The sequence below is a fragment of the Miniopterus schreibersii genome, assembly GCF_964146895.1.
Source record: "Miniopterus schreibersii genome assembly, chromosome: 5".
Lineage (NCBI taxonomy): Eukaryota > Metazoa > Chordata > Mammalia > Chiroptera > Miniopteridae > Miniopterus > Miniopterus schreibersii.
This window is the reverse complement of record NC_138106.1, coordinates 87,383,443-87,455,531: the sequence shown is the minus strand read 5'-3', so window position 1 is coordinate 87,455,531 and position 72,089 is coordinate 87,383,443. Positions and strand designations below refer to the sequence as shown.

General features: G+C 40.9%; 1 pseudogene across 1 annotated transcript; it reads right to left on the bottom strand.

Moving 5' to 3' along the window:
- Window positions 1-34,274: 34,274 nt before the first annotated feature.
- LOC308557521 (protein FAM114A2 pseudogene) lies at window positions 34,275-68,492 on the bottom strand (annotated as a pseudogene). The gene is made up of 2 exons: window positions 68,300-68,492; window positions 34,275-35,721 (listed from the first exon to the last, which is right to left on the bottom strand). The product of its transcript is annotated as a protein FAM114A2 pseudogene (transcript).
- Window positions 68,493-72,089: the final 3,597 nt, after the last annotated feature.

The window sequence follows — 72,089 nt, the reverse complement described above, 5'->3', positions numbered from 1 at the left end:
TGTTGGTGGTGGGTGGGGAGAGCACCTGTAAGGTGAAAACCTGAGGAAACATCTTTAGGAGGTGGAACCAGACTGGGCTCGAAAGCATGATAATAACTTTCAAAGAGGAATGTAGCAACACAAGTCTAGAGCCCAAGCAAGACCTAAACTATAGAAATTTTATAAGATAAAGGAAGAATTTTAAACTTCATTTCTTTTTTAAAAAAATATATATATCTTTATTGCTTTCAGAGAGAGGAACGGAGAGGGAGAGAGAGAGAGAGAAACATCAATGATGACAGAGTCACTGATCAAGCCCGCAACCCGGCATGTGCCCTGACCCGGAATCGAACCCTGATCTCCTGGATCCTAGGTCGATGCTCAACCGCTGAGCCACGCCTGGGGGGCTAAACTTCATTTATTTTTATACAAGGGGGGGTGGGGTACAGTAGGAATTGAGAATTTTTAAATAGTGATCCAGCACATCTCTGACTTTAGAAGAGATGCCTGGCTTGGAGGGTAAGTTGAAGAGTGCTGTGCAGTCTAGGACAGAGAAATAAGCCTCACGGTATAAGCAGGAAAAGGTCAGGGTTCCATTGGGGAATGTGATAAGGATTATTTATTTATTCATTTTTAGTTTTTCTCTTTTTTATTGAATTTTTGGGGTGACATTGGTTAATAAAATCATATAGGTTTCAGGTGTACAGTTCTATAATACACCATCTGTATATTGTGTGGTGTGTGTTGACCACCCAGAGTCAAGTCTCCTTCCATCACCATCCCCCCCATACCTTCTCCCACCTCCTCCCACGCCCCCCTTCCCTCTGGTAATCACCATACTATTTGTCTGTGTCTATGAGTTTTTTGGTGTTTTTTTGCTTAATCTCCCCGCTGTTTCACCCAGCCCCATAAACCCCTCTGCTCTGACAATTGTCAGTCTGTTCTCTGTCTCTATTTTATTTGTTAGTTTATTTGGTTTATTAGTTTTCATATGAATGAAGTCATATGGAACTTGACTTCCTCTTACTGTCTTATTTCACTTAACATAATGCTCCCCAGGTCCATCCATGTTGTCGAAAGAGTAAGATTTCCTTATATATATATGTTTTTACTGATTTCAAAGAGAGGAAGGGAGAGGGAGAGATAGTAACATCAATGACGAGAGAGTCATGGATGGGCTGCTTCCTGCATGCCCCCTGCAAGGGATGGAGCCAGAAACCAGGGCCTGCGGCCTGACCGGAATGGAACTGGGATCTCCTGGTTCATAGGTCGAGGCTCAACCACTGAGCCACGCCGGCTGGGCTCCTTCTTTTATTAACAGCCAAGTATTCCATGAGAATTTTAGATATGAAAAAAATTCTTATGGATTGAAGTAATAGTGGAAGTCTCCATGGGGAAGGCAGAATTTATAATGATTATAGAAGCGCTCATTCATTCAAGAAATATTTACTGAGCAGAAAATGTAACATTTCAGAGGCCCTGGAGTACATCTCACTCTTGTAGATGGAGACGGGCAGCCAAACAGACATTAGGATTTAGTGTGATGAGACTAAAGCGCAGGGTACTAGGGGGAGGAGACGTTCCCCTGATGCACGTGGTCTGCTCTTAAAAGGAAAGGGCGCCTTCTGAGAAGGTGCTTCGTCTGCGCGATCAGCGGGCTCCCCAAGGGCAGAGGTGGGGAGAGCGCTGGAGGGGGAAGGAAAGCGAGATGCCCGAGGCAAGCCGCCCTGCCTCGGGGGAGCGGCGTTTCGCTGGGACGCGACGGAGCGAGGCCGGCAGGGGCGCGGCTGCGACAGGCGGGCGCGGGGCCCGGGGGCCCGGGTCAGGAGCGCGGGGCGCTGCGGGGGCGCAGGTGCAACTCCAGCACCTCCCCGGGGCCGTGGAGGCCGCCTGGCCGGCGTGCGGCCCGTGGAGCACCGACCCCCCAGCGGGAGCCCCGCCCGGCTTCCCGCAGGACGCAGGACGTGGAGGGAGGGCGGGGGAGGGAGGCCTGGGGCCAGCCGGCAGGGAGGGGGGCAGGGGGCCCCCGGCCGGTCTCCAGCCTGCGCCAGGGGTGGACGGTGCTTCTGTTCAGCGACAGGAAGCTGGGGCAGGAAAGGCCTTGGGGGGACGATAGGCCAAGTCGGGGCGTGCGAACGCCAAGTGCAGCCGGGCTCCTGAAAAAATTAAACAGACGAGATTGCGTATTTCTTTTCAGTCCTCACGGAGGAAACGTTTCTCGTCGATGGGGGGGGGGGGAGGGGGGAGGGGAGGGACGCCGACCGGCCGCCCGGCCTATGCCCCTTGGCGGGGATGGAACCAGCGCCCTCGGGATGAGCGCAGATGCTCCGGCCAACCGAGCCACACCCGCCGGGGCCAAACGCGCAGGTCCAAATGCAGAGGAGAAGCTGGGGCTGGAGAGGCAATTCTGCGAGGCCTCAGTGAACACGCTGGACATCTTGAACCGGGGAGAATAAGCCCCTCTGGGACTGTAAGCAAACCTTACGTCCCTGGGTCCATCCGGAAACACGCAGGGAGCGAACACACAGCTTTCTCCAGATTTTAAAAACGTGTGACCAGAAATACGTTAATAATAATTTGGAGTAGATGGCAAGTAAAGCTATGAAACTGGGTCATACGACTCAAAGTATGTAAATTGAGAGGTAAACCCAAAGCATTATTTGAGAAACATCACATAGGAGATGGACAAGAGAGGGAGAATCCCTGAGAGAAAGGCTGGACTTGGGTGGGAACCGAGAAACAAACAGGGACCGCAGCCCAGTGATCAAGGTGACCGCCAACAGCACAGAGGATTAGACAGGTTAGGGCAAGGGGACACTTTGTGTGTCAAGTTTAAAAATCGCACATTCTGGGATGTCAGTTTGCCTTGTGACTTCAGTTCTCTGACACATACAATACATGTTACTGATTTTCAGTTTTTAGCTTTTTCTTCTAAAGACAGGAGTGATGGGCAAGTCTCAAGGTCTTTATATGTGGATCTAATACAGGAATTTCCTGGTCAATCTATTTTTTGACAAAGGTACATACTCAATTCAGTGGAGAAAGAAAAGCATTTTCAACAAAGTCTGTTAAAACAATTGATTATCCCATTCAAATAAAATAAACCTCTTACTATGTACTTCATACCTTATAAAAACACTAAATCAAAATGACTAATACAGCTAACTGTAAAATGTAGAAATGTTTACCTTTTTGAAGAAAACATCTTTTTGACCCTGAGACGTGTGATAAGAACTAACTTCTTGTCCACAAGCCTGGTCTATAAATAAAGAATTAAACAGAACCCAAGAAATTGAACTTAATCAAAATTTAAAACTTTTGCTCTGTGAAAGATATTATTGAGAGAATAAAAGGGAAGGCTACAGACAGAAACAACTTTTATTGCAAATGACATCTTTTTATTTGGGGGATTACTGTAACAGAGGGTTATGGAGATGGAGAAGCTGGATCTCAAAACTATTCCTGCATTGCACCTCTGGGACAAAGGTTGAGCCATAACCTAGGTAGCTAGTAAATTTCTAGAGTTATGGGGTTATAAAATACCCAGAAAAAAGCTCTAAGCATATCCTGACTTTCAATATAAAATTAAAAAGCCAGCTGTGGTGAACAGAAGTTACCAAACATGAGAGCAAACAGATGATTAGGTATCAAATTCACCAACAGTAAGAGCCAGCAAAGGCTTGAAGAACACCCGCAACGTGAAAGAGAACCATTAAATTTAATAAACAGAATCAGCAACACCTAATGGCACTGAATCCATACAACAAAGAAAATTTATAATAAGTATTTATTAAAAAGAATGAAAATAATATTTAAGTCAGGAAATAAGAATAGATTATCATAAAAATAAATGATTCCTGTCCTTTGAAAGGAAACATGATTGTGGTGGCAAATCATCGATATATAGACTGAACAACAGGATAATCACATTTAAAGTAGAATTTTCTTAACTAGAAGATTAAAATAAGTACAAAATGATACAAATAATGAGCAAAAAATGTAAGAGACTTGGAAGTTAGGCTCTGGCCAGGTAGCGCAGTTGGTTAAAGCTTTGTCCTTATACGCCTAGATCGATCCTCTGTCAGGCACAAACAAAATCAACCAATGATGCGTGAATAAATGGGACAACAAATTGATGTTTCTCTCTCTCTCTCTCTCTGTCTCCCTCTCAATAAATAAATAAATAATTTTTAAAAAGAGAGTTGAAAGTTATATCAAAAAGTTCTAACTTGAGTCAACAGGAGTTACTGACTGGAAAAATAGAGAGACTGTAGAGTAAAAAAATAAATAATAGATGAAATCTTACCAGAAAAAAATATTAGTTATTAGATTGAAAATGACCATAGATCTAGTACCAAAGATCAATGAAAGGGCACCAATTAGACAGTGAACTTTTTATAGCATCAAATACATAGCATAAATCCTAAAACTTTATGGAGAGGAAAAGAAAGTAAATTTATGGAAGAACTATAACTGAATTAACCTCACAGTTTTTACCAGCAACATTGGAAGAAAATGTACCAGTATGTTCAAACTTTAGTGACAAAGTTATTTTGAAATTTGACTTTTATACTAGCCCATATTAACTTTGAAAATGATTAACTATATATCATTATAATATATCAGATATTATAACAATTTCATATTCTTTTTGAAATATTCTTTTAAAGAAAGAAAAACTCAGAAATGTTATCATTTTCTATACTTTAAGATTGAGGTAACAGAGACAAATAGAAGTTAGACATAGTGACCAGTGTCATATACATAGAGGCTAGTAGTAGAAACAAGATTTAAATATAGTTACCTGAGCCCAGAACATGCACCTTTTTTTTAAACTTTATTCTTGAAAGTACTACAGGTGTCCCATTTTCCCCCCCATTGACCACCCCTCCGGCCCCGCTCCCCAGGCCTTTACCCCATTATTGTCTGTGTGTGTGGGTTATGCATATATGCTTATAACTTCTTTGGTTAATCTCTTCCCGCCCTCCACCCCCCTTCCCTCTTCCCTCTGAGATACAATAGTTATCATTTAGAACATGCCCTTTTAATGACTGTGTCAAATTCTTGAAAGTTAAAAGGGAATCCAAGTGATACTGGAACAACTGGACATTCATATGGTCAAATGAACTTTGACCCTTAGTTCACACCATCCACAAAAATTAATTTGAGCGGGATTATAGATTAAGACAGTAAAGCTTTTAGAGGGAAACATTTGTGATTTTAGGTAGGAAAAAAATGCTTAAATAGGGAACAACAAATACTATGCCTGAAAGAAAAAATATTAGAGAAAAAATGTTAAATCTGATTTTATTAAAGTTAAAATCCCTGCTCTTGAAATGTCACCATTAAGACAGTGAAAAGATAAGCTATAGATTGGGAGAAAATCGTTGCACGCATGTATTGGATAAAAGTTTGCTTTTAAAATATACAAATAACATAAATCAATAAAAAAAGACAAATAGTCCAATTAAAAATGGGCAAAAGACTTAACTAGAGAGTTCACAATAGAAAATGTAAGTATGGCCAACAGCACTTCTCAACATTATTATTGAAAAGAGAAATAGAAACTAAAACCACAATGTGATAGTATTTCACACTCACTTGGATGTCTAAAACTAAAAAGACAGAAGAGAAAATGTTAGTGAAGATATGCACCAATTAATACTCTCAAACATTGATAAGATTGTAAAATTGTGCAATTTCTATGAAAAACTGGATGGCAATTATTTTTATAAAGTTAAACAGTTAAACATACATCTATCTCACAATATGACATTTTTTTCTGGATATTTACTTTAAAAGAAATGAAAACTTATGACCTTAGAAAGGCTTGTACATGTCTTTTCCAGCAGCTTGATTCATAATAATCACTAACCAAAAACAATCAATATTTTCATCAACAAAAGAGTGGATAAAGTATTGTGTTTATCCAAGCAATGGAATACTACTCAGCAATGAACAGATTATACTACTGATATAAGCAATAGAAGATGAATCTCAAAAAGTTATGTTGAATTAAATGAGGTGATAGTACATACTGTATGATCTCACTGAAGTTCAAAAACAGACAAGTTAATCTTTGGTGACAGAAGTTAGTCCAATGTTTGCCTAAAGATTGTGTAGTTGACTGGAATGGAGTACAGGAAACTTTCTGGAGTGATAGAAATGTGGTACACTTTGATTGAGGTAATGGTTACATATTTGTTTGCATTTATCAAATTTATTAAATTATGCTTTTAAGATCTATTCATTTAACTTTAAATTTTATTTCAACTTAAAAATAATACTACCCCATCTCTCTTGAAATAAAGCTATTTTGAAGTAAGATGGTTTCACTATGAAAATGGGTATGGAAAATAGTAATTAAGCGCTCCTCTTTGAAGGAAAGTGATTAGCACTGATTAATTATAGACACTGTAAGTAAAAATCAAGTGTACATGTGCATATTATAAGCTTACATAGCATAGATATTATATATCTAATAAACAACTGAAACTTGGAAATTAAAGCAAGAAAATACTCTCAAAGCTACTATAGGTAAGAAGGGAAAAAAATAGAGAGAACAAATAAGAAAGCCAGGCAAACTCTGTTAAGAGGAAGGGGGGGTCAAGTTTAGATATATTAATAGCACAATAATATTCATAGGTCATGTTTTCCTGTGTAAAGATGTATACTAAAGACTCTGATGGACCCTAAGACTTTGGTCGTTAAACACTGCATGGCCAACAGAAAAGATGGACAGTCTGCCCCACTGAAGAAATAGGTATTCTTCTCATGCACTGCGTGGGAGCAATCTTTTTGGGGAGTGATTGGCAGGAGATATCACAATAAAAATTGCATGTAGTATTTCAGTACTTATTTTTTATGAATCTTATCTACAAGCATGCAGACACGTGCACAAGATTTATCTGCATGAACATTTGTTGCACACATTTTTTTACAGTAGTTATAAATTGGAAATTATAAATAAAAAAGACATAGGGAAAATTGTAATATATATATGCTATGGAATTTATTCAGCCCTTAAAATAAAGGAAGAAATGTATATTAGCACAGACAGTCATAGATAAACACTAAGGTCTGAAGTCATTTAAGTAAAAAAATAAGTGTATGTACATACACACAGAAACACTCACACATACCTATATATGAAAGAGACCACAGGACATACATCAAACTATTCACAGCGACACATCTTCCTTGGAAGGGTGTTTGGAGGTTTTAAACACAAATACATATTTTTGTATTTGACTCCACACCTATCTAGATTGTTTTCATGAAAGTGAGAATATATTTTCATTCTTCTTTAAAAACTGATTTGAGAGTGAGAGAAAGAAACATTGATCTGCTGTCTCCTGCACACTCCCCGACAGACCAGGTATTGAACTCGCACCCTGAATGGGAATCTTACCTGCCACCTTCTGGTGCACCAGATGACTCTCCAACCAACTGAGCCACACTGGCCAGGGCTATTTACATTCCTCATATTTTTGTATTGCTTAGAATAGAAGAAAAACAAATCAGGCTGCAGATAGGTATTTAACAAGTAGATAACATCTTAGTATATCTTAGTTGAACGTAGCATTGGAAATATGAGATGGGTGTATTTCCCTCAGGGTCTAGTAAATATTAGAGGTTACACTTCCATTCTTTGAAATACAAAAGAAAATAGGTTAGTGGTTAAAAGAAATATTTGGGGGGGGAGAAAGTTGATTTCTGTTTTTTAATATGGTGATGTCATCTCAATTTGGTTAAAGCTTGAAGGGAAACAGATTATTCAGCTGTGGCCCAGAGGTCCTGAAGAGGTGAGAACTGCTGAATGGGGGAGGGAAGCGTAAGTGCTGTTCTCAGTATTTTCTGTAAATTCTCAGGATTTGGGCAAGGAATGCCTTAGGCCACCTTTCCACAACTCATTTGCTGTAATTACACATGCCCAGGTTACTATTCAGAACCAGGTATAAAAGATATTTAGCATTATAAGCATGCTATTACAAATAAAAGAATCATGCATTCAGACTATGGCACAAAAGATGCTAAGATGTAGAGATTTTCGAAGGCAGAGAATATGTTTCTATTTTGTTTTAGAGAGAAATTATAAATAATGTGTTGTCATTAAATAGTATATATTTAAACCATAATTTTCAGATATTAATTCTTATTCATTTAGATGTGAATAGTGCATTTTGTTTCTAAAATTAACCATAAAACCCATAACAAATTAAATTCAATAAAGTCTAGAAAGAAAAGGGATGTGAGGGTGAAGTCATCCTAATGAGCGGTGTGACACTAATACAAATGTACAAAGAGTAATTGCTACCCAAGAACACAGAGGATCAGAATGAGAAGTGCGTGGGAGGGTGGGTGCATCTTCCAGAAGCTAGTGCCTGAGTGGAGTAAGCGAGGAAGACGTGGGGCTCGGGGCAGAACTTTTCAGGCAGCAGGGACAGCAAGGTCCCGAGTTGACAATGGGCCTGCAGTATTGAAAACACATCAAAGAGCTCAGCGTGCCTGGGGCTCAGTAAGGTAGTCAGATGGCAAACAAATAGGGCAGAGAGACACTGGGAAAGAGTGAGGATTTTGTCTGGTGTGATGTGAAGACTTTGAGTGTTTTGAGCAGGGCAGGGGCAAGACCCAATCTGCATTATTGAAATATTACTTCTGCCTCTCTGTAGAGAATAGATGTAGGTCAAGACTGAAGCAAATGCTTCTTACGGTTGAGCAAATGGGAGCAATGGCAAAGAAGGCTAAGATGAGGGGCCTCGCGCCCTGCTCTCTCCTGGGGAGGGCCGGGCCTGTACCTGCCTTCACCACGTGACGATTGGTAGCACTGCCTACCCCTTTCACTCGCAAGGACAGAGCCTTATGTGGTCACCTAACTAGGAGGGTAACTGAAGGTCCCATGAGTGGCCAGTGTTTGGGAATATTTTGAAGGTCGAGCCAGCAAGATGTTCTGATGAGTTCTATGTGAGGTGGAGAGAAAATGAATCCAGAACGCAGATAAGGCCTGGAGGCTGGGAAACAGGACTTCCTGGGGGTGCTGTTGAGGGGGAATGTTAGCCCTTTGGGAAAAAAGCTTTTCAGGGCATCTTAGGTTAGAAACAGTTGCTGAGACTAAAATTTGTGTGCAAGTAATTTACTATGTAAGTACTGCCAAGAGACACTTAAGAGGGAGTCAGGAAAGGGAAGTGGAAAAGCAGAGCAAGGATGTCAGGTCAGGTTGAGTCCCAGACAGTGCCTGGCCCAAAGGAAGGACTGGAGTGTCCACTACATCCTAGAGTTTTCCTACCCGAAGGCAATTTGCTGGGGCCAAGGGAGAGGGACATCAGCTCAGGCATTCAGGGTTCCCTGTGGCTTCTCAGAAATTCCAGTAAGACAAAGGCTTCCTTTTAAGAAGCTGCTATGAATCAAATTATTCCCCCAAATCTGCACGTTGAAGCCCTACCCCCCAATGTGATGGTGTTTGGAGATGGGGCCTTCAGAAAGTGCATCACCTTAGATGAGTTCACTAGAGTGGGGCCTTTGTGATGAGATGAGTGGCTTTGTAAGAAGCAGAGATCGGTCTCTACTATGTGAGGGCCATCAAAAAGGTGCCATCTTCAAGCCTGGAATTTACCAGAAACCAGGTCAGCTGGCACCTTGCTCTTGGACTTAACAGCTTCTGGGACTGTGAGAAAATAAATTTAAGTTGCTTAAGCTGCCCAATGTATGGTGTTATGTGGTCACCTGAGGGATGGGCACAAAAAAAGGGGTAAGAAGAATCTCAGGACATTGAATGGAGCACCAACCCCAGAGGACTGTAGTGTCCACTACAGAGTCAAGAGCTCACCTGAGGAGGCACTGAGGCCTACTGGATTATCATATTAAATCAGAGGGCAGCTGGGTATAACACTCCAGTTAGGAGAGAGATCAGGAATAAAAATAGAAGCATTTGAATCAGATAGGTGGAATCTTAAAGACTGGGCTGTCTGTGATCACGGAGGGAGCAGACGCAGGTGAAGGGCGGCACTGTGCTAGGCACTCAGTGAGGCAGGAAGGCCGTGGAACATGCAAGCCGAGCACTTGAGACATCTTAATCTTATTTGGAAAATAAGACTAGGCCAAGACAGAATGGCTCTCAAGGGGGTGACATCTGTGGTAGATCTTCATAATGCTATTAATTGTTTTGGCTATTTTATCTTATATCTTTTCCATTTCTATATTCCTGCTCTCTGCCCCTTTTTATTGGAGAAGGTATACTCAGCATCTTTTTCTTCTACCCTAAAAGCAGAAATATTAAAATTACACCAATTTTGACATTAGGTAGTTTGGGACCAAAGATATGTAAATATGTTATGCTATGATATTTCTGAGGATCCCCTGGGTTTGAAAATTGCCTCAAGTTAGTTATAAAATTCTCATATAAAGTGAATTTGCATAATTCTAAATAAAGCAAACAAAACCCAAACGAGCAGGTCCCATGCCTTTGAAGATAGGGTAGTGTTTAAGAAATAAAATAAAGAGGCAGTGAAAAGCCCAGAAGAGTTGGGATTTTCTCTTTGGAGGGATTAACTCTTAAATGGCCCATTTTTCTTCTTTTTGATATATGTCTTTACTATTATAACTCCTGGCACCAAAGGAGCAAAACCAGCTCCTCAGGCCAACCATTAGAGCTCATTCCATCCATAAGGACTCAGCTGACCTTTGCTAGAATGCTGAGAGGAACTTCTGGAGGCCGGGAGCTCGTCTCTCATATCTGAGATAGGAATTCTCTCCTGCAGGAGACCCTGGCGTCTCCCCTTGGCCTGACCTTCCGTGGGTGAGCCTGGCCGCAGAGCCCACGCTGCTTTTCATGATCCCCTTTCCCTTCCCTTCATCGTCAGACAGGGGTCAGAGGTTAATGCCTGGGGGAAGGATAGCTGGAATATAAGCTAACTTGTGTGACCCTGCTGTAAGCACTCTGCCTGTATTTACTATGTTAATCCTCAGGATAACTCTATCAGCTGGATAATGCTGCTATTATAATCGTTCTACAGGGAAGAAATACAAATGCCAGGAAACGTGTCCAAGGCCCTTGATGAGCAGGTGGCGGGGCCAGAATTAAAGCCCCGGTGACCTGGCCCTGGGGTCAAACCTGTAACCATGACCTACTTCCCCTGCGCGGGGTGCTGGTGTCCCCTGTGCTCACTCAGCCAGGGCCTCACAGGGAGCCTCGCCTCCCAGCGTGGGCCACCTGTGACGGTCAGTGTCACACTTGGTTCCAAAACTGGAGCCACCCCTTTTCAGGACACAGGCCATTCATGAGGCAGTTTATAGTCTCCGTGCTGGAAACGGATGGAAGCCTATCAATCTCCCCTCACTAATCTGACCCGGGTGTTCCTTTCGGGGAGACGCCAGCTCATCACAAGCCCGCAGGCTGGTGCCCGTCACCGCACTGCTTCTGTTGTTCCTGCGTGACAGGGTTTCAGCGCTGGGACTGAGGGTCACAGGCAGGCTGCCAGAGACCTTTACAGCAGCTGCCGTCCCCGCAGCTCCAGGGCTCTGCTGGGTGCACAGTTCCCGTTAAAAAACCAACACTTATACCTTGACTTCCGTTTAAAAATACAATCTGTTCTCTTTCTCTCTGTAAGAGCTGCTTGTATTCTGAGGTAACTGAAGCAATTTTTGGTTCTTTGTGCTTTTATGTCTTCAGTGGAATTTGGAAATATTCTTAATAGGAGCATTTTCTAGGTTAGTCAATAACAATTAGGCATTACTCTTAATTTGTTGGCATTTTAATATTGCATCTTTAAACATGCACTTCCAGGGCTTATAATGTCACCTCAGATAAAACTCAGTGTAATCCGAACCCTTGTTATGTGACTCTTAATTAGCTCTGAGAAAAGACAAAGCTTATTTATTGTTACGAAGGGGAGGACATCTAATTTTTAAAAGGACAAAGATAATTATTAATTACATGCTTAGAATTTTATTTTTACACAAAATGTATATGTAAAGTAATTATATAAATTAATTAATTTGCAAGTTATTAATGATGGAAATAATTAAGTTATATTCCTGTGCCACTCAGAATAATAAGTGGTTTATTTGTGTTCCCTTATTAAAATGTGTCAACAATCTTATAAGGTAATTACATGTTTTAAAGCCATAAAAATACATCACGCTGTCTTACATTTCCCAGAATACAGTCATATATTTCATTCTTTCCTACCACAGGGTTTACTTTGAGTCTATTTTGTTCCTGAGTCTATCTTTTCTGAGCTAGTAGTCTTGTGCCAGGGACCTTGGGACAAACTTTTGGAGGTAGGAAGAGAGCTTTTCGGTATATTTTCATGGGACAATACTTTTCTTATATTGGTGACTATTTGAGCACCACTTGTGTGTGTCTAAAACATTCTAGCACAGAAGGGCAAGGGCGTGTCTGCAGGTTCTGTGTACTTCTGCATCCCTTAAGCTACTTCATTCACACAAGGTTACTTATTTACATTTTCATGAGGAACTAGAACAAGAGTGTGGAACAGAGAGGGCAGAATGCTTTTTAATATCACTTCTTCATGCTTCCTACTGTTAGAGCTCTCCTTGGACAGGCCCTTGTCACCTCTTTTGTGGTGGAAGATGGTGGACGAATATCTCATCCATGCTTGGACCTCTGTGGACTGACACAGGAACTTCACCAGCAGGGGTGAGAAACCAGTGCCCACAATACAGGATACTTACTGCTACCTTGAGTAGAAAATAGAAGGATTTTAATGAAAAACACCTCTGATGAATCCTAATCTTTTAAAGACTTCAACCCTTTTTCTCTAGATGACTAGTAAAAAGAAAGAATTTAAAAGGAATCAAGGTGGTCAGAAGGTTGGGGCCTATTAGATACTCAAGTGAAGATATTTGCTAGTAAGTGAGACATAGAAGTCTAGGGTTAGGAGAGAAGCCAGGGCTGGGAGGCAAGTTAGATATGGAGATATATTTTCTTTTGAATCTGCATATATTCATTTAGACACATGGAGCCCAAGGGCTGAAAGTGTACACTTTCATGCTTATAAAAATAGTTGCATCTGGAGGATTTGAATTGCAAGCTTGGTCAAAGGGAGCTTTAGGTTTTTCTATAATTCTTGAAAATTTTGATTGAGAATGTATTCCTGAATTCTATATGATATTAAAAATTACTAAAAATTTAAAAAGAAGAAAATGTGCTAAGTCAGCCACATGCTTGGGCCAGGCTCAGATGAAATAGAATGTTGTCGCATGTCAGTGGGAAAAACTATGGGCTGTTCTCTCCTAATTGGGTGGAGTGGTCTCACTAGGAGCATCTCCTTGACTTCCCTCTCTGACTCTACCTTGTTACTACCTTGCAAATATTCATTCACATTTAGAAATTACTTACCAATATCCCTGACTTTGTGAGACCTTATTTTATTGCACTTCTTTGCTGTGAACCTCTTTCCTTCCCAAACCCTCCCATCCTCTTTATGACCTACTCACCCAGGCTCCCTGGATAATTGTCTTTCTATTGGGTTTGACAAACAAGGACCATAGATAGGAGATTAGGAAACAGAAAGACAGAGACATTTTATTTCTTCCCTTGACCTCTCCTTTTTAACTATACTTTTGGCAGGGGCCATATGCCCCTCTGATGGCTGCCCTGGTGGGAACAGGGACAGGGGCATGGGGGTCTTCTCTGTGTCTTCTGCTCTCCCGATTGCCTTTGGAAACACTCTTTCTTCCGCTTTTTCCTACCCAGATCTCCTAACAGCTTGTTACTGTTGCTAGCTGCTGATTGCCTCAACAGCCTTATCAGCTTCATAAATGAGCTCTGACTTCTCTGCACTAAAGTCTTTTTGTTAAACTTGCGAAGTAGACTGATTTCTTGAGAGGACCTGGACTGACACACTCCCTTCTTGAGCCCACTGTCCTGAGTTTCATAAAGGCCCTCATCACAGCCTCTACCAATATGGTCATACTTGTGTATTTTTCCTCATAAAACACATCTGCTCGTTCTCCTGTCACCTATAATATGTACGGATTTTCATCATGTGGCGCCGTGCCTATGACTTCCTCTCTCGGGCTCACGGATATCTCCTGCTTGGATTACTACAATTCCTCCTAACTGGGTCTTGCTCCATTGCAATTTAGTCTCAACTTAGCCTTCAGAACCATCATTTGAAAACATAAGTCAGATCTTGTCTCTCCTCAGAATCTTCCAGGGGCTTGTCATTGCGCTGAGAATATCATCAAGCTTCCCTACCATGGGTGACCAAATGGTCATGCAGTACCTGCCCCCACTACCCCTCCGATCTCACCTTCTCCCGCCGGCCCCACGGTACGCCTCAGCCACAGTGAGCGCCTGTGGTCCTTTCACCCTGAGCACCGGGCCGCCCAGGGCCTGGCAGGGACTCCTTCACCTGGAGCACGGTCCCCAGGTACCCGCACTGCCACGCCCGCTGTGCGCCAGGCCTGTGCCAGAGCCGCACCCAGACGGCCACCCTCTTTCAAAAGTCTCTGACTCTGCTTCATTCCTTCTTTCTGGCTCTTAGCATACAGCCTAAACACACTTTTTAAATTTATTTTCCTCTCTCTACACTTTAATATAAATTTCATAACAGCAAAGATGTTTAACATTTTAATCACTGCTTTCCCAGTGTATATGTAACCATCTCAGAACCTAATAATACATATACAAGTGCAAATGTTTTCATGTGTAACCTACATGATGTTAGAGAACAGAGATATTGGTTATATAACTTTTTAGTTAAAAATAAATTAGTTATATGTTTTATTCAGACACTATGAATGTAATATATATTTATGCTGTTTGTGTGAGTGGTGGTTCTTTATGTTTATATATTAATTACATGTGTTCTCCCCAAATTAAAGTGGGTAATATGAATAAACATGATTATTGCTAGTAATCTCAAAACATTCAGTGATCATAGAAAAACCATACCAATTAATTTATAAATGATGACACCATGAAGGATGGTTGGACAGTTACTTTATGAATATTGTATGTATTTATGAATATTTTCAATATTAAATATTTTTAAATTATCTCTACTCTTGTCACATCAAGCTCAGATAATCTATTTAAAGCTTCTCATAGTATAAAGATATTTATTATTTAATTTGATGTATATATTTATTTATACTGCTAGACATTGCCAGATGTTTACTTTTTATTTTATTTTTAAAAACTAATATCACCCTAATTTTGGATGTGATGGCAACGTGTTCAGTTAAAAATACTTATCTTTCCAGAAGTTCAGTCTGGCTCTCTGAGCCCATTCTGACAAATGAAATGCATACAGTACCTTTCTGGGTGAATTTCTGGGAAATGTGTTTTTTGAGGGGAAAAAGAGTCAAACTTAGCCGATATACACCTTTTAGCTTTTGCACTCTTGGTTGGAATGTGGATGAGTCACCTGACCTTGGAGCAACTGTTTTGTGACCATGAGGATAGAAATTGCATCATAGACAGTGGAGAAGAGAGTCAGGAAAGCCAATGTAGGAAATCAACAAAAGTATATAAAAAGAAATAAAGAAAACGTCATCTTTAAATTTACCAAAGGTCGGTACCATTAACTTTACGGTAGCCACAACTTCATAAATTTTTACACACACACTGTATATATATGTGTTTGCTTTTTTTGTTTGTTTGTTTTTTTTATATATCTTTCTTGATTCAGAGAGAGGAAAGGAGAGGGAGAGAGAGAGAAACATCAATGATGAGAGAGTCATTGATCGAGCCCACAACCAGGACCTGTGCCCTGACCGGGAATCCAACCCCAATCGCCTGGATCCTAGGTCGACGCTCAACTGCTGAGCCACACCCAGCAGGGCTATATATGTTTTTATATAAATGTGTTATGTATGCTGTTTAAAAACGTTTGAATCCCTCGTGTTTGCTGTCCTATTCTCTCCCTAACCTTTAGGGACTAATGTTAACCTGAAACATTATTCCACATGCTTCTTTACTCTCATGTACTCATTTGTGTATTTATATACATATATGTCATCATTTTATAAGTGTGGAGTTGTGTACATTACTTATATTTTATTTTTTATAATTAGTACTGGACATGAAATCTCACCAAAACAGTTGGGAAAAATCTAACTCAGTCTTTTTAATTGAAGCATAATTGGAGGACATTCAACTGGGATATTAGAGTTTTCTTTTCCCTTGATGATATTTTTAATTAGGATTTGTATTAAGATAATTATAGATTTGTATGTGGTTATAAAAATAATATAGAGGGATCTCATGCACTTTTATCCACTTTCCTCAATGATAATATTTCATTAAATCCTAGTATAGTATCAGAGTGAAATATCGCTGTTGATACAACTCATCAATCTTATTCAGATGCCCCTGGTTTTACTTGTACTGACTCATTTGCGGACGTGTGTATGTGTGTGTGTGTTATTCTATAGAATTTTATCACATACGTAGGCTTGTGTATCCACCAGCACCACAGTCAGGACGTAGAACAGTTTCATCACTACAGGGATTCCTCTGGGTGCCCACACCCCAGTGGCCCTCTTCTTGCTCAGCCTCAACCCCGCCGGTGCTTACAGCCCTAAGCGATGGGCCTCCCCTTCCTGGGGCTGGGACCCTGGGCTGGGAGGTCTGCTCTGGGCTGGAACCCTCGCTCCTCAGGGGCCCCACGGCCAAGCTGTCCTTCTGGATTTTAGCCAGTCTGTTGGTGACTCTGCCCCTCCTTCCAGTCTCAATGTGGTTTCTCTTTTTCTTTCTTTTTTCTTCATATATCTTTATTGATTTCAGAGAGAGGAAGGGAGAGGGAGAGAGAGAGAAACATCAATGATAAGAGTCATTGATCGGCTGCTTCCTGCAGCCCCCTGCTGGGGATGGAGCCCGCAACCTGGGCATGTGCCCTGACCGGGAATCGAACCTCTGTCTCCTGGATCCTAGGCCGATGCTTAGCCGCTGAGCCACATCGGCCGGGGTCAGTGTGGTTCTTTAGTTGTAGGACTTCTTGTTTAGCTGTTCTAAAAAGTTAAAACTTTAACTGCTCTTCTATTTTTCCATATAAATTTGAGAATAATTTTGTCTAATACTTCAAAATAAATCTTGCCAGAATTTTGATAAGAATTGTGTTAAAACTATAAATCAATTTGGTAGAATTGGAGTTTTAATTATGTCAAGCCTTCTAATAAGTGAACATGGAAGATTTATTTATTTAGGTCATCTTAGATTTCTTTTATCAGCATTTTATAATTTTCAGCATAGGATTTCTGAATTGTATTAACTGCATGTCTAAGTATCTCATTTTCTTTGGAACTGTTGTGATATTGGGTTTAATTTTTGTTTTTGCATGGTTATTGTTAGTACCTAGAAATGCCATTGATTTTTGTGTGCTTCTTTGTAACATTTATACTGAAAATAAACTTAGCAAGTGCTTCTTTTTTGGTGGTGATGACTATTTTCAACATAGTTTCAGAGAAAATATGCTTTTATATTTGAACAACTTATTCACAATTAAATTTTAGAGAGAAGTGTGTGTGTGTGTGTGTGTGTGTGTGTGTGTGTGAGTGTATTTGAGATTGAGGAATGAATTTCAGAATATCCATGCTGTTTTGGACAAGGTATTTGCAAGCCGTGGTTGCCTGGTATATAATATTTAGTTAACAAATTTCCCTTTTATTATTATTGACATATTTCAGGCCCATTGATTACATATATATGTGTATATATATATATGTATGCATTATGAGATTCAACTTTCTATACTGTTTTTAAGCAGAAAATTCTTCCTGAATCTAACAACTGTTTTGAAGGAAAGTAGTCACAGTTGTACATATCTAGATTTAACTTGCAAAATAAGATTATGGTAAGAATATATTTTGGCTTTTGTTTTCTTAATCAGCTTTCTGAATTAAGTGAATAGTGCTTAAATTCTATTTTCAATTTTGTAGATAGCATATAGCCAAAACATATAAGAGGAAATTAAATATACCTGACAAGTATCTTGCCTTCTGATTGGTGGGATGTTTTGTTGCATTGCTCTACTTATTAAATTGTTTTTAGTTGATCAAGTCAGCATCATTTTAAACTTTCAATGTGCTTAATACCTGCACATTCATAGGGAGAAAAAAAAAATCAAGATTTAAATATAGAAAGCAATTTTATGAAGTAATTTACAAATGATTAGCAATCTCCCAAAGAGAAATGCACAGAAGTAGGACAAATGAGCACAAGTTAACAACAAAAAATCAACCTTCTGGTGCGTTCACTTGGGAGTTGAATCCAAGGCTGATTTTCTGATATCTCCCTTTTCTTTCTGAACTTGATAGATGAAATGATGGATTGGGTGTGTATAGGCGATTTTCAATGCCATATTTTGGAAATCAAGCTAAAAATAATACCATAAGCAGGATTTCCAGACAGTAGGGAGTAGTTATGGGACAAGAGACTCGTAAGTTTTGTTCATGTTGCCTTAACGGTGCAGCTTTTGTCTGCATCTGAATTTTTCATGGGCATGGCATGACGGAACAAGTGTTGGGGATGAATAGCTGAGAGCAGAGTGAACGTAGGTAATAGAATTGGGTCCCAAAGGCGACTGTGGAGCCTCTAGGCCCCATGGGTGTTTCACTGAGGAACCTGCATGCCCTGCTGAGGGTCTGCACCCCGGCCCGCCTCCACCCCGGCTCAGCGCCAGGTGCTGCCTCGCTCCTTTCCCTGCGAGGGCACAGAAGGTCGCTCCTGTTGGGCGAAGGGTTCCCAACGTAGGTCTCAACTGTACCCGGGACCCTGGCCATATAATCATGTGTTTGCCATAATCATTGCGCTGCCCAAATTTCTTTTTTATTCTTTAATTTTTGTATTGAAATGAATCGATGTGCCGGTGGTCTTACAGCGCCTTTACCCCTACTCGCCTGTAGCTGCGTTGCGTTGGCTTTTACATTGGTCTGCTGGTCACTCTCAATACCTAGTAACTTTCTTCATTAATTTTTATATAACAAGAACAAGAATGACAAAATCAGGACGATATTCAGGAGTCCAGGCAGAGGTCAAGGAGAAGCAGGTTTGTAAAACCCTTCTGTGTCTCGCTTCCCACCACCAAATATGTAGAGAAGTTCTATTTAAGGATGAAATGCATTTTTATTGTTACTTTTTCAAAAGTACCTCCCATTCCACTGATTCTTTCTAGTATGTTCTGCTTGAGCGCCCCTCGTGACCGGATTGCTGTCTGACATCAGCCCGTTTCACTGTCGGGTAACAGGGTTAACAGCTTTACTCAGGGTCTTCTGTCCCTTGGTCCTATCTGACTCCAGAGAAGCAGACAGTCTTACTCTTTCACCGTGAAGGGTTTGCTGCTAAGCACAATGGGGGGCTCCTTGCCAGCGCGACTATCACCCCAACCTTCTCCGCGAGGCGTGGTTTCCATACTCTTGACGGCCATGGCCGTTATCCTAGGCTTATGCCTGACTCTGTGGAGTTGCCTTTTGCTTACTAAGTTATCATTCATTTATCTGGTACCTTCTATGTGTAAGACTTTGGGTTAGATCCTGGGGCACATTTAGTTTTATTTAACAAACGCATACTATCTTCTGTGTTCTAAAATATGTTCTAAATGCCTTATAAATATTAGCATGTTTAATCCTCTTACCGAATCTACGGCTTGGGAACTAGTGTTACCCCTGCATTTAGGAGGAAGCCCAGGCACAAGGCGGTTGTGTAGCTTGCCTGGCTCAAGCTGCTAAGAAGTTGTAGAATGCCAGTTTTCTGTCACTTGCAACTAAGTGTAATCTTATTAATATAATAAAACTCCAATAGTGAAAAAATTGTTCCTATTGCTCTGTCTAGAAATGACTTTAAGAGAACTCCTATGGTCACAACATGATACTTCCTTGAATGCTACTTAAGACTGAATTGCCATTTTATTAGATGTGATAGTGTTGATTTTAGGAATTATTAAAGTACTCAGAATATTTTTCTGTGTGATGTGTTGCCAAATAAGGCATTTCTAATTCTGTTCCCAGGCAATTGATTTTTAAAATCTAGATATAAGACTATCCCTGTTAAATTATACACTGGTCTGGGCAATCTGGCATAATGAGTTTACCGCATTAGTTACATCTTAGGACTGCAGAGCATAAGGTTTTCACCACCAAATGTTACTTACATGAAATGCTAGTAACATTAATGTAGTGTACCCTGAACATGGATAGAATTTCCTTCTACAAACATGTATATACATAGTTTCAAAAATTAAGGGAAAATAATCTTGGAAAAATACATTTTGGGTTATTCTATATATTCATTTTCAAATATTCTGAATTGTAAACAACTGCCAGCATTGCATAGTTGCAGTCACCAGGTAAAGGAATAGCTTTCTTAGGTTTGAGAAAGTTAAAGTAGTTGATTGAAAATTGTGTAAAGTTATTCATCTAATGATATGTAATAATTTGGTTTTGTGTGGATCAATTTAATATGTAAAATACAGATACCACTTGCTTTACAGGATTGAAGTGCAGTGGAAATCACAGTTTGCAAATATAAAGTACTGATGAGTAAGAGGCAGTATTCCCAAGTTATAAGTCTCTAATTTCAAAATTAAAGGCAATAGAAAAAGGATTACTATTAAGTTTTCAACTTATAACATCTCAACATATGAAATTTGATTGATCTTAGATACATATGTATGGGTTTGTAACATGATTATAAAATACTTAGCTAGTTCTCATATATTAACCTAAACTTAAAATATTAATAATGGGTACATTTGTTGAATGTCTACCACGTGGTAAATTCTTTCTTTGACGAACTTATGACTCCTCAGGTAAACTCAGAAAGTGGATATTCTTATTATCTCTGTGTAACAGATAAAGAAACTAAAGCCTCAAGGAAATCAATCGCTCATCCAAACTCTTAGCAGTAATTTGTTTACAAGCTGGAACTGAACTCAGGTATCTGACTTCAGAGTGCAGTCCCTCAAGAGTTTTGTCCTTTTCCTGTTGAAATGAATGTTCTACTGCAAGAGAAGCCACACGCCACCTTCCTGCTCAGACGCTGCTACAGACCTGCTAGCCAACTGCAGTGAGGGACAGTTTATAATCTAGAGTAAGGATCGTCTTTTTAATTCAACCTATGTAACTGTCTTGGGTTAGATTTCACTGAATCAGGTCCAGCGAGCAGGGCCTCTTTAGGGAAGAGCTTGCAGGGAGCAGTGGTCTGAGAGTAGGAACAGAACAGGGAGATGGAAGCGTTCCTTCCTCAGCAATATGAGACACACACTCAAGTGTATCCCAGCAAGAGGCAAAGAAGTAGGCTCCTTCACTAGTGATTTACCAGTGAAGGGCAGTCCTGGGAAACTGAACATCCCAGAGTCAGAGGCAAGTGCCCACCTCAGAAACAAATCACATGAAACGGGAGCTGGGCTGAAAGAAATGCTAACATGAATTCAATGAGCAGATCTTAGTTCATTGGTGGGGAATCTTACAACCCCAGCTTGTATTTCCTCCTCACATTATTAAATTCAGCTCTGAAAATTTGTTTTCTATTTGCAAAAATAAGCAAACCTTAAAGATTTAAAATAGTGGAAATAAATCAGCATCAGCAATGACTGAAATGAAATAATTGTTCAGATACAGATATCAAAATACTGACACATTTTATTTGATAAAATTTTTGTTAATGCAACCACCTGTTGGAGAAAATAAATATGTTCCATTCAGAGGAACAGGCCAAACCCTTTTTTCTGTACTAAGATGGGGGCAGGGTGTTCCATTTCACAAATAGTCCCCAACATTACCAGCAGGGCTCACGCAACGCCACCTGATCTTCCCGCTCCCCAGCCAGTGACTGCTCTTAGGTAGGGTGCCCTGCTTGTCCGAGGCGCCGAGGAAGTGCAAGGTGCTGTTCCACGTCACTTAAGCACTAGTCTCTATTCCAGCCTCTGCTGCTGATTCTTGCTGCTCACGAGCATTGTCTACTCACTGCCATTGGTTGCTGAAACTGCTATGCAACCCTGTGCTGGCCAACAATGACTCATCACCAGTTCTACACATGGTCCCCTTAGGGTGAAATTCCTATGGGATATTGTTTGGCCTAGGCCTGTTCTTTTTTCAGAGTTCTCTCCACTTTAAGAGTCACAAGTTTTCTTAGGGTAGACATAATGAAGAACTTGTTCCCCTAGGGACTCCTCAGCCCAAAATATCTTTGATATCTGTCTCTTTGCCTCTGAACTTTAAATGCTAGTTAAAAGTTGCTCTTATTATTGTTATATTACAAGTTTACAACTCTAACACTCTATATTTTACTTAAAATCAAATATCTGGGAACTTTTTAGATTATTATTAACAGTAAATATTGATGTGTGCATGTGTGTACTATGTATACATATAACATGCATTGAGTATTGTTAATAATTCCAATGTTTTCTCATCTTGACTTTATAGATGGAGGAATTTACTAGCAACTCTCTCAGTGTCTTTGTTTCCTAAGGCTGTTGTAGCAAAGTGTCCAAGTTCTTTAAACTTGGGTAGCTTAAAGAACAGAAATATATTCTCTCAGAGTCTGTACATGGAGGTGCTGATGGAGCTGGTGTCTTCTAAGAGTGCTGAGGGAGACTTATTCTGGGACTCCCTGCAAGCTGCCGGTGATGACTGGCATCCTGGTCTTTCCTGGCTCGCAGGTGCATCGTTTCAATGTCTGTCTCCATCTTCACACGGTCAACCTCCTATGTCTCTGAGTCTTCCCATGATCATCCTCTTATAAGGGCATCAGTCATATTGGCTTACGAGTCCACCTTACTGGACGTGGATCTCATCTCAACTAATTATATCTGCAACCACCCTGCTTCCAAATAGGGTAACATTCTGAGCTTCTGGGAGGTAGGATTTCAGTGTATTTTTGTAGAGGACACAATTTAACCCATAACATGTACTTTCTGGCAAAACAGATTTCATACAATTTGGGGTGACTTCAAATTCCATGTTTTCCTACTCTTGGAGTTTAAGAATAAGAACCCTGGCACATAAGTAAGAACTAAAACTTTTGTTTTAGAAGAAAAGAATAAAAGTAATTTTAGATTTTTGTCACTCTCATAGCTGCAGAATATTTTGTTGAGCCAAATTAGGGGATAAGTGCCTAGTTTTTAAACGGATAGTATAAAGTATATTTGTGAACTTGAGGACGAAGCAGATCCGAGTGGTAGAAATGGGTGGCATATAATTTGAGCAGAATGTTTCCTAGCATGCAGTATTTCATAACCAATGATTTGGTTTGCTTGAGGCTTGAACGCAGATGAAAGGAGAGTAAATCATAAAGCAATTGCTTGAAGGTAAGAAATGTGGGAGTAGAGATATAATTTGAGAATAAAAGTAGCAACTGGAAAAAAGATGATTGTTTCTTAAGAAAAATGCAACCCTCATAATTGTAAACTCATTTGCTTCTCTAAAAAACAAACAAACAAAAACATAAGCAGCAGGTTGGTACATTAAGGAAGAAAAATGCAGTATTTAGAGTGAAACTTGATGTAGTTTAAGGAATGGAGACTACCTGGTGAGAAGTGGGGTTGATGGCAGACGGGGAGAATGATGGCCTATCTAAGAGGAGGAGACCTGGAAAGTCTCCACAGCTGAGTAAAAAAAAGTTGACTAAATCAATGAAGGAATAATTCTATTATGCATTTTCCTTTTAAATTACCAAACCCACATAACATTTTTACTAATAAGAACTAAATAATAGAGTATATTTCTCAGTAAGTCCTTTGTATGTCTTTAAAAGAATTATCAGCCCAAGTGCCTCTATGAAACCTTGGGGCAAATTCAAGCTGTCAGTGTAAGCGGACTTGTTTCCAGAATAAGATGTTTATAATCACAGACTCTAAATCTTAATTTTAGTTATTGTAAATAGATAATTGAAGAGATATACTTTGTAATATTGTAACAAAAAGAATATTTTTATTATTTGCTCTTGAATAATAAAATAAAGTTTCTATAAGACATTAATCTTATTTAAACTTTGTATTCCAGTGGAAAGATTTTGGTTACAGATTGAGAAGGAAGAATCTTGTGAGGAAAATGAGAAGCCACATATTGTCTTCAAATATTACAAAGATGCTTCATTTTATTACATGATACATATGTGTCAAAAAGAACATACTAATATAATCTTAGTTAACAACTAAAAGTGGACGCACAGATGAGACTGGCAAATGTCAGAGGGATGGAGGAGGGTGGTAGGTGGAGGGGGAGAGAGTAACCAAAGAATTTATATGCATCTATGCACAACCCAAGGACACGGACAATGGTGGGGAGAGGGACTGGGGAGGGGTGTGGGATGGGGTGGAAAGGGTCATTAGGGAGAAAAAGGGACATCTGTAATATTTTAAACAAAAATAATTTTTTTTAAAAAAATTGTATGGATAACATATAACACTGTTATCTGATATATTTCAATATTTCACTTGGATCCCAAGTTGGAATCATGGCACCACAGCCTCTTAACATGGTTGTGGTTATATCGATGCCCAAAGTAAAGAAATTACATAATATGCCTGAGAAAAAAGCTGGAAACTCTGTTTCTTTACATTCTTTCAAATGAGTTACAAGGTCCTTAAAACTCAAGAAATGTTATTTGAAATATTATTATTTGTCAGAAATATCATTTGACAAAAACTTGACATCACACAACATCTGTAATACTTTCAATAATAAAGATACATTTTAAAAAAGCAATTTTGTAAGACAAATGACCTGGCTTATTTTAAAAAGAGAAAGAGAGGAAAGTCATAATAATCAAATGCAATGTGTGAGTCTAGATTGGATGGAAAAATACAATAAGCAAGTTTAAAAGACATTTGGGGAATATTTGGGAAATCTGAATATAAATGGGATTTTAGATAACATTATAGAGTTTTTGTAACTTTCTTAGGTATGTTTTTAAAATTGAATATATGTGAGAGAATGTCTTTATTTTTAGTAGACATATGCTAAGGAAAAACCAGTGTGACTGCCACAGATTTTCAAATGGTTCTGAGAAAAGGGGATATATGGGTAGAAAGACATAAAGCAAACATGGCAAAATGTAAAAATTGGTGAATTCAGATAAACAGATATTTATTAAACCTTTTTTTTCTGTTGGTTTGATAACTTTAAAAATTAAATGTTGGGGCAAATAGCTCTTCCTCTTGTTAAAGTTAAATTGATTCTAGATTTTAATTCCTTGATTCCTTCCAGGTAAAATACTTCAGTGACCTGTGATCCTTCATGGACTAAAAAGTTCTTCCACTAGTGCCTATAACGTTTGATTGTAATAAATTTGCTATAAATTATGTGGATTTGGGGCTAGAAAGTAGATATTTTTATTAAGCGGCAGTTTTTTGTTGTTTAACAATTAATTAATTACATTTTCCACAATAAGAACCTGATGCATTGCTTTACATTATAATTTTTTTTATTCAGGAGGCTTTGGATTGTTAAATTGGCATTCTGAGTTACCCTCCAACTGTGCCATGTGGACTAGAAAACCATGCCCATGGCTGCTGCTCCATCAGTGACCCTGGCTACCAGAAGTTTGGGGGGGACTAAGTTTTACCTGTGCTGCATAGCTTTACTGCTTTCTTCTAACCATACATGATATGATCATTATAAAATAGTTGTGATTAAAAAGTTACACTTAACCCTGATGCATATTTGCTTTCTCTTCATGAGCCTTTTCATGCTCATGAAAATTGCCTTTCTCTTGCTGAGGTGATAAACCGACATAGATCAAGCTTCAGTTCCTTTTAGCACTGGTAATAGGTTCTTCTGGGAGCAAAAAGGTGAGTTTCTCTCCTTCTTTAACTAAGAATTACAGGGTTTCTGTGCTCATACTTGGCCAAGGAAGGGGGTGAATACACTAATGTTATCTTTGGTGCCATTGTCTTCTAGAGACACATTCATACTAATGTTTTATACCAGTGTTGGCAGAACAACATCTCAGAATGAAATTAAATGTAGCTCTCTCCTAAGAATTACGTTTCTAACACAACCAATTCCCCCGTAAAGCCACAGTAGTTACCAAAAATGAAGAATCCATGTGATTATAGCCATTTTACAGTTACAAAGACATGCAACAGAGAATGGGAGCAGCAGTACCACTGGTCATGAAAAAGAGACTTCATTTGCAAAGTATTTAGTAGAGCCTTATATATGCAAGTTCACTCTGCCTCTGACTTTCCATAGTATACGACAAATAAAAGGTGTTCTTATCTCCAAAACTTTATTACTAAATAGGGGGACAAACCTGAACACAAACGGCTAAAAACAAGACAGTGTCTGAAAAGGGTTGTATGAGTACTAGAGGAATTTAGAAAGTGAAAACAAATTTATCTATGAACACCAAGAGAGCAAAGAGGTGGCTTTTTCATTCAAGACTTAAATGGATACATGGCAACAGAGGCTGATGGCATCCCGACTAGAGACCGTATGTGTAGATGAAACAATCAGGTGATCCTGTTATCTTGTTATCACAGATTTCAAGAAATAGCATCAGATTCCATGCCCTACTTGTCAAAAATATGGAATTTCTAAGGACTTCATGGGAACTACCAAATTTTGGTTTCAGGATATAAGACCTGCAAATGAGCATGCATAAGACCATCTGTATTGACTTTTAAGAGGAATAAAGTTTGGATAATATTTCCTTAGTCGTTGGGGTATCACTGAGATAGTTTGAGTGAGAAAATGTATAATAATTGATATATATTTTGTAAAATAATCTAGCTAAACAGACATTCTTGCTCAAAGATATCAGGACCTTTAATAATCCCAAGACAAGTTACTCTCATGAAGGAGGGGGTCTTTTGCACAATGTGCCCCTAAACATCCTTAATGACAGGAGAGATACAAATTATGCTGGTCCTCAAAGTCTGGGCTGCAGCAGGCCTTCTGAAACTTTGTGCATTTCCAAGTCATATTCAGAGACCTTGAGGAGAGAAAGGACTATAGTGTTAAAGTTTTCCTGAGTTGAAATTCTGATCATGCCACTTATTGGTTGTGTGACCTTATACAAATTGTTCCATGTTACAAAGGGCACACAAATAGTAATTACTCATAGAGTTGTAAAGACCACAAGGGATAACACCTCTAAAGTGAATATGTGGAAATAATTGCTAAAAATACATACATCAGAAAGGATATATGCACCCCGATGTTCATAGCAGCACAGTTTACAATAGCTAAGATCTGGAAACAGCCCAAGTGCCCATCAGTAGATGAGTGGATTAAAAAGCTGTGGGACATTTACACCGTGGAATACTACGCAGCTGTAAAGAAGAAGAATCTCGTACCCTTTGGGACAGTATGGATGGTCCTGGATAATATTATGCTAAGTGAAATAAGCCAGGCAGTGAAAGAAAAATATCACATGATCTCGCTTATACCTGGAATCTAAAGAACTTAATAAACTGACGAGCAGAATAGATTCAATGACATGGAAGCATAGTTGAGACTCACGAATGTCAGAGGGATGGAGGGGGCGGAAGGGTGGAGGGGGACAGAGTAACCAAAGAATTTATATGCATATATGCGCAACCCAAGGACACGGACAATGGTGGGGAGAGTGACTGGGGAGGGAGAAGGAACGGGGGTGGGGGGAGGGTCATTGGGGAGAAAAAGGGACATCTGTAATACTTTAAACAAAAATAAAAATTATTAAAAAAAAATAGATACGAATCAGTCAGATTGTAGATTATAACATTATCTTTCTTATACCTTTCGTCTATTATTTTACATCTTCTTCTTAGTGCTAGGCCATGCATTTTTGTTTTTGTTTTGTTGTTGTTTCTTTATTGCTATTTTAACACTAGAAAAATGGATTAACTGCTCTAAAGGGGGAGAAAAGTGCATTGCGCCATTTATGGGAAATAAAGATGAATTTATTTAATCAGTAATGAGAAATAACATTTGGACTTATGTAATTTCAGAGCTAACCTGTACTATTAGTGCATAGTATAAAAAGCAGACCAAAAGTGATATTATTTATTTGCTTCCAAATTACCTAAGAAGAGCCATAGTAATTTGAGCAAAATTTTGGTCAAATATATCATGTCAGGCAATAATTTCTGTGTGCAAGTTCATGATGATTGAGAAAGATAATATTTTAAAAATATCATTGTCCTCCCCCCCCCAAAAATATATATTCCACATTGTGGAAAAGTAGAAATGTTTTATCTCACTACATCACTCACTTCTCATATTTTACTGTCATCATCTTTTAAAAAATGAATTAATACAAAATATTCTTATCAGTGGATATGAGATATTCTATAAATCATCCCATTGCTTTGCCCACCGATTGATTTTAAAGTGCTCTGGAGATGATGCCTGGTGCAGCTCAGAGAAGTTCCTGCCCTTGAAGATACGGGCAATGGTGGAACCAGGAAAAAGACCCACACAGTGTTAGTCAACTTTGCCATACTGTAAATCTATCACTATTCTCATGGCATATGGAGATTTTTTCACTCTCTTTCATGATTTGTAAAATTACATACTTTTTGACTACTATTAGAATTTGAATATTTAAAAATACTTTTATCAAAACTGTTAAAAGGTCATGAAAGTTTTTTCTTAACATAGTTTAGCAAACATTGCACACAATTTTTCTCTTATGTCACCCACCTACTACAGCTTTAGTAGCATGCCTTCCTTATATAAAAAAGATTTTCCTCTCTCTTGGAATCTGACACTTTCCTCCTTTGTTCTGCCACCTTTTTTTCATTCTTTTAGCAAACTTTATAATCAAAGTCTTGAAATTTCATAACTTTGCAAGGTTATAAAACTATTTTTACTCCAGTGTATGCTCTTGCCTCCTTTGTCAAATATAAATTGACCATAATGGTGTGAGTAGATTTCTGAGGTCTCTGTTTTGTTCCATTGATCTATATGTCTGTTGTTGTACCAATACCAGGCTGTTTTGATTACAATGGCTTTGTAAGTACACTTTGATATTCAATAAAGTGATCCCTCCCACTCTGTTCCTCTTTCTCAAGATTGCTGAAGCTATTCGGGGTCTTTTTAAGTTCCATATAAATTTTGGGAATATTTGTTATATTTCTGTGAAATATGCTTTTGGTATTTTAATAGGAATTGCATTGAATTTATAGATTGCTTTTGTATGGACATTTTAACGATATTAATTTTTCCAATCCATGAACATGGTATATTCTTCCACTTCTTTATATCTTCCTTTATTTCTTTTTTCAGTGTCTTATAGTTTTCTGAGTGTAGGTCTTTTACATCTTTCATTAAGTTTATTCCTAGGTATCTTATCTTTTTAGTTGCAATGGTAAATGATATTGTTTTTTCAGTTTCTCTTTTTGAGAGTTCACTATTGGTGTATAAAAATGCCATTGATTTTTGGATATTAATTTTTTATCCTGCTACCTTGCCAAATTCATTTATTAAACCTAGTAGTACTTTGGTGGAGTCTTTAGGGTTTTCTATGTACAATATCATGTCATCTGTAAATAATGACAGTTTAACTTCTTCTTTTATAATCTGGATGCCTTTAATTTTTTCCTTTTCTTTAGTTTGGGGTTTTTTTCTTTGTCTCCCCATTTTAGTGTCTCTTTGTGTTTGTAGCTGTATATTAGATATATTTGCTTTCTCCTAGACTTGTGGGTTAAACTTTCATAGTGAATGTCCAGTGGGACCCAGAGGTGTGTTTCCCTTATACTTCTGAGATGTATTCTCTAAGTATGTCCCTTTTGTAGGTTCTTTGGGTGATCCTGTTGTGATTGGGTCTAGAATGTTGTTAACTCATTCGTGGGAAGACTCTTCTCAAGCTGGATAACTGTGAGGCTCAGCCACAACCACGTTGTGGAGAAATGTTGTACAGGTGCTGATAAGGCAAAACAAAACACTATCAAACTGAGCAAAAACAAGTAGGACCTTATAAAATATCCTGACAATCAATAAGAACAACCCAAGAGAAAGTAGAATTAAGAAAGCAAAGTGAGAACACAAATCACAAATTCTAAGGCCAAAGAGAAGGAGAGAAAATGATATTATTGCTAACAGTAAAAAATACTACTATTAATAAATAAAATAATAAAATATAAAAAATACAGAAGCTACTGGGAGATAAAAGGGGCAGAGAAAAGATTCTGAAAGGAAAGAAGGGCGAGCAAAAAAATAAGGATAAAGAGTTGGAATAGGAAAGTGGTTAAAGAAAAACAAAACACCAACAAAAAACAGGAAGACAGAATGAAAGGTGGGAAAAAAATTATGCCAATGCAACAAGGGGGGGGGGGGGGTAAAACAAGGCCAGGGAAGGAGGTTAATAAGAGATATGGAAGAAATGAGGGAAAGGCAATAAACAATGATTGTAATAATAATATCCCATCAATAAAGCAGAGACTATCAAGAAAATCTTGATAACAGAACCACAACAAACAAAAGAAGCAAAGCAAGATAAAATGAACCCCAAACAAAAATTAATTAAACACATAAAGGTTAAAAAATTATAAAAATATTTTTTAAATTAAAAATTTTTTAAAAAATGTTTTGCCCGCTTTTTTCTTTAAAAACAACAAAACAACCAAGTGAGATTCATCTGGGCAGCTTATGTTGTCTGAGGCTCACTGTTTTGTATGTTGATTTTGGGTCTCCTGGGAGGTACTTTTATGTCAGCCAATGTCAGGGGCTGTCTAGGTTTGGCTCTGGTGTCCTTATGTAGCTGGTTGGTCTGAGGCTCCCTGTGAACCACTTCCAGCTGTCTGCTTGTGGTTGCCTGGTATTACTTCAGCATCTTCTGAAGAGAATCCTTAGGGTGCAGGCCAGCTAGTGTAGCTCAGGATATTGATTGTATCCCTTACTTAGAGGTTTCCCTATCAGGCATTCACTGTGGGGAAGTCAGTCTGCTCCATAGCCAGCTCCTCAGTCCTTACCCTGTCCTCCAATTCTAGTTCCCCATACAATGGCCTGCTGCACTTTCAGATTGAATTCAGTCTTTTCCCTTTTCTGTATGGGCCGTTTCAGTGGCCTGGGCTCAGTGGGATGAATCAAAAGAGACTCCAATGCCCACATTGCCTGCCCAGCCCTCAGAAGGGGTTTTAAGCATTTTCTCTGGTTCCCAAACAATAGTTCCTGAGAGTCTTACTCTTGTATTGTCATCTTATGAGCTGCCTCCTTTCCCCCTTGGAGCTGTGCCCAGTGGGGGGTATCTGGGGCTTCAGGGAGCTGAACCAGCCCCTTTCCTGTTGGGGGTCACGTTCCTAGCCTGCAGGAGAGGTAGACATACTCTGCCCCTCCTTTCCCAGTTCTGGTTGGCTGATCTCACAGGGCGCTGAGTTCAAACTCTTCACACTGCAGACACAAATCCCAGCTTTTGCTGGTCTGTCTCCCCAAATGCAAGCCAGAAAGGTGGATGCCTGTTCAGTAATCAAAAACATATAAAGTAACAAATGGACAGAGAACCTGCGTTGTGAAGATCTGGCACCCTTGCTCCTTGGAGCCAAGCAGGAGGGACTACAAAATCAGCGCCACATAGCTGACCCCAGTAAAGTTGGGGCAGCTCTGTGCAAGCTATCCCAGCTCTCTTCAGGGAAGGTCAAAAATCCCCAATTCACGCCCCCCCCCCCCAGTCTGTTCCCTCTCTGGCAGCGGGAGGGCTCCCTTCCCCTTCCCTGTGCCACACAGTTCAAATGCTTTCTGAGGTTCTACACAGTACTTACAGGAGAGCAGAGGGTCCCTGTGGGTCCCTGCTGAGTGCAGCCCTCTGGCCCCCTTCTATCTGGAAGCCACACCCTGCGGGGCAGCCTTTCCTGCGGTCAGCACCTGGGGTGAGGCTCTCCTGCCCCACTGCAGCCCTTAGGCTCACTGTCTCACCCGAAGGTGCAGCCCCCTTCCCACAGGCACACTGTTCCCGGGCTCCCTCTGCCCGCCCTGCCTGGGCTCTCCTTCCCCTCTCCTCCGCTTCAGGTTTGAGATCCCAGCGTTTGGATGCCAGTCCACACTCCCAAGGGAAGGGAGCTTTGCAGCCCCTAACCCTCAGCCTTGCAGCCGAGCCCTGGCTTCAGGGGGCACCCTCCTTTCTATGCCCAGCCTCTCTTACCAGTCTCTGCTATGTTTCTTCAGTTCTCCTTACTTGAAATATGTCCATCAGCTGTATTTCTCTTATTTTTTCCGAGCTGGCCGTGCAGTATTTTAGCTGTCAGTCCAGCCCAGGGCTGGAAGCGAGGACGCTCTGGCTCCTGCAGAGTGCCCCCACCTCGCCCACTCCCCGTCTTATACCAGTCAGAACAAATTACCCTGTGTGCCGAGCTAATGCCGTGTGCGCCTGAGCACTTCCACTAAAATATGTTTCCTAAAGGCAAAGGCAACTAAATCTACTGCCCAGTCCTTCAGTCTTTGCCCAACAGGCCCTGAACAAATAGTTCAGAGATTCGCGGTTAGTGAATGAGATGAAGAGGAAGGTTCTGTCCCGCAGGGCTGGGGCCACGTCGCGCTGAGGCTGGGGTCCCTCCCCGGAGAGGGGCCGGCACCGCTTCTGAATGAGGAACTGGTGGCACCAAGAGAATTAACGGGGAGAAGGAAAAGTTTGCTGGGAACTAACAATTTATTTCCAATGTACATTTTTAATAAACAGACTTTTGAAATAAAATGAACAACTGTTATATTTCCTGTGGTAAATAATCATGTTTTAATGTTTAACTTTCACTGTGTTGATTGGCTTTGTCTTTTCATGGTTGTTTTGTCAGCAACTGTCACAGTTCATGGAATGCAGCAGGGATACTTGAAACACGGGAGTGAGTGAATGAATACAATTAGGACCAATCAGTAAAGTTATAATTTTAACCTGCGATGATAAAAATACAACAGTATGTCAAAAATGTGCCAGTCTGCAAACATTTTGTTTTTGTTCTTTTACCTAAAATATTTTTTCAGAAACAATAGAACACATATTGAGAATGTGGCCTGTGGTGTTAACCAGTGATTTAATGCTAACTGTGCTTTTCAGACCAGACAGATTTTCAGCATTTTTTTGTTTAATTTTTTATTTAGAAAATGACAAAACAGTACCTCTTCCTCTAGATTTTGTATACTAAATGAGACAATTTATATAGAATAGAAAGCACATGCTAACTGGCTTCAACTGGTAATTTATTATTAATTAATTAATTTATTTTCAAACAATGATTACATTTTATTTAAAAATTTTAGAAGATGAGTGGTAGAACTCAAAAAAGTTACCTGAATCATTAAAAACAATGAAGTTGAAGAACTTTTTTAAAAGTAACTTTTAGCAAGATGATACCCTTTTAGTCTCAAATTGTGGAAGAGAGCAGAAAGAAGGCTGAAGACCTAAATTATAAAGTTATATTTCTAAACATGTTGAAGAGTACATTAAAATAAAAAGATTGAGGAAAAGGGTACTGTACCTTACAGGTTAAATCCTATTATAAATGAACATATTCCTGTGGAAATTAACAGTCTTCTTCAATGATATTCAAACAAAACCCCATTACTAAAAGTGCTTCCACACTACATGGGATGTGCATGAAAAACATCCTGGAGAGACTCAGTATGTCTGCAAACATGAAACTGTTTCTCTAAATGGCACTTATTGACCTTGAATCCAGTTGAGTGGAGGTCAGCTACAACTTGAGGCTTGTCATCTTGGGGCAGGAGAGCAATTTGAAGCCAAAGGGCACATTGCTATAGTTAATTTGTGTGGCTACAAATATACTCTCTAAGTTTCTCCTCAATGCCAAATATCTTCTGAGAATTACAGAGCAGATGAAACTTTCTAACCAATTCCAAGAATTCGTGTAAAAAAGGGTAATCATTACAGAGCTTATATATAATCAGTGTCTTAATGCCATGGATATTTTAAAGGAGAAAGTGTGTGGCATTATAGATCTAGGACCTGAATCCTAGAATATTAAATTAAGTGCTTTTTCTCTTGCTTAGCAACCAATTATATCCACAGGTTGCAAAATCATATGCATGACAACATTGTAAGTGTTTTGCATCATCTAAGCAAAGGCCGATATTTTTGCCTGAGTGTCCCACTAACCTTTATCTAGAGCCATTGTACCTGAACTTTCTTTAAAAAGTTTCTTTTCAAATAATTTATTAATTATAACAACTAGGAGGAGCAGTGTAGAGAACCTGAATACTTCAACCAAGCAGTGAAGGCAGCAAACCTCCTATGAAACTGCTCTCCTGCCTGAATGTCTAAATACTAAATAAGCCTGCTCCCTCACCTTTGGAAGGGCACCCCGAACACAGTGCGTTTCTTGGCCACCGCAAGCCTTAGGTCGATCTCCTTTGTTCTTCAGTGTTCTCGCAAAGGCCTCTGGCCCTGCAGCTTATGCCCCGAGGAATTCAGTCTTGCTCTCAATGATCCAGGCGCCCAGCACAGGCAGGAGGAGCTGAAAGGCATCCTGAGCTTAGAACGCACTGTTTGAGGCCCTGGAAGCACCTCTGTAATTAATGGATTAAGGACGGCTGCCTCTTCTTCGACTCCAGCAGCTGCTAGGCGGGTGGTAAACTCTTTAGACAGCGAGGACGGCTCTTCAGGCACCAGCTGTCATCTGGAGAAAGGTTCTGCTTCTTTCCATAGCTGTGGCTTCCTGCTTCCAGCCGCAGACGGCGCTGCTGTTGGGGGAAACAGTTCACTTGAGGAGGCGGGCGGTTCTGCCAGGCTCTGGGTTGCAAATGCATGGATATCCTCTATCGAATTTTTATTGATTTGCTCAGTTTTTTCTCCTTCCAACTGTTTTTCTCCTTCTTTATTTTCTTAATGGCTTCTCCAGAGATGTCCTGACCCACTCATAGGCTGTATTTCTTGCCCTGGCAAGTTTCTCTGGTTTGGAGGAGACATGCCGCTGGGAAAATAGCTCTGCTATCTCTTTAGTAAAGGCTTCATCTCCTTTTGTCTTTTCCTTCCCTTCCTCAGAGAACTCTGGTAGGGAAAATGCTTCTTTCAGTTTCCAATTCAAGTTTAAGAGTCTCTAATTTTTCTCCACTTAGAGAATTAATATTTCATCTTTACTTCACATACTCGGGAAACCATCTCCAGAGCTGCTCGATGAAAAAAGCTTTTAAATTCATCAAAGAATAGCCCATATGAGTTTTCTTGTCTGTTTCCATAGTAACCTCATTGGTGGCCCACTGCTGCTCTTTCTACTTCGCCTCTCATAAAACCTGAGACGGTGTAGAATCCCTGTTCATCAGACCCTTGGTTCCTTTAAGTCCAGGACTCCCTCCTGCTATTACACCCATTGTCCTTTTCCCAGTTAATCCTGAGGCATCTAACCCCCACTGACAGCGATCTTTTCTGTGCTCTGAACAGCAGTAGATGGCGGAGAATATGCGAAACGGTCCAGTCACTGGGGAGGAGTTTTCATTCTTTTTGGCATTTGCCTCTCCTGTTGCACCCTGAACTCAGTTGAGATTTCTCTGGGCCTAATGATTCCCAGGGCAGTCTCCTCCTTCTTTCTCAATGACTTGAAATACCTTGTCCTGCTGTGGCTACTGTACCTGAGGCTGAGGAAAATAAGCTCTTGCCCCAGGGGCCCAGTAGCCCATGGGGTCTGGGGTACATCTGCAGAAACAGTCTCTGCAGGCAACCTGTGATGCTGAACAGGAAGAACTTCTGTCTTATGGTCACTGGAAGGTTTGGGCTCTGGTTTTTCCCAGTAGAACCTACTGGTTCTGGTTTACTCTGTGACGTGATACTTTGGTCAACAGACTCAGGATTCTTGACTGGCTCAGAGTTCCCATCTTCAAGGATGTGGGTTGTTTTAGTTATCACTAGACATGATTAGATTATAGCCACCACCACAGCTGCCCATGAGTCACTCCTACTACCCAGGAAGCCAACTGGTAACTTATGGAAGAAAGTATCTCTATTCTATACACTGTGCAAAATTAGTTAGAATCATGCATATAATTACAATGATTCAACTATCCCACTCTACTTCTAGAACAATCCAGCACTGTAACTACTTGATTAACAGTAATTTCACAAAAATAATGGTATAAAATCAAGTTTTAGTATAGAAGTTTAAGTACAAAAGCAGAGGCAAAATATTTGCAATAATTACATTTGGAAAAAGTTATGACAAAATTTCCTCCATGAGAATAAAAATGTTGCCTCTTTGATAAGTTGAAGTAAAATATCATGCCATGAGTCCTTGGACCTGAGTTAAAACCTTGGGCTTAATATCTATACTTTCTATGACTATTGACCTGCATAAAACCAGGATAATACCATTTTTGCTGCTCAATTATAAACTCACTTAAGTTTTCCCTCTATTTCTTCTGTAGAGAAGGAAACTTTCTCCCATTTTTCTAATTTCTTATGGTTGGACTCACAATCAAATTAACATATAATGGATTAACAGGAGAGAATGACCGACTTTATTACATATGTGCATGCGGGGGTTCCACAAGAATATGAGGCCCCAAGACACATCGGGCAATTGAGGCTTAAATACCAATCTGGACAAAGGAGGCAAAGTCAGGGGGGTGCGATTTCAAAGGGAAAGAAGGCAATTCACGGGTAAATGAGAAAGAGCAAACACGGGGTAAACACATTCTTGCTGGGCCACCCAGAAACAATGGGACACAGGGCAATCCAACGAACAGACGTGCTGGATCCCCCCTGCTTGTCACACTTAGCTCACACATGCCAAGGTGAATATGCTAAGGTTGCTTCCTGAAGCAGGTTTTTCCATCTGAATTCCTTTGGACAGGCAAAGGAGAGGATCAGAAGCTTTTCCTGAATCTTTTGTTTCTTATAAATAACCAGCTTAAAATAATCAGTTTCCCAAATGTAGTATTTTGGGCGGCAAACTGGCCCTCCTCACTTTCTCCCCTCCCATCTCTCTCCCCACCCCTCTGTCTCCTCCTTCTCTGCTCCCCACTCCTTTTTCCTTCCTTTCTTTTCATTCTTATTTATTTTTCAAAACACCTCCATTATGCTTTAGGAATGCTAGTAGTCTTTGAAGTAGCACAGTGAAAACACAGCTTCATTCTTGGAGCTAACAGTCTCTGGGGAATGAAGGAATCTAAACAAGAAGCTTCAATAAAGTGAGGTATGTTGTATCAGTGAAAGTTTTGGTACTACGAAAAACTAAAAATGAAGCAGCTCTAAAGCTTTGGAAAAACATATACACAACCATTAAATAGAAATACTGTGTGATCTGAAATAGCCCCGTTAAATGTGTAATTTAACCTGTGCACATGGCATGCTGGACAAAGCAATGCTTCTCTCGGATGAGAAATTCCTTTGTCTGCAGGGGCTGCCGTTGTGCCAGCTGCCCGACTTCGTGAGGCCTCCTCTGCTCTAACAATGGCGAGGCGTGGTTTCCATGGTGTTCCAGCAACTGATCTTCCAGACACTGCTATGCAATTGCTTTTTCAAATACAAAATAGCTTATAGAGAATAACATACAAAATTTACATATCCACTGTCCAGTCTTACAAATCTTCTCATGTTGGCGGATTCTTTTCAGATTTTTAAAATAAATTCTACAATACAGATACAGTCAAAGCCCCTTGTGCACTCTATTTTAATTCTACTTCCCATTGTCCTTTCTTGGTGAAACCTAAATTATGTGATTGTCATTTTTATGTAAATATTTGCAATATTACCACAGTATTTATGAACAATATATAACATTATTTTACATATTTTTAAACCATGTTATAAATATGATGTATTCATTTTGCTACTTGCTTATTTTGCTAATTATATACATCTTACAAACATACAGAATTGATATGTAACATAATATGTAAGTGTGCATTTATATATGTATATATATACTGTATTTTAATAGCTGTTCTGCATTCCATTGCTTTATTTCAGAAATTTGTTTGCCTATTTTTATTGAAGAACATTTAGATAGTTTTCAATTTTCACTATTACAAATCAAGTCAAGGCAATTATTGCAAGCCTTTCTTTATATATGTTATTTTTTAACAGTATATAAAAATAAGTATTGAGATTGCTGGATCTAAAGGAATGCAGATCTTTAACTTTGCTAGATACTTTAAATTTCATGGAGTTATATTCTTGAGTTTCCAAGGTCCCATTTCCCTTTGTCCTGCCAAGGAAGAAGTCCCATTTTACTTTTAGCAGAGGTAGGGTTAAAGCCATTGCTAGAGTTTCCTTTCCATGTTGGGGCACAGTCCAATCCAGCATCAGACTAGCTTAGTTTGTGTTTCTAGTTGCAGTCCATCAGTCCATTGTTTGTGGATTCTGCATGGCCATGGGCTATGTGGCCTCTAGGAAAACAGGTAAATGAAATAGAGTCACAAGAGCCAAGAAAGCAAACTCCTTTGTCTGGGATTTCCTATGTATTCCCAAATTTTCATGGGCTTGCCATGGCCCCACCTCATCTGACCAATGATCTCTATCCCCAGGTTTGACTAAAAGACACCTTCCCTAAGTCATCCAGACTTTATTGCTCATGTGTCCATCTCCCCTTTGTTGGACCCCTTCCCCCAGTGATTTTCAGGGAATGGATCGGTGGTTCCCTGGGGAGTGTAAAGCTTCAGCTTCCTGATGAAGCTGCCCAAATAGCCATGCTTTCAATGTCTGGTCTCCCTTTTAGTCCTATCCTATAGTTAATAACTAGCTAATTACAATGGTATTAATCCTCTCTTTAGATAAAACAAGACTCTTTGTAGCTTAAAAATGGGTAAATGAATAAAGGTCTACATCTTCTTATAACTGCTTAATGCTGTCAGAGAGGCATAGCCCTGACTATACCAAGCTTCAGAGGCTTTCCCTACCTGACAGAGGAAGGAGGTGTAAAAGGGAAAGGGATTTTTTCTTGCAGGGAAGAGAGATTCTGCGACGACCAGGTCAGTTTGGTGTCCCTGGGAGGCAGCATAGACAGTGTCCAGAGGATGGTGCATTGGACAAGCAGGCATCCTTGTTGTATCCTAGAAGTGACAAATTTAACAATAAAGTTAAAAGGCAAAATTCAAAAGTGAGGAGACCTATAGCAATTTAAGGTCTGGTGAGATGTAAAAACCCTTATCATAAAGGGAAAGATTAAGTTTACAGTGTCCCAGATTAAGTTGGAGGAGTGGCTTCCCTCAAGACAGGTGTGCTGTACCTGTCTGAAGCCCTTCTGTCTATGATTCTTAACTCAAATTAAGCTAAGGGAAATATTCTAAGGTTTCCCCCTTGAGAAACTGTGGGCTTTTTCTGTCTAAATCATTAAGGCAGAAAAGGGAAAGCAATTTCAAGTAAAGGTGATAGGCTGTCCATGTTTCATTGACTCAACCTTAAGTACAAACCATTGAGTCTCATTGTAGGATACGGTAATGAAGATGGCTTCTAAAGTGAGGTTTATACCTTGTGCATAAATAATCAGGTAAATAGGGACATAGGCATATATTCTATGAAAAGAGAAGGAAGAACACAAAACATAAAGGTTAATGAACCAACCAAAACATAAACCAGTTGAGAAGACTTCCAGATGCAAGGCTTTTTTTGCTGGAATGAAAGCACAGTGACAATCTGATAGATTGTCTGCAGTTAGAACATCTCCAGTGATGTCATCAAGTACTGAGACCTGTATGGCATATACAGACACAGCCGTAAAAATAAAACTTTGGTGACAGTTAACTGTACTGTAGTCCAATATCCATAATTGCACATGGTGATTTCCATTGAAACATAAGTTTTCTCCCTAAGATTATCCTCATTTTCAAAGAGAGTGCATTAAATCCAGCTTTAATTTAGCCTGATTATTTGCATAAAAACAATAATAGTAGTAGATCAAATAGATCATACAGGCTTTTCCAAATTTGCTTTGGTGGAATTTTTATAAAGAATCTATAGATTGAGCTATAGTCAGCACCTCAGGGCAAAGAAGCCAAGACACACAGTTTCCAAGAGGGTTTGCTTGCAATATCTGTAGGTTTGGGTAAATTCCTCAAGTCCTGTGGTCCCCAAAGATGTCTTGAGGTTCCTTTCTTGTCACCTTTCAGGGAAGGTACCTTCATTCTTTACCAAGAAGGATTGCCACCAGCTATGTGACCAAGCAAGGTTCCAGCCCACTACTGCAGTGGGCTTTGATAATCTTTGAGAGTCAATCTTAATTCCTTAAGGATTTCTGGTGACATCCAGAGTCCAGACATCTCTCTCTCACACACATAGCTTTCCAGTCAAAATCTTGGTCAATAAAACCACACCATTTGAAACTGGTCTTATTTAATTTATGCACAGAAACCTATTGACATGACTCACTCATTACGAATTGCCAAATTCTGGAGGGCTAAGGTAAGGAGAAAAAACTAAAAGTAAGCGATTAGTATTTCCTAGACTGGAAGACATATTTCATAATTTTTAGAAACATAGGCTTTTTGCTGGCAGACACACTGACTCTTCAGATAAGAGTTCTTGGAGACCAGGAATTAGCAGTTTAAAGACAGACAGTCTTTCCCTTGACAAACCCAGAGTAAAATTCCTTGCCAGAGTATGCACTCTCAAGGCACTGTGAATGCAGATTGTATTACCTATTGACTTTGGGTAGAAAAGCCAAAAACCTTCCATCCTCTTGAGAGGGAGATGAACATTTAATCTTCTTAAAAGAGGGAGATACTTGGTGGCTGAGGAAAAATATGAGCATCCCCAACATTTTCCTAGCTACATTGTCCTGTTGCCAGAGCCTAGGATTAGCACATGACCTCTCACTGCCAGTCTTGCCCTTCCCAAAGTAGTAATACCATTTTCCAAGTGTGGGGCCTTACCAACAGACAGTGTTGACCAGGCACTGTTTAGTTGGGTTTATTTAACTCCGCATGGGTGATTCGGATGGCCTCTGACCTTACAGGAGGTTTCCACCCTTTACTGTCTTGGGTAGAAAAATTCTGGCTTTTATTTGGCCTCTCATGGGTAAGCTAGAAATTTATTGCTGTCTCTTATATTCCTAACAGCCTCAGTCCCTTAGGAGGCTTGGCAGAATGAGACAGCCTCCTTTAAGAGGGGGAGAACATTCCCTGTTAACTTGACTGGACAGAGATTTAACACCCAGGCCCTGGGGTTAAATTCTGTTAGCAGTCAGTCTCACGATTACTTAATAAAAGCCTTTCATTTTTCTGAGCACCTATACATTTGAGGCTTTTCTCTGTTAGTTATACCTGTGGTAGAAACATTAATGACAAGTAGCAGTGTTTGCATGAGCCAAAATACACAGCAGTTGCATTTCCAATAGAAGCTAAACTTTATCAAGGTTGCCATGGAAGGGGAAACCTCCAAGCAACTTTCACTCTTGCTGCCCTAACGATGAGACGTTGCCAGGGGAACTCACCCTAGGCCTGGGACATAATGGGCACCCCCTGCTTCTCTGGCTCACAGCCGAGGGTTCTGAACCATGTGCCCTAAGCCTGCAGGGCTGGGGGTTCCCGGGACTGCTGGAAAAGAGGAAATTTTTCAGCTGCGTCTCTCAGTAGCAGGCCCATGCTGTGGGGGTAGAGGCAGGGATGAAGCTTTGAATGCAGGCCACAAACTGCTGGGCTGCCAGCCAGCCCTAAGCCCCAGGCTGGGGGAGTGGACGGCCACCGACTTTCTCTCCTGGGGCTTAAGCAAGCAGGGGGCACTGTGGGGGGCTTGTGTGCCTGTAGTAAAATCCAAGCAACATGAGTGCATACCTGTTCCCCTTTTCCTTCCCTGGCCCCGCATGTCTGGGGCCAGCTACAGAGGCCTCTCCTGTGGCAGCCCCCTTCAGCTCACACTGTCAGAGTGGAGGGGAGGTGGCAGGTGAGGTGACACGGGAACGAGGCCGAGCTGTGCGCTTACAGCTCCGCTGGGCTGGGCACACTTGGGGTTTCGCAGGGCAGGCGTAAATTCCAAGGCAGCAGAGGGTGCGTGCCAGTTCACCATGTTTTGTGTTCCTCTGGCACCCATCTGCCCATTGCCCTGCAGGGACCCAAGCATGGGGCCCATTTTGGTGCAAGCCTGGGTGTTCCCAAGCAGTGGTCTGAGTTCACAGGGTGGCAACAGAGAGGAGACAGCTTGCAGAAACACAGGCCTTGGCAGAGAGAGGGATGAATTATATAGTTCCCAGACTAGGGAGAGGGGTTTCATCTCACCACAGTCCCGGTCAGGATTTCAGTCTTGGAGGCTGTGAGCCCCTCTGTAGGGAAGGAGCAGAGAAGGAATGCTTTCCACAATCTCCACAAGTTATTCTTTCCCCGGTGTTTCCTTCACAGAGGGGGCCATCTGTTGTCTGTTGGGAGCACTCCTTGTCCCTACCAGTTGTTGGTGGAAGTGGGCTTCTTGCGATGTCAAGAGAAAAAGAATTTTCTGAGACTCACATGGGGGAATGAGTGGCATTTTTTGCATGCAGTTACATCCTTGAGTTTCCAAGATCCTGTTTCCCTTTGCCCTGCCAAGGAAGGAGCCCCATTTTTCCTTCAGCAAAGCTAGAATGAAAGCCTTTGCCCAGAGTTTCCTTTCCATGTTGGGCACAGTCCAGTTCAGCATCAGGCTAGCTTAGTTTGTGTTTCCAGCTGCAGTCGATTAGTCCATTGCATGTGGGGTCTGCCTCTAGGAACACATGTGAATGCAAGAGAGCCCCAAGAGCCAAGAAAGCAAGCTCCTTTGTTGGGTATTATGTATGTCCAAATTTTTGTGGGCTTGCAAGGGCCCCACCCCCTCTGACCAATGAGCTCTGTTTCCAGGTTTGACTGAGAGGCACTGTCCTTATGTCATCCCAATTTTGCCGCTCATGCATCCATCTCCCCTTCATTGGACCCCCTTCCCCCAGTGCTTTTCAGGGAATGAAGAGATGGTTCCCCGGGGAGTGTAAAATTGCAACTTCCTGGTGAAACTGACCAAATGGCCTTACTTATAATGTCTGGTCTCCCTTTTGCTCCTTTCCTTTGATTGATAACTAGCTAATTACAACTGAATTAATTACTTTCACTATCCAGGCATAAGGTTTTCCATTTCTCCCCTTACCAAAATACTTGAGATTGCCAGATTTTTAATTATGTTCAAAGCAATAAACATGAAAATGTAGTCCATTGATTATATAGAGATCATTTATTCATGTTTCTTGGTCACTTGTACATCCACTTTTATTAGTTGCCAATTTATATACTTCTCCCATTTTCTAAAGGGTATTTTGTCTTTTACTTTTTAGTATGTTGATTTTCTTAAAATTATGCATACAAATCCTTCATCATTTTTTAAATGACTTAAAAATGCTTTTTCGCTTTCAGTGTTTTGTCATTCTCTTTTGTTTTAGTAACTATTGGTGAACTAAAGTTTATCATTTGTACAATATGCGTTTATGTCATTTACAGGGAACAGACTGACAGCTGTCAGAGGGGAGGCGGTTAGGGGCTGGGTAAGAAGAGTGAAGGGATTAAGCAGAGGAAAAAAAAGAAAGACTCATGGACACAGACAACATCACGGTGATTATCAGAGTGAAGAGGGGCAGCAGAAGAGGGTAAAGAGGGAGTAAATGGTGCTGGAAGAAGATTTGACTTGCGGTGGTAAAAATCCAATATACAGATGATGTATTGTAGAATGTACACTTGAAACCTATATAATTTTATTAACCAATGTCACCCCAACAAATTCAATAAAAAATATTTAGAGCTAAAAAATAGAAGAAATCCTGACACTGACAAAATATATTTTATATTTTCTTCTAAAACTTAAATATTTGATAAGACAATTTTTACATTTGTTTTTTTCAACTTATTTTAACAATTCTTGGCTTTGGGTCCTTTTATTCAATTATACAATTAGCTTGAGAGTTTCCATTAATGAAACATGAAATTTTGATGAAATATCTTTAATTTATGAAAATATTTGAGGCAAAATGGCCTTTAAACAAAACTAAGTTTCCCAATTCATGAATGGGATATATCTCTCTCCATTTATTCATGTCTTAGTTTTGTCTTTTAGTGATGTTGAAAAAATAAGTTTAATTCTAATAAGTATTATTGGGCAAAATCAGAGAATTTATGTATTATTTTATTTTGTTTCTCTGAGTTTGATCATTTCTCTTTAGTTATTATGCATACACAGAAATTATATCAAGTTTTAGATTTTAATTTTCTTATGTCTTTATTGATTTCAGAGAGAAGGGAGAGGGAGAGAGAGAGAGAGAGAAACTTCAATGATGAGAGTCATTGATCGGCTGCCTCCTGCACACCCCCTGCTGGGATCGAGCCCGCACCCCGGGCCTGTGCTCTGACGGGGAATCGAACGGCGGTCTCCTAGGTCATAGACTGATGCTCTAAGGCTGAGCCATGCCACCCAGGCTGTTCATCTTTTAATCAAAGTTTTTTCTTAAATTTCTATTGGCTCAATACTTCTGTATAACATTTTAGATTGTCTTTGAAGACACTCATATTTTCTGCCAATATATAAAAACTTTTATCAATTTCCTTGTATTTTGTAAAACTCTTATTTGGCTTGTGATACTGCCTTGGCTGTGATAATATATATGAAATTGGTGGACATGGAGAGGGAAGAATCATTACCTGGTTATTAATTTCTATGGTCATGTGTCTATAAAGTTTTCCCAATAAAATGATATTTGCAATTGGTTACGAAATTAAGGAAATTTGCTTAGTCTTATTTATTTCGTAATCAGTGATTTTTCTTAAATATGTTTCTGAATCTACTATGATGATCATATAGTTGGTGTGCTATGTTGACAAAATTTTCTAATGTTGAAATATATTTGACTTTCTTTCAAGTACCCTTTTAGCCATGGTTCATTTTTTTTTTTTTTATGGTTGGAATTGATGTGCTAGTTGTTTTTTTTAAACTTAGAATATTTATATATATTGTTTAGCTTTTGACATAAATTATTGTTGTGAAATAAATTAATTAAATTCACATATTCTTCTATTCCCTAGAATAATTTATAATAAGTATAAAAATTAATTCCTTAGTTAGATAAAAATCATTTAAAAACAAAACTAGAAGTGGTGAATTTCTGAAGGAGAGATTGTGATTGACTTCATATTTTAGTAATGTTCCTCTAGTTCCCTCTTCCCCTTCCCCTTCCCATCTCTCTCTCTTCCCTCTTCCCTCCCTCTCTCAGCACCCCTCCTACTCCCCTCCACCTCTTCTCTCTCTTTCTCTCATGTTTCTAGATTATTTTCGGTTACTTCAGTCTTTCTTTTAAAATTTTCTCTCAAAGGTATAAATTTACTTTTAGTTATTATTCGCTCTGCATTCTCTAAGTTTTAATATATGATATATTTCACTGTTATTATGTAATTTTTCTAGAGATTGCCTCTTCAGTCTATAATCATTTAGGATTGCATGTTCAAAATTTCTAAAGTAGGGTTTCTACAGTGTATTTGGAAATTTGCTGTGATTTTTAGCTACAATTTTATTGTTGATGCTTTATTGAATTTAATTTTGATTCAAGCTCTTTATTGGTAGGATAGCAATTTTTTTTATTTAATGAGACTTTGAGTACTTATTTAAAGTTTTCTTATTCTTACTAAATTTATTAGTCTGCTACATTTACCCTCATATAAGTATGCATATTAAAATCTTCAAGTTCAAAGTTTGAAAACTTTCTGTAATTTTCTTCAGTTATTTGTGTCATTAATTTATCTCCTTACAAGTGCATTATTGTTATATATTATACAATCATTATTATGTGTTCCTAGTGGGTTATTATTTTCATTATTTTTATAATATTTTTATACTTTTATATTTGTATGAATTATAGATATTTATTATTTTAGATTATAAATATTGTATTGTGCTTATTTGTATTAGTATACAATTATTATAATTTTATATTTTTGTAATAATTATGAAGCTTTTTCTTTATTGCTTTTTCCCTTAATTATATTTTGTTCATTATATTTCATGTCTTTGTGCCATATCTGTTTGTACTACTTTGTCCTGAATCTTAATATATAGTCTTCTTTAGATACACCTTGTTATAAAGCAGCATATAGTTTGATTTAAAAAATACAATCTGAGTACTTGTGTCATATTTAGGGACTATTTAGACTTATTTTCTAGATTATACATTTTTGTTGTTTCCCCGTGTCGTTAGTCTCCTTTCCTCTTCAGCCTCGCAGGCTGACGTCCGTGAGTGTGACGGGTTTTCTGTTACTTCTTTCCCTTTCCTTCCTTCGTTTCCTTTCTCCTTCCCTCCCTTTCACCCTTTCTGTCCTGACTTAGATGTTATAGACTATGTGCATATTCTGTAATTCTCTAAATTTACCCCATGGAAGTGATGCTCATTTCCATTAAATCTGAATTTATTCTGCAGAGCTGTCTTATCCTAAACCCAGCAAGGCCCTCGGTGCACTCTGACCACCCATTGCCTATCGTATGTATATTCCAGCATCATGTAGTCATTGCTTTGAAATTTAGACTGTTTCAAAACATTTAAAAAGTTGTCTTGTAGTCAATAGTTAAATGTTTTTATCAGCACCTTTTATTATTTTATATTACCTTTTGTCCTATACATTCTTTCTGGTTTCTTATTTCACCAAGATGAAATTTTCTCATTAGAAAAATTTTTAAGTGTCAATACTCATGTGACAACATTGTCTCTTGAAATATTAAAAAATGCATTTACTTAGTTTCATACTTAAATGATAGTTTGGCAGGTTATAATTTTTTGGGCTGACAGTTGTTTTTCCAAAGCATTGAGGAAATATTATTTCATTATCTTTTAGAATCATTTAGCACTTTTGCTGATCAAATTATGTACTGTTCATAATTATTTTATGGCAGAATATTTTTATTTTTGCTGATTTAAAAATTAATTTTTCTTTATCCCTTACGTTGCACAGCTCACTGTGCTGTGTCTAGATGTGAGCTTATCTTTCCCCCGCTCTATGCTAAGAATCCCAAATTAAAAACTCAGCCACTTTCTCAATTAATTTCCTCTGCAAAGAGACTATTTGAAGATATATATGCTGGAGACACTTGAAACTATTATTCCTCGGTGAATCTTTCAGTATCTTCCACTTTAGCAATTTTTCAAGAGACTGTGGTTATACTGGTGACATTTTATTAAATAAGTAGAACTTTTATTTCCAAGATTTTTAGGTTTAGTTTTTTTTCATACCAATTACTCTTATATTGCTGTTAATTTTACCAAAATTTATGTTTTTGGTTTTTACTATTTTTCATGCATTTTACAAGTATTTATATAAAATACTCTGTACTTATTCCATGAATGAATTGTATCTGAAATAAACATGTTACACATAGATTGGATGTCTTTCTTAGCCTTACTTTGCTTCATATGATTTACAATTTGTGTTAATTCATTGCATTTAGTTTGTTTATTAATTTAATTCATTTATTTTCTGTCTGTTTCATTGCTTTGCTTACCCATCTTTTATGAGTTGCCTCCATGTGTCTTCACTCAGAGCCTTTATCCAGAATCAGATATTATAACGACCTCTAGTTTTGTTCTCTCCCAAGTCATAACCCTGATCACTGCTCAGCACTTATGTTACATTTCTGGCTTATTGGAGACGTTTGTTTTATTTTTACACATGGTAATTTTGCCTGGGTTTTTATTCTTCAGTCTTATCTCTCAGTGTGTATTTGCAGCACAAGTGGTAAATCAAAGCATGGCCTCAATTTGCATTTTAACTGAAAGTCTGTGACTGTTTAAATGTCTTTTGAGTCACAATAGGGCTTCCTTGCCTCTTTTTGCTGATATTATGGATTTTCATCCATGTGCTCATTTTTATTTAGCATCGCTTGGGGGAAAACTTCAACTGTCATAATGTTTTATAAGTCAAATTTTCAATATAGAAAATTAGTTTTCTGCAGGTTTGGAACTAGAGTTTATCAAATTCTTCACTTTGTATATAGAGAATAAAGTGAAGACATTTGATTTAAAATATGACTTAGGGTACTACTTTAAATAATAATAACTAAAGTTTTATAGGCAAATATTATATAAGGAAATGTGACCGTCTTACATAGGGAACAGAGTAATATTCTACAATGGGGACATTGTAGAATATTGAGAAAAACACTGGGTTCTGGGTTAGGAGGTGGAAATCTACTCTGGGCTATTTAAGCAGGTAGGTAAGAGGCTAAAAGGATCAGAACCTTTTAATTTTATTTGTAAGATTGAGGTGCTGGGATACAGAACTTTTAAGATTTTTTCCCCAGTTCTAATATATGATACTAACATTTTAATTAATTTTATGCTTCTGAGGTGATAGCCAAAATATGCAAGTCACTTTAATCAGAGTAGAAGCAATTTTTATAGAGACTTCAACTATAAATGAAATAGATTCCAAATGAGGCATTTGGATTTACAAAGAAAATTAGTGCAATCATGAACAAGTAGAAAAACATTATTAAAAAAAAAGAAAATAGGTTTAGTTACACAAACAGCTCAATTTCTGAAGAGTTTATTTTATTTTTATTTTTTTGGAAAAGGATATATCATCTGGGCAATTGAAAAGTACAAGACTATGCTTTCAATTTTCAAGTTTGAAAATTAATTTAATCCACTGCTTAGTTTCTGTTCTGGGCTTGATCCTAAGAAGAGCGCCTGGGATTCGAATAAGCTGCCGGGAGCAGGGCGCCCTCCCCAAGGCCTTCGTCGGGCCCTTCCCACGGCGCAGAGACACTGACGGACGTGCTCGCTGGACAGGCGAAGGAAAGCTCCCGAGAATCGGCTGTTTCCCTGGGGACCCCGAGGAAACGCACCTACCGCGAGGGCCTCTGGGGCCTCACTGCGCCCGGTTAAGGCCCGGGGGGGGGGGGCGCCTGGGAGGGGTCCCCCGATGCCCGGGCCGCGCTCCGCCAGGCCCGGGGCTCGGGGCTCGGGGCTCCGGGCGCGCCCAGCAGGGGCGCGGGGGGTCCCGTCGGACCAGGTGGCAGAGCTGCCTCCCCCCAGCCCCTTCACCGCCCGGTCCCCCCGCAGGGATTCGGGGCCTCGCCTGGGGGGACATGCCGGTCCAGGGGCCAGGGTGGGGACTTGTGTCTGGGCCAGCTCCCCTCTGGCCTGGAGCCCCCCGGGCTTCCCACGGGGCTGCGGAGCTGAGCCGAGTCCCTGTCGGAGGAGCACGGGGCACAGCCGGGGCAGGCGGGGAGGCCGGGAGCCCGAGCAGGGCCTTAGGGCTGGGGCTGCAGAGGCCCCCGGCCCAGGCCGGCCCCAGCCCCGCTGTCCCCCAGGGAGCTGTGACACTGGGAGCTGCTGGTCCCCAGCCCCACTGTCCCCAGGGAGCTGTGACACTAAGAGCTGCTGGTCCCCAGCCCCGCTGTCCCTCAGGGAGCTGTGACACTGGGAGCTGCTGGGCCCCAGCCCCGCTGTCCCCCAGGGAGCTGTGACACTGGGAGCTGCTGGGCCCCAGCCCCGCTGTCCCCCAGGGAGCTGTGACACTGGGAGCTGCTGGGCCCCAGCCCCGCTGTCCCCCAGGGAGCTGTGACACTAGGAGCTGCTGGTCCCAGCCCCGCTGTCCCCCAGGGAGCTGTGACACTGGGAGCTGCTGGTCCCAGCCCCGCTGTCCCCCAGGGAGCTGTGACACTGGGAGCTGCTGGGCCCCAGCCCCGCTGTCCCCCAGGGAGCTGTGACACTGGGAGCTGCTGGGCCCCAGCCCCGCTGTCCCCCAGGGAGCTGTGACACTGGGAGCTGCTGGGCCCCAGCCCCGCTGTCCCCCAGGGAGCTGTGACACTAGGAGCTGCTGGTCCCAGCCCCGCTGTCCCCCAGGGAGCTGTGACACTGGGAGCTGCTGGTCCCAGCCCCGCTGTCCCCCAGGGAGCTGTGACACTGGGAGCTGCTGGGCCCAGCCCCGCTGTCCCCCAGGGAGCTGTGACACTGGGAGCTGCTGGGCCCAGCCCCGCTGTCCCCCAGGGAGCTGTGACACTGGGAGCTGCTGGGCCCAGCCCCGCTGTCCCCCAGGGAGCTGTGACACTGGGAGCTGCTGGGCCCAGCCCCGCTGTCCCCCAGGGAGCTGTGACACTAGGAGCTGCTGGGCCCAGCCCCGCTGTCCCTCAGGGAGCTGTGACACTAGGAGCTGCTGGTCCCCAGCCCCGCTGTCCCCCAGGGAGCTGTGACACTGGGAGCTGCTGGGCCCAGCCGCGCTGTCCCTCAGGGAGCTGTGACACTAGGAGCTGCTGGGCCCAGCCCCGCTGTCCCTCAGGGAGCTGTGACACTAGGAGCTGCTGGGCCCAGCCGCGCTGTCCCCCAGGGAGCTGTGACACTGGGAGCTGCTGGGCCCAGCCGCGCTGTCCCCCAGGGAGCTGTGACACTGGGAGCTGCTGGGCCCAGCCGCGCTGTCCCCCAGGGAGCTGTGACACTGGGAGCTGCTGGGCCCCAGCCCCGCTGTCCCCCAGGGAGCTGTGACACTAGGAGCTGCTGGGCCCAGCCCCGCTGTCCCTCAGGGAGCTGTGACACTAGGAGCTGCCGGGTCCCCAGCCCCGCTGTCCCTCAGGGAGCTGTGACACTGGGAGCTGCTGGGCCCAGCCGCGCTGTCCTCCAGGGAGCTGTGACACTGGGAGCTGCTGGGCCCAGCCGCGCTGTCCCCCAGGGAGCTGTGACACTAGGAGCTGCTGGGCCCAGCCGCGCTGTCCCCCAGGGAGCTGTGACACTGGGAGCTGCTGGGCCCAGCCCCGCTGTCCCCCAGGGAGCTGTGACACTAGGAGCTGCTGGGCCCCAGCCCCGCTGTCCCTCAGGGAGCTGTGACACTAGGAGCTGCTGGGCCCAGCCCCGCTGTCCCTCAGGGAGCTGTGACACTAGGAGCTGCCGGGTCCCCAGCCCCGCTGTCCCCCAGGGAGCTGTGACACTAGGAGCTGCTGGGCCCAGCCCCGCTGTCCCCCAGGGAGCTGTGACACTGGGAGCTGCTGGGCCCAGCCGCGCTGTCCCCCAGGGAGCTGTGACACTGGGAGCTGCTGGGCCCAGCCGCGCTGTCCCCCAGGGAGCTGTGACACTGGGAGCTGCTGGGCCCAGCCCCGCTGTCCCCCAGGGAGCTGTGACACTGGGAGCTGCTGGGCCCAGCCCCGCTGTCCCTCAGGGAGCTGTGACACTGGGAGCTGCTGGGCCCAGCCGCGCTGTCCCCCAGGGAGCTGTGACACTAGGAGCTGCTGGGCCCAGCCGCGCTGTCCCCCAGGGAGCTGTGACACTGGGAGCTGCTGGGCCCAGCCCCGCTGTCCCCCAGGGAGCTGTGACACTAGGAGCTGCTGGGCCCCAGCCCCGCTGTCCCTCAGGGAGCTGTGACACTAGGAGCTGCTGGGCCCAGCCCCGCTGTCCCTCAGGGAGCTGTGACACTAGGAGCTGCCGGGTCCCCAGCCCCGCTGTCCCCCAGGGAGCTGTGACACTGGGAGCTGCTGGGCCCAGCCGCGCTGTCCCCCAGGGAGCTGTGACACTGGGAGCTGCTGGGCCCAGCCGCGCTGTCCCCCAGGGAGCTGTGACACTGGGAGCTGCTGGGCCCCAGCCCTGCTGTCCCTAGTGAAGCTGTGACACTAGGAGCTGCTGGGCCCCAGCCCCGCTGTCCCCCAGGGAGCTGTGACACTAGGAGCTGCTGGGCCCCAGCCCCGCTGTCCCTAGTGAAGCTGTGACACTAGGAGCTGCTTCCACAGCCCTGCTGTCCCTAGTGAAGCTGTGACACTAGGAGCTGCGTCCACAGCCCTGCTGTCCCTAGTGAAGCTGTGACACTAGGAGCTGCGTCCACAGCCCTGCTGTCCCACAGTGGAGCTGTTTGCAGCCAACAGTTTCCTCTTCTCCACACCTCAAATTGAGGATTCCTGCTGGAGTTTAATTGGTGCCAGCAACCATCGGTTGACACTTTTTACTACAGCTAGAAACCACTTTAGGTAATTTGAAAATTATACAATGATAGTTGCTATTTTTTGATAATTTACTTGATCCCAAGCATGTACAAAATGCTTTATTTTGTTTTATAACTGAAGCCTTGAAATAGACTCTCTTTGTTTACAGATATTTTATTTTCAAAGGCTCAAGCAGACCAAATGTTAGCGTGAGTTTAATTAGAGGCAAGAATCAAGTGGAGATCATGTGGGTATATCTACAGTTCCTACCAGAATATTTATTGGATGTTAGTTATGTGTTAGTTATGTGAATGGGTATTAAAGAGAGGGCTTCAACCCTGAGAATGCAAGGTGGGTAGAGATAGCAAATGTTCATCAGCCTAACAAAATACACATGCACACATCAGAGCTTTCTTAGACTTATTATAAATCTTATATAGGGTGTAGAATTCCTCATGTGAAACTCCTGGGTTTGAGAATTCAAACTAATTTATATTAAAAAAAAATTGTATAAACTGCATATTATGTGTCACCTGAAAAAGTGCCCAGAGTTATAGCTTATCATGAAATGAACAATTTCTGTAGCAAAAAGGAAAGTTTTATATTGGTAGGATAAATAGTTTCCCATCAGATCACGTTTTGCCGGCAAATAAATTTCTGGCATACTTAACAAAAACAATTTTTTTCCCTAGCGTTTTCGAGTTTTGGAATTGCAAATAAAGGGTGGTACACCTCCATGATATTACAAGTACAGAAAACTGGAGGGAGGGGAAGGAAATACAAAAATACGTTTGAAAATCTATTTGTATTATGCAGAAATATACTGTAACTCAACATCTTCTGAGGATATTAAAGCATTTAGCTGATATTGTCATACACTTTCTATGCCTTCTTGAGATACAGCACAATTGTAAAGATGGCTGGTTGATTGGATTATTGGGATAATTTGTGTCAGAAAATAGGTTATTTTTTATATATGAAGTTAACAACCAATAAGGAAATAGATCGAGAGCCTCACCTTCTTAAGACAGACATTTAGCAATAGACTCAAAAGAAAAAAGGAAAATCAATAGATAATTTTAAAAGTTTAAAAATTGATGAGCCCCATGAAAATGCTAGAGCCACCCTGGGTACTGTGGGCTATCATGTTTCCCATGTATGAAGTCACATGAGAACAAATTTAAAAAGAGAAAGATTCTCTCAAGAGGGAGAAAAGAGGTATTTTCTAACTAGATAAGTGGATACATGAAAAAAATAAACATAATTGACACATGAACTTGTTTAACGATGGAAGGGAGTTTGTTAAACATGTAAAAACATAATGAAGATTCCTGACACAGATCTATTTAACATTTTACTGTATATTACTTTAAACTCTACACCATGCAGTGAGCGGTAATATAAGTACATGATTGTGTCAAAGTCAATGATAAAGTATAAAAGAGGAATAATTGTGTTTCTTGTAGAGGGCATGCTGCATAAAGTAGAATAATTCATTGAAGCATAGAAATAAAATGAAAATATTCTGAAAACAAGATTTTATACCCTTCCAACAGTAGTGTTATACTTGTTTTGAAAAAATAAGTAGCATGGATGAAGATTATTTGTGTCTGTACAGTTGATGACTTTACTAGTGTAGTGCTCTCTACCATACTATTATTCGGGGAACTGGCAGTGAGTAGTGCGCTAGGGGCCTAGAGGCATTAAATTCAGTGATAGCCCAGGCTGAGCACGTCTGCCAACCCCGATGGTGGACTTGATCAATGGTCTGGGGGGAACCCTGCATTTCCGAGTCACGAAGCTGTGGTGGAGGAGCCCTGAGCAGCACTCCCCGGTTAGACAACCCTGGCAAGTAACCTCATCTTCTGAACCCCACTGTTCTCTTAAAATAAAGGCTACCCCCCAGAGCTGCACATGAGAGCATTTGCTGAATTGAAAATAGTAGTGATAATAATGAAAGGCACTATGAGTAGCGTGTTACCCTAACACCCTGTGGTTTAGCCTCTCGGTCTAGTTCAAGTTTTGGGTCTCTACCCAGCAAGATTCTGACTTTGGACACCTCTTGTGTCCTCAGCTTCAGAAGCTGTAAAACAGAGATAATGTCAGTAATATTCTCTGCTGCGGGCCATTGTCTTCCAGGGCCTGCTGGGGGGCATCTCCCTGCCAGGTAGGCCCCCTCTAGGTCCCCTCACGCCGGTGGTCGCGCTGCCCTGGGTCCAAGCTCCCTCTCCCCCAGCCCTGCTCTCTGAGGCTCTGTCACAAATGAAGGCGTCTCAGGACTGTTTCCTCTGGGCCCAACCCTCAGAGGAGCCAGGACTCGTGGTTTTCTGGCCTGGGAGCCTGTTACAGGCAGGAGATTGGCTGATGGAAGATTGAGGAAATCAACCTTTAGTAGGAATTTTACTAATAAATTTAAAGTGAAAATTTCTACGGGCGCTGGCACATTAGAATTTCGGTCCCGTGGCGCTCACAGGGCTTCCTGGGGAAACGTGCGGGCCACAGTCCCTCTTCTGCGGGAAACTGAACCCTCGCTGTCCTGTGAAATCTCAGTGGTTTGCAAAGTCCTCTGGGTTTCTTTATATTAGCAGGGATATTCATAAGCATATATGAAAATGGACCTAATTTGATATTGTTCTGTTATGCAAATGTTATTGAAACCTGCATAAATGATTTTTCCCTGGAATAAAATGCTGCTGGCTTGCTTCCTGTGGTGAGCAGGGTAGTGAGTGCCCTGTGTGGAGGATTCCAGGTCAAGCCCTGGGCTGGCAACGATGAGCTTCATGTGTCTAAGCGGTGATGCCCAGAGCTGGTTCCCTCGTGAACAGGAGATCTTTAGAAGAACCTCACGGAGTGTTGTATAAAACCCCATATCTGAGCCTTTGCAAAGTTGGCTGGTTGGCGCCTATTGCTGCAAAGCCGACTCATTTCCTCCGGTCTCATTGGTACTCTTGCATCTGGAGGTCTTCGTATTTCTGAGTTCTTCTACCTAGATACTTAAGCCTGGCCTTTCTTACAATCTAGCTCTTAAGTTTTTTTCTCTCTCCTTCAGCTCAGCAACGTGAGTGTGGACTCAGCTTGTCCCCAAAGCCTGGCCTGCTCCTAATCATTTGATTCTGGGGAACCTTCACCAGGGCCTGCGATCTGGGAGCCTGAAGAAAACTGCACCCTTGAAATGTCATCTGAGATGCTCCACACGAGACTGGCTCCCCTTCCTTCCCCAGGGACCTGCTTACTCGGAACAGCCTGATCCTTCCACCGGTCTCGGGGGAAGGCTGCCCGGGGACGCTTCCACGGAGAACATGCGGGAAGGGGAAAGTCCGCACAGACACAGAAGATCGGGGCGGTTTCACACACCCAGCTCTGTGTATGCAGCGAGAGATTTCAGAGGCAGAAACGCCTCAGCCCCCAGCAGACCGAGAACTTTCCACCATCCTGAACCTTAGCTACAAGCAGATTAAGACCTGGCTCAAGAGCCAGAGAATGAAATGCAAGAGGTGGCAGAAATACAACTGGCCGAACAATAGCAACCGTGTGACTCAGATGAGTTCAGCAACTACCGAGCACCGGGGCCTCTCTTCCTGTCACCAGGGAGGCCTGATGGACACGTCTGAAAACCCTTCCGTGTGGAGCAGCCAGGCCTGCATAGCCTAACGTGGAACCACCATTCCTGGAATAGGCAGACCTGGTGCCCCCAAGCCTGGAGCAACCAGACTTGGAGCAATCAGGCTGGAAACAATCATCTCTATGGTTAAAGACAGGAACCCCTGCAGCCCCAGACCCAGTCCCAGCAGAGCGCTGCTAGTGATTTGAAGGTCACCTTGGAAGCGCTGGAGGAAGCTCTGATGCACGGCCGCAAACCCTGAGTGCTGTGCCCAGCAAACCCGGACCTACGCCCAGGTTACTCCGTGAGCACGCAGCCTGGCTCCGCAAACAGCCGTGAGCACACTGTGACGGTGGCTATATTATCCTGTCTCGGTCCGGGCACTGGCTGCATTACCACTCCTGGAGTTTTCTATGCAGTTCTGCCCTGATTTGCTGCTTCTCATTATAATGTCTATTGTGCCGATTGGAGGGGTGAGTCTAATCAGAGAGGGTTCTGTAACCTCTCTGCTATAGGTAGACAAAGGATAAAAGATGTCTCTGGCTGTAGATAATTAGATATAATGCTGTTTTGGATAACTCTAGTACCTAGAATCTTAACCTCAAGAATAGAAAATAAAAGTACAAAGGTGTGTGGTAAAGGGTTATTCATATTTTCTGGGATTGGGAGACTCTTTAAACCCTCAGTTCAGGTGAACCATTGAGCCATAATGTGCTTTGCTGATTTCCTCTGCCCCTGTTGCTGTTTATTGCAACCCCTAATTGGTTTATTACTCAAGTGTTTGCAAAAGATTTTTGTATTTTGCTGTATCATGATAATAATAGCAGTTTGGTTGGTTGGTCCATACGTTTAAATACAAATAAATAAAATGTCTATTTTACCATTAAAAAAACACCAAAAGAAACCCATATTTGAGGGAAAGTCCTTTCAGTTGGGTTGAAATCTCTTTGAAGCCCCCAGTCTATGTGGAAAGCACCTTTTGATAAACATGGAGTTCTCTCCCTAGAGGAACAAGGTGTGTCCTGATAATAGATGACACACTTGGAGGTATATGACTACCAGCATTTGAGGCTTTGGGGACACAAGTGTTTATTAATTTTCCTTTGTGTGTCCAGCAGCCATGGAGGTGAGTGCCCACTGGTCTCTGGATGAGATGAACAAGAACGAGAGGAAGTCAAGACCTCGAAGCAATGGTCCACCCCATGTTTTTCTGCATCACAACTAATTGCAGATCCTCCTGAAGGAAGTGTGCGACCGAGGTCTTATGGCCACAGGAGAGGCTGTGCGGCCTGGGCTGGCCTTGTAGGGAAAGGGTAAATGGGCTTGATTGGAAAGCTCAGGGTGTCATTGACCTTCCCAGCTCAGAAAATCTTCAAAGTGAGGATTTCTGCAGGTTGTGACCTGAAAGTGTATATCTCAATGTTTGCTTTAACTATCAGAAAGTTCCTTACTTCTTCTGACAGGTCAGGACCAGGTCTCACAGGTAACACATTACTGTGCAACACAGTAATACAAACCACCCAGTGCTGAAGGGCTTGCTTTCTGAAAGGCACTGTCTCTTCTTTTACATTAACTAGAAAACCTCTTTCTATACCTATTCTTCATAACTAGCTTTCTTGACTGTGTTGGGCCATCTCTTTCTGTATAGACTGATTTTGGCAAACGTGGCAGTTAATGCATGTTTTATACAAAAGAATATATTAGTTGTTTTTAAGGAATTCTGGCATTGTGGGTCCTTTTTTGTAGAATTCCTACTGAATTTATAATTACATACTAAACTCCAGTCAGGTTTCTCTAAAGTTACATAAAACCAATTCAATATATATATATATATATCAGTAATAGTATTGTCCATTCACTAACAATGACTGCACATAAAATGCTGACCCCTGTGGCAGGGCAGGCACAGATTAAGTTCTCAGTAACATGATTTTCAGTCATGATAAAAGTGGTAGGAAGGCACCATCAGTGTCTTTTGTTTTTCAATCCTCATATTTTTTCCATTGCTTTCCTGAGAGAGTGGAAGGGAGAGAGAGAAACATAGATGTGTCTGATTGCTTCCTTCAAGCACCCCGACCAGGGCCCAGGACAAGTCTGCAACCCAGGCACATGCCCTTGGCTGGAATTGAACCCAGGACCCTTCAGTCCCTGGGCCAATGCTCTACCCACTGAGCCAAATTGGTCAGGGCACCATCCACTATCCAAGATCCCAAGAGAACTTTTAGGAAGAGAATTAGGCTTCATAGAGGGAGAATCACCATGTCTGAAGTCATTTTGAGTATTTTCTACCTATTTTTTTTCTGAATTAATTTTAAAATATTTCATCTTTTCCCATTTAAAGTAGCTTTTGGGCTTTGGTTCATCATTCATCATGTAATTGCAAATAGCTATGCTATATCTTCTGTGCGGTTGATCAGTCCTTTTTAAAAAAATGCAAATTCTTGTCTGGGCCAGTGTGGTTCAGTTGGTGGGAACATGTTCCCATGCACCAAAAGGTTGCCAGTTCGATTCTCGGTCAGAACGCATATCTAGGTTGTGGGTTCGATCCCTGATCAGGGCTTGTATGGGAGGCAACTGGTCCATACATCAATGTCTCTCTCCTTTCCTCTCTCTCTCCCTCTCCCTTTCCCTCTCTCTAAAACCAGTAAAACATATCCTTGGTTGAGGATTTTAAAAATAAAAAAAATAAATAAATGTAAGATAGCAAATCCTCTTTTTATATTTAATATTATTCAGCAATGAGTAAAAATTTATCTTTGAGGATTATCGACTGCAAGACTGAGCCAGTTCATAGGTAAAATGTGAATATAAAACAGTGATCATAACATACCTTAGAACTAATTTTGAGTAAGATTTTCAACATTTATAAAAAAGGTGGTAAAAAAAGGTTTGTACACACTATCATTTTTCCAGTGAGAGTTAAGTATTTGGTGCCATTCAGATAGATTCAGTAAGTTGCTTACATCTCTTCTGTTGCACATGTGTTTTTAAGCTTCTCTGGGCTTTTTGCATATTATTTGAAGAGCTCTTAGCACTCCTTTCATTCACTAAATGGAAATGGGTTTTCTGATGAATTTCTAATTTTACCACCTTGCTTGTCTAAGGGAAGTTTCTGAAGCCACGAGTTACCCTTGTCCTTCCTTATAAGATGATGTTTCATATGTATAAGCCTTTCACTCTCTTAATTGTCTTCCAATTCATTTATAGCAGGGTGACTTATGACATCTTTTCCTAAGTTATCAATTTTTATATATTCCTCTCCTTTTCCATAAATGAACACGTTACTCCAAAATTAATGTACAGTAGATGATAAGTGGCCTCACATAAGTCAAAGGAGGCTTCATGTAAATAATATTTTGTGAACAGTCACAATTTTGTTAGGCCTGTTTTTCAGAATAGCTGTCCAAGCCATATGATGGAAGAGTTATAAACAGAAAGAGGAGGAAAACTACTATCATCCTGACTCATAATGGATAATCTGGCCATGCATCTAGGCTTAAAATTCTTGAACAAACTCATACTTCTTGCAAAAAATTTGACTGTATTTGAAATCATCCAGGCTCTTTTTCCATTTGAAGACAATAGCAAATTCTGACCTCACTTTTTCAGTTGAACCATGATTATACATATCTCTCTTATTATAAAATAAGTTATTCTCTTAATTCATATTTCCAATACTGGGGCCACATTGCATTGAAAATTATTTCACTTTCAAAGGTCTTAATTAGAGTGTCCTCTACCATGTTTAATGCTATTAAACCATGCAAATATCTAAAAATAAGTGTTTTCTAAAAAAGATTATGTTCAGCAATATTCTTCTGCTTGTAAGTACAAATTCTGGAGATATGTTACTGGAAAATTTATAAGCATGTTTAGGTTGTTTAAGGTTCACTGAATATTGTTTTATTCTCTAATTTCCTTTTAGAAAAAATAAACTATGGTGTGGTTAAGGATTTAAGGATGCATTTCTCTACTTTATGACCAGATTGGACATTTACAGCCCTGCAACTGGGGGAAAAGCATCAAAGAGGTAAAGGGGTGCTGGGCTGGTGTGGCTCAGCGGCTGAGCATTGACTTATGATCCATCCAGGAGATCGAGGCTCCATCCCTGGTCAGGGCACTGCCTGGGTTGTGGGCTGGATCCACAGCAGGGGGCATGCAAAAGGCAGACAATCAATGACTCTCTCTTATCATTGATGTTTCGATCTCTCTCCTTCTCCCTTCCTCTCTTTGAAATCAATAAAAATATACTTAAAAAAAAAAAAAAGAGGTAAAGGGGTCACAGAATGACCAGGTAGTTGCATTTCTGGGAAAAGAGAAGTTCCCATTTTCCTAATGTTTTCAGATGATAAAGGGAGCACTGCTAACAAAGTTCCTGAGTATAGCTGAGTTAGGGCACCCTTATAACTGGAGGAATCAGCCAATTTTAGGAATCTCAGTTGCTGATGTTAGACTGATGACCTCATTGTTTTTCAGTGGAAAGAACACCTATGGGTATATTTGAAATCCCAGAGTTAAGAGTTACCCTAATAAAGGGTCATTTATAGAGGAACATTCTATTTTTTTTAACTTTATCTTTATTGTTGAGACCATTACAGATGTCCCCCTTTTTACCCTACTGATCTCCTCCACCCCACATCCAACCCACCCGCAGGCCCTCCCCACACCAATGTCCATGTCCATGGGTCATGCCCATAAACATACAAGTTCCCTGATTAATCTCTCCCCACGCACCTCTCCCCGCCTTCCCTCTGAGATCTTTTGTTAGAGGAACATTCTAAATAAAACTAAGAGGCAGATCAAGGTCAGCTTAAGGTATAAATCCATGATTAACAGAATGGTTGATTGGATGATCACAATTAAAGATCAGTGAGAAAAGGTATTGGTTTTTACACAATTTCACTATTTGATAATATAAATGACTTTATTCGTTAATAATTGTCATTTGTTTTTTGTTTGTTTGTTTTCTTTTTTGTCATTTGTTTTAATGGAAATATTCTGCTCATGCCAACAATTTTGTATTACTATGTAAAACCATTGGTTTCAACCATGTATAATTGAGAAAATCAGTAATAGTCTATCATAATAGCTTTAAATACCTTAGGTGGTGATAATTTTCTTGTAAATTTAATCTATAAACCTAAACCTGTGAGATCACAAGAAACACCACCTTATAATTGTCATAAATCAGGCTTTGCATTAATATTTGTACTTGTCTATTTCACAAGAACTTTAGAAGGATATGACTTCTAAAGGAACTGGTACACAACAAGAGGGTCTCAAATTCACAATAAATTTAATCTGTGGTTCAATCCATTGTGTTAGAACAGAAGGCTGACCTGTAAAAATTTTAAGCAGAGGCAAGTATAGTGCATCCTAATGAAAGGTGGAGCATCTAGAGAGACATTTCACAAACAAAAAAAGGGTTTAATTCTCTATCAAAAAGTAAAGCATGCTTTTAAATATATTAAATAATACTGAATGTTTTCAGATATTTTCACTGATTATTATTTTAAATCAGTTTTGATAGAGAACGAAGTTAGTCCTTTCTACCGTTTTATTGCCATGAGTGAAACTTCTGTGCAGAGAACATTTTTATTGATAGTAATTACTTCTTGAGTGCAGTGCAAGGCCTCTGTGGCCTCAGCAATGCTTACCAGCCTTCCTTTAAATACAATGAAAACTGAGGTGAAAGGAGGTCACATGCTTTCCCCAGGCTCATCCATGAAGTCAGTGACAGGCAGATTTAAAATAAAGAGCAAATGGCAGATTATACTTATTAATTCAGGAAATACATCCAAACACATCTTGTTACTGGGAGAATATTTAATTATTGTCTGTTTAGCTCGGTAATGGTGTGTGTGTGTGTGTGTGTGTGTGTGTGTGTGCATAAGCAAGTATGCATGTCAATTCTCCATGTTTACTGTTACAGTATTTGTCTTATTTTTAATCTTAAAATTTTTTAAAGATAACTATGTTTACTCAATGAAGCAGAAACCCATTTACTTGGGCACCAATTTCACTTGGATTTATAGATTCAGAAAAAAAGTTGGTTTTTCAAATTTTAACCTGGGTTCTGCTTAAAAGTTTTGGAGACCTTTGACAAAAGACATAATAGTAGATTTTTTTACATAAGAACTTATTTTGGAAAAGAAAATCCATTTATAAATGACAAACTAGACTGAATTTTTTAAAAAACAGTGTGTTTAAGTTCTAGAGGAAAAGTGACAAATCCTTCCATCCTTATTTTTAAACTGATTGAAGGTTTTAATAATTTAAACCTTATGTTTCAGACTTACAACTCAGTTCATTAAAGATTATTGAATCTTATGGAAAAAGGGAGTGATAAAGGCATTGACACCACAGCCAAAGGGGTTACACTCTTTCCTTCCTTTTTCCCTTTCTCCCTTCCTTCCTTCCCTCCTTTCCCCTCCTCCTACATCATTCCCTCCCTCCCTCCCTCCCTTCCTTCCCCCTTCCTTTCTTCCAATTCTTTTTTTCCTATCTAGGAGAATATTTTTATTGGGATTTTAAAAGGTAAGAGAAGCCTTTATTTATCAATGGTAAATTCCATATAGGAATCAGGTAGAGTTAAAAAAAATTTAGCAGTAAAATAGAGAATAACCTAAGGTTTTCTAATTGTCATGTCCACCCCCAAGTCACGTCCTCAGGATGCACTGAAGGGAGAGGGGAGAGATCCACACAGCTGCAAGTTTTCCACAGTCCTCACTCCCTGCCTTGAACCCAGTGCAGAGCCCAGTGCAGAGGCCCTGCCTTGCTGGGTGGCCTAGTCTAATCCTCTCCTGGGCCTCGAGTAGAGTATTCTTACCATATTGACCCAGCAGGGAGAGCAAAAAGTGTCTCCAAACGCAGGAATCCAGCGGCCCACCTGGCTGCTGGCTCGCTCTGATCTGTCTGAGGACGTGCCTGGCGCTGGCCCACAGGACAGATCGCGGGAGGGAAGCCGTGGACGCAGCGAGAGGCTATAAGGTCTAGGTGAGAATGAAGATTTGGAGCGCGGCCCTTGGCCAAAGCATTAGAAAGGAGGTGCCAGCTAGTGTTTTATGGTAATTATTTAATTTACTGCAAGTGTCTGAAGTACTTTTGCTCAGGTAGTCTTACAAAGTGAGAATTAATGAAGACTTCATAAGTAAACTTATGAACAAGGAAACAAACCCACCTAAAACAAAAAGAATACCTTCCTGAGCTCCTAGAAAACTGCAGACCTTGCTGAACCTATTTCTTCATTCCCTGGACGGTCTGCTGTCTCGTGGGGCTGGAGCAGGCCTTTGTGATCACTGGGATGAGAGGAGCAGCACACGGCCCCACGCAGCCCACTCAGCTCCCCTTCAGCTTCTCCAGGCATCAGCTCCCGACGCCCACAGCTCCCAGCCGGCCCCGGCCCTGAGTCAGAGCTGGGAGTCGTGGGGACTGTGGTCAAAAGGCCACAAAACACCTTCTAAAGGCCTCACAGCCATGCAGCTTCCGATGGTGGTTGCAGCGAGGGACTGGTCCGGAGATGCCCGATCTTCCTATTTTTCGATAGAAGCTGCAAATCAGAATGTTTACATGCACTGACTAATTTATTAACTCTTGTGTGGAAAAAAACAAGAAACCTGTGCATTAGAACTAGTCCCAAGCCTCCAGGTTGGGGCTTTTGGATTAGATGGAGGAGGGAGGGAGGCCTGTGCCGCTCCAGCGGCCGGTGGCCCTGCCCGGCAGCTCCGTCCCACCAGCAGACCCCTCGCTCGGGCGGAGTTTCAGTGACCACCCTACGGCCTCTGCACTTGCCCTGTTTCCCACTTTGCTCGCTCTAGTGCCTCTTACAAAGCCCTGGCTTAGTGGGGGGGGGGGGGGGTGTGATTTCATCCTGGGATGTAGGACCCCTGATGGCAGGTGTCATCTATTTTTAGCACCTGGCAAGACGCAATATAGTGGAGACTCTATTCAATCTATAAACTGCTTTCATGCAGAAGCTATTATTATTTTTATTTTACAAACAGAGAAACGGAAGATTAGATGATATGTAACCTGTCCAAACTCCGGCAATACGTGGAAACGCTGAGAAGATGTTTGACCCCAGCGGCCGTGCCCTAAGCCCCCACACAGTGCATCCTGCCTAATGCCTTCCTGACACCCCCCTTCCTCCCCCTTGTAATGCAGGGAGGAGACGAGCCCATCGGGAGAGATGGGGTGCAGCAAATGTGCCACCTGAATCTACTCTTAGTGAACTACGATTGAATTAAAAATAGAGGTTAAAATATTTACATAGTCACTTTACTTGTCACAACCTTCTATTAGTATTGTCTTTACTAATAAGTAAACCAGTTCAGAAAGGTAAGTGACGTTCCAGCACTGATATCTCAGAGTAATAGGATCTGAAGCCCTGCATTTGACCCAAAGTCCAATTATCCAATCCTCTCTACCCACTCCTTACTTATAACCCACTTGGTCTCATCCTTAATCAAAAAACTAGGTGGTGAAATGGCTTTTCTTTGACTTCAGAGCCCTTCCTCTCAAAAGACAGGTACCACGCCAATAGGAAATCATGTTCAAACCACACTCCTACTTTGTTGCTTTAGGTACAAAACTCTGAACTCAAAAAAAGAGGATGTGTTTGTAGCCATTTTTATAAATTTTACATTTTGAATAAAGAAACATAAAAGATGATTACTGGAAAAATATGTGGAAAATATTTTACTTAATATACAAGAAAAAGAAAATACAATGCTCTTTATGACTTAATGAGAAAACAATATTTTTTCCTAGAATTTCTCTTTCATGTCTAAAATTTAAGAATTTAGGAAGAGGCCTTGGAAACTTTTCATTTAATAATATATTATTATAATATACCAATTATAGTCATTGACCTTTGCTTTTACTGTGAAATTACACTTCTCTCATGAAAGTAGTTTGACTCTGAAGGCATCTGTCTTCCCTAGCCACACATAGAAACATGGTACAATATTTCATTTTCAGGTCCTATATTTCTGTTCCTGAATCTCTATAAATTTTGTTTCAATGACAGAAATCTTGATGCTAGAAATCAAAGCACTATGTAAGTTCCAGAAGTGCTATGCTGTTAATTTGATTCTAATATGATGGGGCATTTTATTACTGCATATTTTCTATGTTCCCAAGTAAATTTTCTATATAAATAATGCATTTGTATGAATGGCCGAATGAATTTTCATTTAAGAAAATGAAAATATTGCTTAACAAATACTCAATGTGGATCTTTCTGATCCCTTTATCTTGGTTTCTAAAACACAAATGCTAGCAAATAACAGCTCGAAATCATGTTCTTCTTAAGAATTTTCTAAAGGTCTCAAAAAAACAAACTCCACAAATAAAAAGTTATTAGAGTGCCATAGCAGAAAAAAAAATGATAGAAAAGGAAAGATAAATTGGAAGTAAAAAGCAATTAGGTTTATAGTTGTTTCTTGGCAAAAAAACACTGGCAAGAAAAAGAATTTGAGAGTTTAAACAATGCTAATGTAACTTAAAAGCAAAGTCCAAATGCATGTTTCCTTTCAGCCAACAATTTCTGCTCTAATATTATTAATAAAGTTAAGTACCAAAGTAGCTATTTGCTGATAGTTTGTTTGAATTCGTTTAAGGAATATATTCTGAGACTTTATGTGCTCCACTCTCTTTTTAAACTATTTTTTTATTGATTTTAGAGAGAGGAAGGGAGAGAGAGAAACATTGATGTGAGAGAGAAATATCAATAGGCTGCCTCTTATATGCCCCCCAGGGATCAAACTTGCAACCTGGGCATGTGCCCTGACTGGGAATTGAACCAGCAACCTCTGGATGCATGGGACAGACAAAGCTCAACCACTGAGCCACACTGGCCAGGGCTACATGATCCACTCTTTAAAGTCAACCAAAGAAGGTGAAGCTGGAGTTTCTAAAAATTACCAATTTTGGATCACAATATAATATTTAGAGTTGAAAATTTAATAATAACCAAACAATAGACCTGAACTTAGCCCAACAGAGAAAAATGCATAAATAAAAAGATACAGAGAATTACAAATTTCCCTTTTGTTATAGGGTGCTGTGACCACTAGTTTTGGGACCATTTATCAATGCTAAGCTCCTGGTGTGACCAAGGCAGCACTCTTACAGGTACCAGCATTGCGAGAGCTTAAGGGGAAAACTAGGCTGATGTTGGCTTGGTCTCAAAGACTGCGTTACCCAGTGAATTGAAAGCTCGGGTCTCTTTCTCTTCTCTCCAGTTCTCTGATACAAACATATGGCTATAGGTATTTAAAGAACACATTTTTGGGGTGAGAGAAAAGTGTCCAGGTTACTTAGAAGAAAAGTTAAAATAGTCAATTCAAGGAAGATCTCAATAAGAAGTTGAAGGAAGGAAAGAAGGGAGGGAGGGAGGGAGGGAGGGAGGGAGGGAGGGAGGGAGGGAGGGAGGGAGGGAGGGAGGGAGGGAGGGAGGGAGGGCTCCAGGGTTATAAAATATTATGTATTATTATGATAAAAAATAGTGTTAAGAGCACAATCTAGTTGGGCTTAGGGCTAAGGTAAATTGTGTGAATCTCTCAAGTTGTCTTGGTAACAGGACTTTCATTTATTGTTAGTCAGTTTATAATGAGAAAAACCCTTTTTGAGGTGAGGTAAACAGTAAACTAATCAACCATAGTTTCAGTAACATTAAATTCTAATTTTAATATTTTGATATATCTAACCTTAGGTAAATTTAAACCCAGTAGCATTTAGCAAGCTTTGTGTTCCAGGGCGTGGAAGGAGACATTCACTGCATTGGTGACTGAGGTGTGAGGTGTTCAATCTCAATACCAATGAACATCACCATATAAGAGACAAAAAGTATATTTACTGCTACTACTTAGAGTTAAGTTTAGTCTCTAAGGAATGTCTGAAACCGTTAAACAGGTGAAAATGAGTTCCTCACTGTAGCTGGTGTTTCGCTTGTTCATCACTGTGTTTGTATGAATTGTTAAAATTCTATAGTTTAGGGCCAAATGGGGAAAATAATGTCATGCAGTAGAAAGATATGGAAATGACTTTAGGAAACCTGGATTTCCCATATCTGTCACTGTATTTACCTTTTTGTAATTGAGGTATTACTGACATACAACATTATATTAGTTTCAGGTGCACAACAACGTGATTCAATATTTGTACATATTGGGAAACGGTCACCATAAGAAATTAGTGAACCCCATTACCATGCATAGTTACAGGGTTTTTCTTATGATGGGAACATGTAAGTTTACTATCTTAGCAACTTTGAAATTTGGGGTACAGTATTATTAACTGTGGTCACCATGGTGTACATCCCAACAGCAAAACCTATTTATTTTATACGTGGAAGTTTGTACAGTTTTACTCCCTTGGCCCAACTTGGCCAGCCGCACCCCCACCTCTGGGCAACCACCATTCTGTCTGCTGTATCTGTAAATGCAGTTTCTTTTGTAATTCCACGTATGGGTGAGACCATAAGGTGTCTGTCTTTGCCTGACATTTCTTCGCAGTTGGGGGAGTCCCGGGGACTGGCCTCTGCCCCCTGCAGCCCGCGCTGCTCCCCCTCTCCCTGAAGCCCCCCCGCCCTCGCCCTCGGGGGTTCCTTCCTGGGAGAAACAGCAATTTCGAAACTTTGTTCGAAGGGACGAAATCTTGTAAAACGTGGACAGCTATTCTTAACTTTATCATCTATGACTCAAAGATATTTGGGAGTAAATTCCAAACTCCTCAGTTTAGCAAGAAAGGCTCATTCTCATCCTCTCAGGAAACCTTGGGGTGCCCCGCGCCTTCTGCAGCACGGGCCTTGCTCAGCTACAAGCTCTGGGCGCTTTTCCCGTGAAGCGGGTCAGGCCCTGCCTCCCACCCAGCGCCTGTCCTTCCCCCCCGGGATGCTCCCCTCTCAGCTCTCTCATCGCCTCCCCTGCCTCCCATGCTCCATCTGGGATGCCCCTGTCAATTTTATTTATACGCAGATAATTTTAGTTTTGGAAATTTTTTAATACCAGTTCGATATTGGACCTTCAATATTAATTCTCCAGGTTTCTTATCTTGGTGCTGGTGTGGCCCTCCTCTATTTCCTCTTGCCAAGGATATTTCTGAGCTTTATCTTTCAGGTGGGTCTACTGAATTGACAATTTATTCTATTATATTTTTGTATTTTTAAGAGATTTTTTTATAGCATTCTGTGTTCTAATTACACGAATACAGTGGGTTCTTTTTACTCTCTGAAATTTTAATTATAATTATTGATTTTAAATTTTTTTCAAATTTATGTGCACTTACATTAACATTAATATTTTTTAACATTACATGCCCGCGTGTTCCCTATTACCTTTTTTGGTTGGTTGCTTTTAGTTTTTGTTTTTAAATTTATGTTTAGAGACAATTAATAATTTATAATTCTTTCTACATTTGTGTTTTCCCTTTCTCTTTTTATCTCAGTGGCTCCAGTCCAGCATGTCTTCGATATAGAAATTAATTAATATTGCTCTTAAACTGCTGTGGCCATTTCAGTATAGAATGCATGATATCATTAGTTATCTTGAAATTATTCATATTTATACCTTTTATATTTTAGATCATATTATATAGACTACACTTTGGTAATTCTGCTGAAGAAGAAGAGGTTTTAAAATGAAGTTTCCTTTAATATTTTTACCAATGAAAATTTCACTTAGCATTTTATCTTTTATGCTCACAGGATGATCATTCCAAGTAGAAGATAATTTCTAAGTCTCCTCCTTCCAGCCTCTTTTTTTTACTCAGGTACCTGGCAGGGATCATAAATCTCTAAGGTAACAACTCCTTTTCTAAGGAGGGGTCTATAAATCAAAAGTTAACTTTCTCTTGTTGGAACAGAGTTATTAACTATTAAAAATGCAGAACTTTGCCTTCTTCCCTTGCGCTATGCTGCTCTGTCCCCCTTAGGAAGCTACCTGGCACCTGAACACCTGGGCTGCTGTGTATTCACACCTACAGGACGGAAGCTCCCAGGCGTCCCGGACCCTCCTCACCTCTGGCTTTATCACCCCCCGAAGGGCCTGTGAGCTCCAGCGGGGCCACCTGGATCCGGCCCCTCCAAGGACACTGCTGGGACGGTGCGGAGCAGGCTGGAGGCCGGGGGGGGATAGTGGCAAAGGCTGTGCCGCAGGCTGGGCCCCGGCAGCCAGTCCAGGCGCGGGAGCGGGGTGAGCCGAAGGCCGGCATGAAACGATGCCTGGCCGACCCAGAAGCGCGTGGGAGCGCTCAGCGGAACATGGGGACAGAAGCCAACTTTGGTTTAGTTTAAGCCTGAGCGGCCTGAGAAAACAGTAGGACAGGCTTTCCACCTCGCGCTTGGTACCTAGAGGTTCTGTGAGTTTTAAAGGACACCTCTGAAGAGGGGGGACCAGAAGCGCATCTCGCCTGCTGCCCAACCCAGGAGAGCAGGGATGACTGACCAGCCAGGACAGGAGCTGCAGCTGGGCAGGTCAGGGCTGTCTTTAGAGGAGGGGAGGACACAGCCACCGGCAGCTTATTTCGTTTTGAAGGAAGGAAGATGACAGATTAGGTTTGTACACCTAGGGGTTGAAATTTTAAGAAATTCCAGCCAGGTGGTTTCTATCAAATTGTTATTAAAATTATTTAAAATGCTACTTTTTTGTGTTTTCACCACGGCTTTCTCTTTTGGCAGGGTGCTAACAAGGACACAGCCGTGACATTGTTGACAGCAGCAGTAACAGAAGCAGCGTTGGCAGCAGTAATGCCGACGGCACCCTGGTGGCGTTAGGAAAGCAGCAGCATCCGGTGAATGCGGGCTCCCGGACTCGCTCTCAGGCCCCCAGGTCCCCACCAGGGTAGGCTTAGTGGCAACCCTGGCATGTATTCTGTTGCTGTGGGATAAACTGGTCTATAGTGTCAATTATATCCAGTTGATTGATGGTGTTACTGAGTTCAACTGTTTCTTCATTGATTTCTTTCTGCTGGATCTGTCCATTTCTGATAGAGAGGTGTTGAAGTCTTCAAATACAATGGTAAATTTATTTATGTCTCTCTGCAGGTTACCAGTTTTTTTGCCTCATGTATTTTGATGCTCTGCTATTGGGCATATATATGTCAAGCATTATTACACCCTCTTGAAGAACTGACACATTTATCACTACCTAATGCCCTCTCTATTCCTGATCACTGTCTGGATCTAAAGTCTACTTTGTCCATAATTATTAGAGCTACTCACACTTACTGTGAATTTTTGTTTTATGGTATACTTTTCTCCATCCATTTAACTTTCTTTTATATGTATTTTTATATATGAAGTGGGTTTCTTATAGACAACACATAGTTAAAAGTTGTTTTTTGACCCACTCTGACAATTTCTGTGTTTTAATTGGTGCATTTAGAACATTGATGTTCAAATTTGATAATGTTGAATTAACTTCTACCATGTCTATCTTTTCAATTTGTTGACCATATTCTTTGTTCCTATTTTTGTCTTTTACTCTTTTTTACCTTTGTGGTTTTAATTGAGTGACTTACATTATTTCATTTTTTCATCTTTCTGAGCATATTAGTTATGCTTTTTTTTAGTCATTGCCTTAGAGTTTGCAGTAAACATTTACAAACAATCCCAGCTTACTTTCAAATAACACTACGCTACTTCACGTGTATTGCAAGTCCCTTACAATAAGAAAATAATCCTGATTCCTCTCTCTGTTCATTGCAACATTGCTGACATTTATTTCACTAATACACAAGAATGCATTATTAAATAAATGTTTGCTATTATTATTTGGACAGTTACTTGTTAGATGAATTAAAAATAAGAAAAATAAAATTTTTATTTTACCTTCTCATTCCGTTCTTATGTAGATTCAAGTTTCTGACCTATATTCTTTTTCTTCTCTCTAAAAGTCTTTTAACATTTTTTCCAAGTCCTCAATTATTATCATTATTATTATTATTATTATTAGTCTGAGAAAGTATCCTGAAGGATAATTTTCAGGGTATAAATTTCTAGGTTGCTGTTTATTTATTTATTTATTTTTTACTTTCACACTTTAAATATTTAGCTCAACTCTCTTCTTGCTTACATGTTTTCTAAGACATGGGATGTAATTATGATCTTGGCTCCTCTAAAGAGAAATTGTTTATTCCCCCTTTTTTCTCAGAAACTTTCTTTATATTTGAATTTCTTTTTTTTTTTAAATATATCTTTATTGATTTCAGAAAGAGGAAGGGAGATAGAAACATCAATGATGAGAGAGACGTTGATGGCTGCAGCTCACAACCCCGGCATGTGCCATGACTGGGAATCGAACCCCGATCTCCCGGATCCTAGGTAGAGGCTCAACCACTGAGCCATGCCTCGCTGGGCTACATTTGAATTTCTATAGTTTGAAAATGATATGACAAGGTGTAGTGCTTTCTTGTTTTTGTTTAGTTTTTTTAAATTATTCTGCTTGATGTTTTCTGAGCTTCTTAGATTTGCAGTTTAGTTTATTACATAAATTTGGATAATTTTTAGTTATTATTTCAAATACTTTTTCTGTTATTTTCTCCTGTTTCTAATATTCAAAGTATGCCTATGGTACACTTTTTGTAGTTGTCCTGCAATTCTTGAATATCCTACTTTTTTTTTATTTTTAGGGTTTTTTTTGTTTTTCAGTTTTAAAGTTTTTATCAAGCTATCCTCAAGCTTAGAGATTTATTCCTCAGTCATGTCCAGTCTATTATTTAGCTTATCAAGAACAATTATTCTTCCTGTTAAAGGTTTTTTGTTCTTTAGATTTTCTTTAAGGTTATTTCTAAGAATTTCCATCTTTCTGCTTCCATTGTCAATATGTTCTTACATGTAGTCTACTTCATTCATCAAATACTTTAGTATATTAATCATAATTTGAAATAATTCCAACAGCCCTGCCCTATCTGTGTCTGGTTCTGATTTTTGTTGTCCTTTCAAACTGTATTGTTTTGCCTTTTAGTAAATCTTGCAAATGTCTTGATAGCCAGAGATGATGTGTTAAGTTAAAGAAACTGCTATAAATGTCTTTGGTAATATGATAAAATGTGGGTGGAGGGCAAACGTGTTACCCTAGGCAGCTATCAGTTGGAGTGTGGGCCTGGCTGACCACTTTGGAAAAGTGGCACATGCAAGGGCTTCACAGAGGACTTGGGCACACCAGGATCCAGTGGTGTTCCACAGACTCCAGCTGGATCCCTTTGATGTGCTTGTGCTGTGTCTGGTGTCAGGAGGTGGGCTGAAGGCTGAGGCATCTAAGGCTACCTGATAGCTGGTTCTATAGTCCCCCTGCTCCCACTACGCAGTCAAGGAGTGTTGAGGAGTCTTTCCCATTGTCTAAGATAATGCAGGGGATGGTTCTTACACCAAGTGCACCGAAAGCTAGAATGATGAATGGCCAGGGCCCAAGTGTGCCAAAAGCTAGCAAGATAATTGGATAGAAAAAAAGCCCTCTCTGCCCAATTCTTATAAGAATCCTGAGCTTGAGCAGGAAAGGGAATGGTCTTTGAGATAGGAGTCCACCATTCTCCTAGGTTACACAGCACCTGAATAAACCTCTTTCCTTTTGCACCAGCACCAGTCTCACAAGTATGGCTTTCATTGGGACAGGCAGCTAACTTGCATTTTCAGATTCAGTTTTTGGTGACTAAACCTGGACAGTGTAGACCTTGGTAAGTCCCGGAGGGTCCAGGCTGGGGTACCAGCTGCATATGGCAGGCTGACCTCAGAGCAGGACTGTGGGGATTTCCCAGCAGCTGCCAAAAGTTTTCTCTGGGAATTTCCCTGCACTCTTTCTCAAGGTGTCA